This window comes from Medicago truncatula, chromosome 1 (genome assembly GCF_003473485.1).
Source record: "Medicago truncatula cultivar Jemalong A17 chromosome 1, MtrunA17r5.0-ANR, whole genome shotgun sequence".
Classification (NCBI taxonomy): Eukaryota; Viridiplantae; Streptophyta; class Magnoliopsida; order Fabales; family Fabaceae; genus Medicago; species Medicago truncatula.
The window spans coordinates 48,492,987-48,563,675 of record NC_053042.1 but is presented as its reverse complement, the minus strand read 5'-3'; the positions used below and the strand labels follow the sequence as shown (position 1 = coordinate 48,563,675).

The following is a 70,689-nucleotide window of genomic DNA, read 5'->3' as shown; positions in this document are numbered from 1 at the left end:
GTGATTAATTTGTTTCCTTTACTTCCCAATAATTTGTTTCATGCTTATATTTCTTCTTAATTTTACCTATTTTGATATAATTTTTACCTAATATTTTATCATATGAACAACAAAATAAAATGTCCTATGTTTATTTTGTAACAAGTTGGCAATATTAGAGTTAATGTAATATTTTTTATCTCGTGATAAACCGCACAAACCGAACCAATCCAAACCGTATTGGTTTGGTTTCGTTTGGATGACTTTTTAAAAATCAACCGAACCAAACCGCATGCTTTTTTATCTTGCAGTTTGGGTGACTTTTATGCTCAAAATCGAACCAAACCGCACCACAACACCTCTAAACAGTAACTAGCTCAAGACCATTAACCAACTGCCACAATTTCTGCGGGGGCAAGAGCCGCATTTTACAATACATAGATTTTTCATTGTATATTTTTCGTTTTGATTTTTTTTTCATAAACTAACAATTATTTAAATTTTTTGCATGTTATGGTGTTGATATTCTAAATTATGAAAGTTGGGTAAAAATTTGAGATTTGGTCTTATCCCAATTTTTTTATGGAAATAAGTTTTTGATCTAAAATACAATCGAGAGATAAGTAAAAACATAGCAAATATTTTTTAAAGGGTTTTTCTATCATGTGCAAATTTACACATGTTAAGAAATTTAAAGTAGTAACTTTAATTTGGAACTTATGTTTTTTATATTAAATATGTAGCTTTTAATCAATAATTGTTGATTTTCAATAAAAATTTACTACTTTTAGTTACCTTAACATGTGCAATATTGCACATGTTAGACAAACCTTTTTTCAAATCATAGATAAAACTTAGATACTACTGATCGAGAAGTTTATTTTAAACTCATTCTAATATTAAAAAATTTAATTAAAGAAATGATGAAAATTCAAATAAAATATCATTAAAGTTTAAATCAATCATAAATCACATTGTTTATGACTTTTAAGAGATTAATTTATTTTTTTGGGTTACCATGATATTAGTAAGAAGTTTCCATTACTGTATAGCACCGACTAATCTCTGTTGGTGGTTTTTGTTAAAAAATACGTTTTCATTGAATTTTTGTTAAAAATAATTTTTTTCTATATAAAATTGATAAGTACTAGAAATTTGTATTTTAAATGAATATTCAAAGCACCTTTGTTACTTGCTTTGCAAGTTATTGAGGGAAAAGTCGAGAGATAAGTGATAATTGCCCTATTACGCTTTATATATCTTACTCTACCCTTTTGTGCAGGAATTAGCCTCAAGACACTAAACAAAGAAGAAAAATAGAAAAAAAGTACAAAGAGGCAGAAGCATCAATTCACTCGTCTCTAACTCGCAGTGGCGAGTGCTTAAAAGCTAGCAGAGGCAGAAGCTACAATTCACTCGCCTCCAACTCGCAGTGGCGAATAGCAAAGGCGAGCAAGAGGCAGGAAGACCTCTTTACTCGCCATCAACTCGCAACGGCGAACCAGCAACTCGCAATGGCGAGTGATATTACCCGCGAGGTGAGTTAGGGCGGCTAAACTCCTTAGAGGTGATGTGGCACAATCCCACTGGTGAAGTAACCTCAACTCGCCATGGAGAATGAAGTTACTCGCGAGGCGAGTTGAGGCAGAACAATACTTCTATAAATAGCCATTATGGAGAATGAAGTTACTCGCGAGGCGAGTTGAGGCAGAACAAGACTTCTATAAATAGCCATTTGATCATTTCATAAAAAAATCTTAGTTTTTCTCATATTTTTATCTTGTAATACTTTTAGAGAGAGAGATAGGGCTTGTTCTTGATAGAGTGAGAGTGATAGAAAGTAGATTCTTCCTTATTTGTTGAGAGATCACAAAGTTGTAATGAATCATTCTCTTTCAATTCATTCTTGCAAGGCTTCAATGACAATGAGTAGCTAAATCTCCTTTGTTGGGATTAGAGATACTTGATCTTAGCTAAACATGTAATATTTTGATCTATAAATATATGGTTCTAACATTTGATTTGATATTGATGTTATTCTTGCACTTTAATGCTTATGTTTGATTTAATTGTGATTGAGAAATACTTTTGAATCTAGGTTTAGAATAATCATCTATCAAAACATAAGTTCTAGATATGGAATTGATGTTTTGATAATCACCTTTTGTATCCAAACTTAAAGTTTTCTTATCGTTCAATAGATTGAGAAATCATCGATTAAATGATAAGACCGACTCTTGGATCATTCAATAGTTTGAGACATCGACGATTGAATGATACAATTGATCTCACAATATTGTTTGGACACGAATGGTGTTGTCGAGGGATACATGATAATATCAAAGAAAAGCTAGAATCCATGTATGGTCATTAGGTTACGTGTGACGTTTGGTTAAGGAATTCTAATCCTAACAAGTTTCACGCCTTATTAATCTCAACTTTATCATTTCAACATAGTTAACTTAGTTTTTAAAACAAACAACAAACTATCTTTTAATTTAGAATGATATTTGGTGTCGAATGGTCCGTGATATCGCACTAGTCCGTAATGAGACGATATAAATACTTACTTTTGTTTGATGCAAAAATACCACATCAAAAATCTCAACTAATTTAAAAATTATTAATAAAAAATAAATAAATATGTAAACTTAATAAAAGGGGCTAAATTTAGCTTAAAATTTAAGTTTATAAATTACTAGTTTGATTCAATTGAAAGTATAAATCTAGAGTTTAATCAACGATGAATGTTAATTTAAAAATTATTTACACTTTTATATTCATTCAATTATATTTTTGTAAATAGATAATTGTGAGAAATTCATATATACAAAAGATATAATAAAAGAGTAAATAATCAAAAAAGAAAAATAAAATGAATCAGGTCGGACCGGCTCATGGCCAACAAATTTTTGACAAAAATAAAATGATATTCATTCATTCAAATTGATAGAGTACATCAGATACAAACATCACTAAAAACGTAAAGGATGAATATGCGAACAAACTCACATCACCCAAGTCGATAGCATACAACGGCAAAATGCCTACAAATAATATGATAAAATCTAAGAAACCGAAATACTCATGCTTCCGGATCTGCAACATTGACGCCCAAATCATTGATTGAATTTGTAATTGACTGATGTTGATCTTTCAATATGAACTAAACGAACACCGCGACAAAACGCAAAATCAAATGCCGCACAATATGACTAACATCACAACGCCACAATTAGACGATGAAATCACAAAAGGAAAAGCCTTATATATATGCGAAAACCACTTATTTAGATGGAAAGATAAGAGGAAAAAAGATGTAGAGTGATGATTTTAAGCCAAAAAATGACCTAAAACCAACCCCTCCTCGATGAATGAATGAGAAAGAAAGTTTAGAGAGAAGTTGAAATTTTTCTCACTAGAAAATTAGAAATTCAACTCTTACGAAAGCTATTTTGATAAGCTTTTTCATTTATTTAATTTTCTTCCTTTTAATTTCTAAGGAGTATAGATCTTAAAGTATGACACTATTGAAAAGGTATCTCCAACCCTTAAATCGGTAGCTTATTTAATTTAAGGGAAATAATAAACTTTTTCTGTAATTTTTTGTTATTAGCAAAAGAGTGAGAAAATTATATAACAGCAAAGCAACCAACAACAACGAAGGAAGATCGTTGTCATGCTTGCATGTTTCATTTATTTATGTTCATGTCAATATGCTGGCAATCTTTAGTGAAGAAAGGATATTGAAGTACTAATAAATCATAGGGACATTTCACTATGTTTAGTGGTTGAAAATACTGTTTGTTGATCCAAATATAGCACTAGCTTCCAAGTTTCCGTATTCTCTCTTATCTAATTTCAAACCTATAAGTTACATAATTCCAGTGAAATAGGAACAACACAAATACCAAATGCAAAGAACTTGGTTTAAATTGATGCATTGACAATTAGTTAGTTCAATCACGCACATATTGGTAAGCATATGAAGCTAATTAATGCTATATTTGCTATGTAAAAGTTTATTCCTCACTCACATATATAAGCAATTGCTATGGACAACATATGCATGCATTTTTGTCCCCCCATGATATAGTTTTATTCATGATTTGTACACAGTCGATATGACTTTTGGAACATGCATATACAGTCCAATAATTCTATATTTATTCACCACTTGTAGTGTTGATTCTATTCCATTTTTAAATAAAGAGAAATGATATTTTAACAAACATTTTTTACAATTTTAGTGACAACTTTCTGCCTCAGACTCACATTATCTTTTTATTTTCTCTCTCTATTGCTTTAGTTTTTGTGTCACTACCTCATTTCCTTTGTAAAATTTTGATTGTCGCAAAAAATTGTCACATATATGGATGTTCAAATAACACAACTCCTAAATAAAGAAGTTACTTTTATCTCTTGAATATAAAATAGGGTTAATAGTGCTTTTCACCCCTGTAATATAAGTCATTTTCAGCTTTCGCCCCTATAAAATTTTCGGTTTGATTTGCATCTTTTTAAAACTTTTTTTTTTCTGCCGGATCGAAAACACCCCTCCTCCATCCAACTCATCAAATGCGCATATGTGGCGCTGACTTGGTTTTTTTTTTATATTTTTATTTATTTTTAATTGTCTACATCAGATTTTATTTTTTAAAATATTTAAAAATTAATTTTCAATGATATATAAAATCAAAAAAATATTCAGATTTTTTTCCAAAAAATTTAAAAATCGAATTTTTTTTTTTCAAATATTAAAAAAATCAGAAAAAACGTTAAGATTTTTTTGAAATTTTCGATTTTTTTTTAAATTCAAATATTAAAAAAATCAGAAAAAATATTCGGTTTTTTTTCGAAATTAATTTTTTTTAAAGATTCTGGAGTTTAATTTTCAAAATAATAAAAAAAAAGTTAAATTCGAAATTTTTTAAAAAAAGTCATATTTTTTTTCCGAAAAAATTCTGGAAAATATTTTATTTTTAAAAAAAATTCAGATTTTTTTTCGAAGATTTTTATAAAATCATTTTTGAAATTAAAATTTTAGAAAAAAAATCATTTTCTAATTTTAATAAAAATTTTGGAAAATATTTTTCGTAATAAAAAAAATTCCTGAATTTTTTTATTTTCAAATTTATTAAATTATTTTTATTTCTAAATTAATATAAATGGATTTATATTATAATTTTTTTTAAAATTAGTCACAAATGCCACGTGTAGCCTTAGAAAAATTAATTATACAGTCAGCACGCCACATAAGCATATATGCACAGTCAGCATGCCACATAGTGTACCACGTCAGCAAATATACACAGTCATATGGGGGAGGAGTGTTTTCCAAAAAAAATATGTTTTACAAGGATGCAAATCAAACCGAAAATTTTATAGGGGCAAAAACTAAAAATGACCTATATTATAGGGGTGAAAAACATTATTAACCAAGTACACTGAAATGCTATGCAATTGCGACATAACATTGACCCATTGACCTATATATATGACTAATATATATTGTGGCTTTTATTTGATATTTTTGTTCACACTCCAAGTGATAGATTATCAATTCCAGGTTTTTTTTTTTTGTGTAAATTAGGTATCCTCTGCGCGTAACTGCAGAGACTAATCTCTCGAGCATTGTGGGACCCAGATGGGCGGCAAGCTCTCCCTAAGAGTTTCAACTCCAGGTAGGGTTGGGAATAGGCCAGGCCGACCTACAGGGGCCTACGGTCTGGCCTGGCCTGGACTGTTTAGTAGATAGGTCTAGGCTTAGGCTTTTTAGAAAGCTTGTTTAGTTAAATAGGTCAAGCTTAGGCTTCAAAAAAAGACTATTAAGCCTGATAGGCCGGCCTATTAATACTTATTTATTAAAAAATATTTTTTTATATTAAAATAATTGCATATATTAAAAATATAAACATCTTTTTCTCTATCTATTAGTCCCTTAATAGGCTTTGTTGTTATAGGCTTTTATGTAGGCTTTAATCTAGTTGAAATTTACTTGTAGTGAAATAGGCTTTTAAGTAGGCTTGAAGACATGTTTAACCTATTTAGTAGGCCAAATGAACTATTTGATGACCTTAATGTGAAGTAGGCATGTAAGTAGGCTTTTAGGCTAGTCCAGGCTTTTAAATAGGTCATACCAGACCTAGAAAAACGGCCTATGATAGGTCATAGGCCAGGCTCAGGCTTGTGATTTATTTCGTAGGTCAGACTCAGGCCTATCAAAGTCTGGCCTGACCTGACCTATTCCCATCCCTAACTCCAGGTATATGGTTACTGCTTTACACCGTATACACTAAAGATTACAAGAGGAGTGTTAAAAACATTATCTTTTTAACACTTAATGTAATACCCATTCATTTATATGATAAAATTAATGTGAGTTATACTTTAGAAATAGGTCTCACATAAAGTGGCAGAATTCATACAAATTTTATCCAATAAATGAGTGGGTTTTAGAGAGAGTGATGAAAAAAAAAAGTATTTCTTGCACTCTTCTAGATTATAACTATGTAAAAAAAATCTCAAGTATAATATTTTTCTCTCTAAACTATATTCAATGTGAGATTTTTGAGTTTTTCACAACATTTAAATTAAAATTTTATATTTAGTCTAACTCATTCTTACAAAACAAACTTGTAAAGTCTCTTTATAAACTCATTTCATATTTATTTTTATATTATGTGGGACTTCGGTTGTTTTCAATGCACCCCCTTAAATACATCTAACACTATTGAATTTGGTGAATGAATATAATAAACATGAGTGGTCAAGATTGTTTAGAATAATTTTAAACTGAGTTAATTTAAACCACTATATCTATAATTAATAGTTGAGATGCAAAACAATGCCAAAACAACGTGCATTTTGACCGCAGGTAATCTCGGTCCCCCCTTACATCCAATATTATTGAATTTGGTGAATGAATACAAACATGAGTGGTTTGAATCAATGCTCTCATACTCGTCTTTATATAGAGTCTGACTCTTCCTTATTAAATGAGAAATGAGTTTATAAAAGGGTATCATTTCTAGTAAAATAGTCATTTCAAGAGTTTTTTATTTTATTTTAAGGTGAGACTTCGAATTTTTTCCAATATTATATATTGATTTAAATGCTTATTGTATATATTACTTACCCAAAAAATTCTTCTCAAAATGTTGGTTGTGCAATGGTTGTTACACTAAAAAAAATAGGGTTAATAAGTCTTTATTCCCCTGTAAAAAAAAAACAAGAAATACCAACTAAAGTATCTCTTTACATAGTTGATGTGTGAATTGTGTATTCTTTTTCTATAGTGTGTAAGTTTTCTCTAGTCAACATATTCAACCAACAATAAAAATTGATTTCTAATTAAATTGTAGGTTTAATTGCATTTTTTCCCCCTATAGTTTGCCAATTGTGCGATTTTGCACCCTATTGTTTAAAACGAGCGATTTTGCCCCCTATAGTTTTCCTCCTTTCTGATTTTATGGTTCTCATGACATTTAATGCTGATGTGTCTGTTATTTATCAATTAATGTGTGCCACGTGTGTAATTTTATTTTTTAAAAAATAAAAAAAATGGTATTTTTCAGATTAATTAATAAAAATACCATCATTTTCACGTGCCTCCTTATCTCAAAATCTCTTTTTTTATTTTTTAAAAAATGGAATTACACTCGTGGCACGCATTAATTGATAAATAACAGACACATCAACACTAAATATCATGGGAACCATAAAATCAGAAAGGGGGAAAACTATAGGGGGCAAAATCGCTCGTTTTAAACAATGGGGTGCAAAATCGCACAATTGGCAAAATATAGGGGGGGAAAGTGCAATTAAGCCTAAATTGTATTTTGGTACTGTCATATTCCAATTTTTTACCTAAGAACCCACATTCATACACCGTTTGACACTGATTATGTCTTTGACTTTTTCGAAAAAAATTCGGCAGAGAGGTATTTTAAAATACCTCATTTTTTGGTTCCGAGTCGGACACTCTTCTCTCTATAATTTTATTTTTAGTTAAAATTTCTATCTTTTATTCTTTTAAAAAAAACATCATTTAATTAATCTTTATTTATTTATTTAACTATTTCATTTTTTCTTTAGATAAGTCCAAAAGGTCTGCATAATCTTTTTCTTATTATTATTTGTCATTTTTTTATTATTTTATTTTAATTATTATTTGATGAAAATCCAAAAAAGTCTGTCACGCCTCATCCAAAGGCTCTGTTTGGTAAAAATAGCGGATAGCTGATAAGCTAGCTGATAGCTTTGAGCTGATAGCTTTTAGCTGATAAGCTAACTGAAGTGTTTGGTAAAAATAGCGGTTCAACTAGCTGATAAATGTAAAATGACATAAAGGGTATTCTTAATTCATAATAAAAATTATATCATTAATTTAAGTATTTGTAATTTTGTAAACTAATTTTTCTTTAAAAAAATACTTTAAATTTATTAATTTAATATATCCTATGTATTATAAATTAAATTAAATTTTATTCACTAAAATTTTATCTTATATTTATTATCATTTAAGTGTTTCCACTTTATAAAAAAATAACATTTACCTCAAAAAAAAAAAAAAAAAAGGTAGCACTAATAGAGTAATACTAATAACAGAGAATAAAGAAAATAACACTTACCTCAAAAAAAAAAAGTAACACTAATAGAATAATAGTATTTTGTTTCATAAAAAAAAAACGAAGGTATATATTTTTTCAAAAAAAAAAAAAAAGGCCAGCTGATATATATACAAAAATTGAAATAAAGGGATAGTAGTCTTTATTACATAGCTTATTATAAAAATTATAATAGATAAAAATACAATTTAAATGAAATAATAAGGGTAAGATTGGAAGAAAAAGTGAGAAGCTATAAGCTATAAGCTCAAACGCTACTTGGAATAGCTTCTGAAAAATAGCTTATAAGCTCGTGAAATAAGCTATAAGCTCATGGTGAAAAAGTGTTACCAAACAGAGCTTTTTTTGTCAAACGAGCTTATAAGCTATAAGTTAAAAGCTAAAAGCTCTTTTTGGGGTTAACCAAACAGACCCAAAGTTACAATTGTCACGCGCCTCATCATTCTAAAATCCAGTTCACAATCGTGCCTCAGTCCCCAAACTCAGTAACAACACTGCTTTTCCTCCTCTCCAAGCCACAATTTTTCTGCTCTTTTCAACAAACCCTAATCGAATCATGAACACAATAAATAAAGCCTGCAATCACAACACAACGGAAGGGGAGGCCAAAATTCACAAACAAAAAAAAAAACCCAACAATTTTCACAAACCAATTTTCAAAACCTGCAATCTCAATCATTACAATTCGACATCAAACCTGCACAAATCCAATCCACAATATTCATAACACTAGTAACCACCATCTCATTTTTTATCATTTTCACGCATTTTTAAATATCCCTTGCATTTTATTTTATTTTTTTTAGCATTTTATTTTCTCTTTATGTTATTTATTTACCAGCATTCACATATTTATTTTTATGTTCGCATTTTTTATTTTATTTTTTTAACTCGCATTGATTTAGAATGTAATTAGGCATTATGTAATTTATTTACTTCTCTTCGTCTTGTACAGAATTTAGAATATAAACATAGGCTTAATGTAATTTATTTATTTTATTGCAGACCTTAGAATGTAAATAGGCTTAACCTAATAGTTTTAGGTGCGTGTGTGCGTGTGTGTGTGTATTCTTTATTTTTATGTTCTTTAGTTTAGGTTAATGGTCTTTGTGGTGATCCAACGTCCTCACAAAGTGCCTACACTTTTATTTTCTTGCTCCGTTAGTTATAATTTTACTCTATGCAAACAAACCACGAAAATCACAAAAACGAGATTTTGATCCCTAACGGATACGGGTGCGTAGGCAAAGGACTTTAGGTCCTTATTTTCAAATTACTTTAATCCCATTTCTTTTTAAACAAAGCAAGTTTATAGCACAAGAGATAAATAAAATCAAGAGGTACTTACTACAGACATAAAGGGTGCTGGTACCTTCCCTTTATGTAACTAACCCCCGAACCCTAAATCTTTTTAAAAGGGGTATTTTGAACTTTTTTCCTCTTTTTAAAATTAAATGTTCAGTCGTGAAATGAGTAAATTAAAAGCTAATCAAATAGTTTTGATCTCCGAAAAATGACGCGACAATCCTAATAACACATTCATATATTTAGTTTTTCTTTGCTTCAAACTCAGGTGAAGATAAAATAAATAACCATGGTATGTCATGGATTGTATTTGTATATTGAAAAAATAACGTAATGAAGGGTCTACTCTGAAAATCTAAAAAAAGTAGTAGTCGGCATTATTTATATTTATTTTATATCATATATACATACAGACATAGTGATTCTTCTAGCTTAAACTTCTAGTTCCAAAATTATTGAAGGAACTATACATATACTAAAATAGAAAGAAAGAAAAAAAGAGAGCAAATTCTCATCTGCAGCAAAAGAGGTCCTCCCCTCCCCCTATCAACAAGATTAAAAAAATAAAATTGAACATTATCTCTTTTTCTTTTTTTGGAAATTTGAATGCATTGTTTGAATAATGACCGACCAACCACATATCCTTTAACCAAAGGAGAATGGAGACAACATGAGTGGCTGGTGATGATTTGGTCTCATACTTCTTCTTCTTCACCTCACATGGGATTGTTATTTGTTCATATTTCCTTTTTTCTTTTCTTTTTTTAATTTGATTTTATTCCATTGATTTGTACTATCATGAACCATAATTGAAAAGATAAATAAAAAAGCTTAGATACAATAATAAAGTGGCATCTCTTTTTCATCATAGTATATAAATAAAAAACTTTTGCTCATTTGGATTGACGGTAAAATTTACAGAATCACCCTTTGAAGTTTCAACAACATCGGTAAATCACTGGTGTCACTGCCATTTGTTCAAACTTCAAACTCACTGTCCATCCATCCAAAAAAACACTGAATCAAATTTAATTGCATCTCATTCATCTTCACATCCTTAGTCTATTCTTTCTGTCATAAAAGAAATGTCAAATGTTAGTACACAAGAAAAAATCTACAGACTTCTATAGTGAGAAAAGCTTATGCATACCAATGGATCTTTTGCAATGGAGAACTGCCTCATGTATTGAGCTTTCAGAATCACAAGACTTTCTCCAACCATCTGCAGAAAAAGCTCCACTAATTCTTGGAGATGATTCTGAATTATGGTATCTTCTATTCATTGAAGCCTCACCTCTTTTAAAAACAGTTGGAATATTAGAACCTGATTTATGACCTCTTAATTTTCTATACAAAGGCCTTAAGAAATTTAAATACTTCAAAAATATTCTTCTTGATAATGTTCTGCATCTTTTTAAGGAATGGCATCTAGGAACAACACCTTTTGGTGCATGTGAAGATGAATTAGGACTTGTATTATTGGAGTCTAATGCTTCATATTCTTCCATTTTCAAAGATTCAACAACAAAAGGCATAAGGTAACCATCAGAAAAGAGTTCATCTGCATGAACAAGAGTAAGAGGGGATTGTGAGGTTGGAAAATCAAATTTGTTGGAATCATGTGAATTCATGAAGAATCTTTTAGAAGGTGGCATTCTTGGATCCATCTCAATGAAGGAAGTTTCATCATATGCATCTAGGGTAGATCTAAAGGAGCTATCTAGGCTTTCTAATGATGGTTTTAGGTTCACTAACCAACTGTATGAGAAGCTTTCAATAGAAAGAGGCTGTGAAATTTCCATGGTTGCAGCTCTTTTAGGGAAAATTTTCAAATTTGAAAGAACAAAGGAAGGGGAAAGAAGGTAGGTATAGCTAGAGAAGACACTTCTCTTATGCACATATATTTTGACTTGTACACACATCCACCCTTAATATATAGTCTCCAAGAATTGGTCAAGTGGCTGTCTGGCAAGAGACAATGAGCTTTTTTAACCATTTTATTGTTGATTATTAATTTTTGATGTCGAGTTTAACTCATCCTTACAAATATAACTTGTAAGATAACGGGTGTCACACCGTCACATTATAAACTCTTAGACCTAGTGGGTGGATATGAATGACGGTGATCCTAAATAGATAGTGTTTGATACCATTATGGATTAGGTTTTAGTATTGAGTCTAATTTATTTTTACAAATCCAGCTTGTATGGTAATGGGTATTACTATTTATAAATTCATTTATGACCCATCTCTATTCTGTGGGACATACAATTTTTCCAAAATCAGCCACTTTTAGTGGATCCTCTATCACATTTTTTGTAGAAATGATTTGTACAACCATTTTGTGGCAAATTTTGTGACATCTTTCTCTCTCATACTTAGATTATATTTTTACTTTCTCTATATTATTTTGGTTTTCATGTCAATGTTTACTTTTATTTGTAAATTTATGGTTACCACATTATCACTCAAGTTGTTCAAATAAGACTCCTCTTTTTTTTTTTTATCAACAAAACTCAAACCCAAAACTTTATTTAAAAGATCAAGTTGAGAGTTGAACCGATAGTGACAATGCGTTTTAATAATTGGAAATGAGAAAAGTAAAAGAAAAGAAAAAAGGAATGTGAGCCCCCCACCATACTCATAATGTCATGTTTCATGGTTAGTTAACCTCACCTTTCCTTTTTAATCATTTGTTGCTTTAAATTTTTTATAAAGGGGGTTGGTTTGTTTCTGGACTTGGTCTAATGATCAAATCAGTAAATCACAGTCAAGAAAGAGGTACATCCATATTATTCGTATATATAGTAAAATAGGAATTCAGAAAAACCATGTAGAGACTGCTTTTATATTGAATTACAATGTTCCATTTAAGTTTTTGTTAACTAAATTAATCAGAGGGAATCTTTGTAAATTACACATGTCCAATTGGAAAAAGTATATTTTGTTCAAATCCTCAATTATATGTAATAAATTACTATTCACAAAAGCAATGTGTAATGTGGTTGATTATAATTTATATTTAAGCATTATGCGCTCTATTATTTTATTGTCTTTTTGTTCTGTGCAATATTAGTATTTGGATGGATATAACCACTTTGAACGGGTGATTTCATCATTCTGATGATAACATTTCAACTGCTGCAAGCCTGCAACATATATAAAGTGAACCTAAATTATATAAAATAATTGTACTTATGTATTATGTGCATGTAACCTAAGCAATCATTTACAAAAATATTTTATCAGAACATTATTTATAGAGAATTTCAATTCATTTCATTAGCAAGGAACAAAATACATGACGGTACATCGATATAGTAGAAAAGACGGTAGAAAATATGCTTAGGTGGTTTGGACATGTAAAGAGAAAATCTATAGATGTTGAAAGAGAGACGGATCAAAAGAGGTAGATGAAAACTAAAAAAATTATAAAAGAAACTATAAGAAATGATTTATAGGTTAATGAGTTTGATCCAAATATGGTTTATCATAGAACACTATGGCATAATTTGACCTATTTGGCTGACCCTATTTAATAGGATAAGGTTTGGTTGTTGTTGTTGTTGTACATCGGTATAGAGGTGATAAACCATATTTGACTCCGGCTAAACTCGACATGAGAGTTTTGAAAACTGTTTTGAAACAACTGCTTACATGCATACATATACAACCAAACTCAATATTATCATCTAAACCTGTTCTAAAATAATCGATAACTAAAGGTCTGTCACCCAGTCAAATGCCTTATGCAAACCCATCGCTTCACCCACTTCGATGGCACAAAATGGGGAGAACCAGACGCTTTTAGCAAGAACAAAGCTACATTCTTTGTCTCTTAGGCACATAGCAAGTCCTATCTTATTAAGCGATGAGGAAAACGATGCGTCTATATTACACTTATACCTTCCAGGGGCCAGTTTAGCCCATTGGTGCGAAGTTGAACGACTCGACCCCTACTATTTGGTAGTAGAAAGGGCTGCCCTACCTAAGGGAATATTTTGTACAAGTCTCCACTTCTCAATCAAATGTGTTGCATGTCTCCACTCTTTAATCAAATGTGTTGCGTGCTCTAGAATCTGCGTATTATTTATAGAGAAATGTTACTTAGATTTGAATAACTATTTTGTTGTCTAACACCGCGTGTGTGTGTCTATACACACATATTTTAGATAAATTTAATTTTTTTATTAGTTTTTTCCTTTCTTTTTTTGAATCAATAGTTATAAATAATGTATTTTATTTTTTGTACAAGTAATGTATTTTATACTGGGGTCAAATATATCATCAATTTTTAGATGTTGAAATAATATTCCTCTAATTTATATGTAGATAGACACCACTATTGTTTAAGGAAGAGTAAAAGCAGAGCAATTAGTTAACATTCATAGAGAAGATAATGAGTACCTATATATATTATCTTTTTTAGAGAATGAGTAACTATTTTTTTGAATGAAATATACTCAATGAAATTACTTGAATGATTGATTATTATAAATTTAAAATGCAAAATAAAACTTGAGATTTGATCTCAATTCTCAAGTAAAATGCAAAATTATGAATGAAAGAAGGAAAAAAATCAGTGGACATCCAGACCTTAATGACACCTTAAGACGAAAGAGAGAGAGAGAGAGTGACATGATATATTGTTAGAGCCTTAGAGGGGTATAGAGAAAAAAAAAATGAAGTTATTAAAACTTGTTGGGAAATTAGACGTGTAAAGAAACGGATTTGAATAGCACTACGTGGCAATAAAAAATAAGATCACATAAACAAATGTACTTAAAAAGCGATGGACATGTTCTTTTTCCTTTTAAATAAAAGTCAAGACATTGTTGATAAGCTAAATCATAAGTTCACCACCATTGACATACGTGGCATTATTGTTATCCATAACAAGTTAAACATACTTTTGGAATCTAAAAGAATAACTGTCATGAGGATATGAGATTCTTGTAAAAATATAGAAAGCTATCATGAGGTTTCTTACGTTAAGGAAATTTCAAGCTTTTTCCTCCACTAACAGCTGATAGGTACTGCATGTAATCTTTGTTGAGGTTTTAACTTTTAAGGGTCTTTGAAATAACTTGTTTGAAAGAGTAAATAAAAGAGGCCTATGATTTGTTCATAATTTCTTCAATTCATCTTAATAAGTTTTCCAAGATAATTTATTAAAACAGCTAATCTGGTCTAACAATATGTTTGGTCTTAATAAGCTTTTGTATCATAAACACTTATTACAAGTTTAATTAAGTTGTAGGACAAAGTACCTCCTAAAGAAATGTATATGAAGGCTAAGTCATTGTCATCTCAAAATGAATGAAATGATTTTGTTAAGGAACTTTCTGAAATTGTAAAACAACAGACAAGGGACCCTACTGTTGTCGGATAAAGTGAACAGAAACAAAGTTTCATGAGACAAAAGTTAGTAAGCCAGCATAGCAAATGACTTGAAACCAATCGGTCCCCTCTTTTATGTCCCCATTTAAGACAAGTGTGTGTTTGCTAGTAGATACAATTCTCATTAATGCAGTCTAATTCTGAAAGGAATGTTACACCGTTCTTGCAAGCATTAAGGACCCTAAATGTAGACTGAAGTATTTTTGTTTTCATACAAATTGACAGAATACAGTTAGCAGATTAATTTTACAATGGAGAATTGTGGCAAACCAGCTCATTAGCTGGTAAAATGTGATTGTATGCATATAGCAAAACCACATGCATTCATTCTATAACTATCCACAGTGGGTCCTGGTTGAAAGGATGTAACATTTGAGGCTATCAACAATTATTCGATTCTGTACTGCCAAATAATGTAATCTATGTATTTTCTTGTTTAGTAATCCTTCATAAATCAGATGTCAGAGAATGCCACTTCTTAAATATTTTGTCCTGAAGTTATGTCAACAATAGTAGTTGAAAGTTTAAATTTTCAAGCCTTTTCACTTTGAGTGAAATTGTCAAGGGATCTTGATTCTCTCATTTTCTCCTAGGAGGTTCATAAAAATTATTTGTGTGTTTATCTCTCCTAACATGAGGCATATGAAGCACAGACAAATAACAAAAACGGGTGAGCACAGACAAATGACGAATATGAGTAACTATAGAGTATAGACAATGTAAATGATCCAATAAGTCAGTAACAAAAGATAAACTATGATACCATTTTGAGCTAAGTCTAGGTCTACCTCAAAAGGCATCTTAAGGAGTAAGAATAGCACAAGCCTTATCTCCAATTTATGTAGGATCACAACGCATTCGCCTGCGTCCATCACAATGAAAGAACTGATTGATGCATTGACGAATGACAGGTGACAAGTGTGGGTCCAACATATCTATGAATAAGCTCCAACATCATTTGAGTTAAGCCTAACTCAACCTTAAAAACTAGTTCAAGGGATAATTTTATAACTTATAATGACTAGGTCATAATTTTCATCTACATAGGATCTGGATTTCAACAGTCAACACACCTCTTTACATCAAATGAAGGTACCAAAAGATGCACTGAAGTTCAATGCAAGGTAGCCATAATGAAGACTACTAGAATTTCTAACAATTACATTCAAATAATAATATTAGAACTCTCAAATAAAACTGCAATGCTATAAAAAAAAATATAGAAGGCCCAAATCATTTGATTTATAAAACTAATTATAGAAACAAATGTGTAACACTAAGTTTGAATTTGACTTCTTCGAACCTCTCACTTTAATATCTACTAAAGAAGAGTCACCACATTTAATTTCTTCATGCAAGATACCTATACAAATTATTGTCAATATTGTCCCTCTCCAAGTAATCTCTTTCAATAAGAGATTCAATTATTTTCTTTATCTTTGTTGGATTAAGAAGGAATAATGACTTTAACTCCTCTGTCAACTTTGCTATAATATTGTTATGAACTGCTTCTTGAATTTCATTATCCTCACAATTGCTACATCAATTTGAGGCCTTCTATCCTCTTCTACATTCTTTCGAGTTTGTAATTTCTCATGTTCAGATTCCCTTTGTGTAGCCAGTCTCTAGCTTAATTTTATAGAACTTGCTTTTGAACATGTCATTGACAAAGAACACATCACCCTCACTAATGTATTCCCTTTCTTAATTTTATAGAACTAGGAGTGAAAATTGTCTTGCACCTCTATTGTAGGCCAAGGCAATTTGGTCCAGGTGCTATTCGACATTGGTTCTTAGTTGTGGGGTGTCTGGTGGTGTTCTTTAATATATCAGACTCTATTCAAATTGTTTGTACATACCTAGGTAGTCAATCCCGGTGCAATCCCAGAGGAGCGGAGCAGTCCAGGGGAAAACCACGACAGAGAGATTCCCGACCAATCCATGACTTTTATAAGTATCTGGAATTGGATATATGGTTGTTTATATTTTATATTTATCATGTTTGAGTGTTTTGATTAAGACTTGTGTTTTGATTTATGAATGTTTCATGAGCTTTGAGTTATTTGTTTACTTTTATATTAAATATATGGTTGTTTATATTTTATATTTATCATGTAATTTGTCCAAAAAATGATCAATCCTGACGATCCCGCTACTCGCTATCCCACTTTTGGGGTCGGCCACTCCACGCCGCTGTCTGGGAGACCTAGGTACATACTCTTTGGGGTGAGCTTTATTTTAATGAAAAACTTTATTGGCTTCTTATAAAAAATATTACGACCACTGTTGTAAAGTCCCCTTGTCTCTTTAAACTCGGTTGTCTTGGAAAATGAAATTCCAGAAGTAAAGAAGAGCAAAAAATATATATATATATCATTTCATGAGATCGAGAAATACAAAAGCATTCCACAAACTATGCAACAACATTGATGGTAAGAGGTTCCTAGACCGTACAAATACAGCACCCATCACCATGCCAAGAAATACAAGTGGCAGCATCCTCTGAATGTTAAAATGTGCGAAGGCAAATGCTACTGAGCTAACTAATACCGCACTCCACACAGGCATGTACCTGGTTAAAGATGGGAGAAGGAAACCACGAAACACAATCTCCTCCCATATCGGGGCACAAACTGAAACTACCACAGCATAGAGGGCCATTGCCACAGGGTCTCGTGCTACAATGGATTGCTCTACACTCGAGACCGTAACTGGAGCATATTGAAGAACAGGCCACAAATTTAGGTTCATTTGGGACAGATGATTGATGAGGGGGAACATGAGGCAGCCCAAACCGACATCAAACTGCCACTTCCCTTTGAGTTCAAATTTGAACCAGTCAGACGAGAGTGGTTTAAACTTTTCAAGACAGCGATGAAGTATTGCTATCCCAACCATACCTTCGGCAACATCTGTCAAGAGACTGTACAATGCTTGGCCTCTGTATGAAAGTGTTTCTTTTCTAATCCCTGCTGTGTAAGCTAAAAACGGAACTATCCAAGAACCTACCAACCAAAAAGAGCAAATCCAAAGGAGCATAACCTGCAGAACCCGACTTAGTTTGCTTCCTAACATCGTGATTTCATTAAAACAAAATTATGTTTGTGCATGGAATAGGAACATAATTGTAATTATGACATCAACAACCCTCGTCAAATCAACTACTATAATAATTAAAAAAGTTGAACTATTTTTACATTTTTACCACTTGAATTTAAAAACAAAAACAAGTTGTTTTTCATTATTTTATGTTTGTTTAGATATTTTTCTTAACATTCTGTCAAAAGAATTCTTCAACATTAATTTGTGAAAGATTAACTGATTGATTTTCAGCAATTTTTATTATTGAAACTGGTAAAATAACAGTGATTTTTAACCACAAATCATTATTTGTCTCTAAGAAGAAGCAATAACTGATAATTCTTATCAATTTATCAGAAAGAAACAGGAAGAGGCAAGAATGGACATTTATATGAAACATAGGAATGGACATTTCTACGGTGAAGTGGCAGGAAGGAATCCACCATCGGAAGTACCGAACATACTTGAAGCATAGATAACAGTAACAATGATATACAAAGTGATAAGAAAGGATACACTTTACCTGAACAATGGTCTTTGCTGTCCAAGGAACTTTCCAGGGTTCAACACTAAGAACGGTATGTATAATCTGGAATGTTAAAAACAATACTTATATTAATCCCGACACTCTAAATATGTTTCCATTGTTAAACTGCAAACTTCGAGACAAACAATGAAGAGTTAAAAGCAGATGGCTGTTTGATAATTGAATAATACATATTAGCAAGAAATGCATATGTGTGTGTGTGTGTGTAGACACGCACACACACCAATATTTAGGTCCTTGAGATTTGGTTTTAATATAACAATTGCAATACTACAACCATATAAATTCTAGAGCTTATCTAATTCTAGAATCTAACACTATTTAGCAAAATGAAAACCCCATTTTTATTCAACTCTTCTAGAAACATCAATTCTCTTTCATATTTACTTTTTCAGTTTTTCTCTGTCCGCTCTAAATTCTCTTTTTCTTCTTTGTTCATTCTCACAGGACTGTGTAAAGTCTTGCTTTTTCCCCTCTAACATCATAGACTGCCTGTTGAAACTAGAATACTGAAAATGAATTTGGTTCATGACTGTGAGTCTGACAATACCTATTATCTGTTCAGTTGAAAACTCTTAAGATACCCAGCCAAAGAATTGGAAATTGAAAGACAAATGAAGAGAGAGATAACATAATTTCATAGAAAGAGGGAGAATAGGAGAGAAGACCGCCCTCTAAGAGTTCCCCCTTCTACATTAGAGCCACTGACGGCTCTAATCACGCAACGATTGCAAATCTAAATGCCTCTCTACTCAAATTTCTCCTATTTATACAAAGTATTCCCTTTAACTCCTTCACTGTCCCTATTATCCTGAAGGTTTCAATCTGAAAATTGAAAATACAGGACACAAATTTTCCATGTCTGAAAGTGGTAAAGGTATGCTGAAATTTCATTGTTGCGATCAGTCTGTGAACTTCAGCCTCTGGACTGGCAAATTTGATTGCCTTGATTTGCAATAATATGCCCTTCTACAACAGAACCCCTGCTCAATTTACTCAATGTCTTCAAATCTAAATGCCTTTCTATACTCTTATTTCTACTTTGTATAAAAAACATTCCCTCTGAGTTTAACTACTTACCTGTCCCTATATCCTAACAAAATCTTAGTATAACTTTAACCACGCCTTTAAAACTAGGAAAGGAACCAATCCATTGCTAATATGGAAAGGGGAATGAACCCAAACGCAACTACAGGTTCTTCAGATGCTTCCCTGGAATAAAATCAGAATGGCATGTCAATTTTGTCTGGAACATTACAAGATGTATAAAATAGTGATCCGGTAGACACGGCAGATGGGTAAGGCTTAAGAATATGAAAATTTTGAGCTAATTGAAACAAATTTCTTTACACAACTACATCCTTGCTACACATATCGCAATAAAAACCTAAGCATTTTTTCCATCAGAATGGACTAAGATAACTGAATAGCTAACCACAATATGTCAAAGAAAATATTCAAAATGTTAAATAGCTTATGGAATATTCCAAATATTTTCATCGGACAAAGATTTTATGAAAAGTTATGAATAGATTAATAAATCCTTAAGATTGTATTAAGGAGCTCATAATTGCTTCATTCTTACATCTCCCCCACTCAGTCACTGCTTATACAAATTTTGGCATAACAGGGTAATGTTTGGCTTCATCAAGCACATGATAGAAATGAAAGAGCAACCTACTGATTTAGAACACCTGCAATGGAAGAGTCTAGGAAAGGAACAGACTCAGAGGGAATCTATTATAGACAGTCTTACTTTAAATTTGCAAGATGCCGATTCGACAACTCAAACTCAGGATCTCTAAGAGCATCCACAATGGAGCTCCCTTATAATTTTTTAACGTCGATATTGAATAAGCACCCAATTCCTCCAACCGATGATCTCGAAAGTATTTACTAAATGAGTCCCACTAAGTCATGTGATAGTAACTCTAACCACTATGACAAAGCTCCCCTTTAAAGCAAAAGCCATATACTAAGAGACATAGGAAACAAATCACTTCCTAGTTTATTATACCAACTATTATATGCATAACAAAAATAATACCGTGTGAAGAGCAGTAAGCCAATCTTTTTTCTTCAAGTCTTTCGGCTCGTCACCTTTAAACTTGACTGAATCTTGTGATAATTTATCTTCTTTAAACTCAGAGTCAGTACTCTCTGATGGATTATTTCGATGTTTAAAACACAAAACTCTCCATTTCTGGAATGAAAAAAATGATTCAACCAAGATTAATTCAAATGAAAAAGTAATTATAATTGAAACTAAAAATAAACATAGCAAATTAGCAATTCAACTTCATACACCAACTAACTAGTGATCTCACGTATCAATCCCACCATTCAATTAAATCTCTAAACAGTAATTAAAAACTCCAATACCAAATAATAAATAAAAACAATATTTTTGTTGGGAAATATAGTGAAAAAGCAAAGTTGAAGAAATGGGCAGAGAAATATGTGTAAGAAAAAGAGAAAGGGAGAGAGTGGTTGCGTACGTTAGTAGATAAGGTGAATGATTGGAGTGGAAAGGGAGAAGAGATAGTTGGATTGAAAAGTGAAACCCTAGAAGAAGAAGAATTGTGACGGATAGGGAGAGAGAAGGGGGGTGAAGAAGAAATAGTGGTGGTGGACATGGTTATAGCTATTGGCTAAAACAACACCAAAACCAAAACCTTCACCGACGGAGATTGATTGATGAATAACACTTCCAGTAGTACGCATCAGAACGGAACCAAAATCCACAGACCCAATGCTAAGGATGATGTCTTATCAATTTCACAAACCTTTCAATCATTTCTCTTACCCCTTCCTCACCAACGAATTCAATATTCATTCATAGTTTAATATATGTTATTTCTGGGTTTCCCCACGTAATTTTTTATTTTATTTTTTATAAAAATATTTTGAAGGCCATTTAAAAACAAAATTTTTGAATTTTTTTTTTGAAAATGACCTATTAGAAGTGTTTTTTGAAATTTTCTTTTACGAGCGTGCAAATCAAACTGAAAATTTTATAAAGACAAAAACCAAAAATGACATATATTATAGGATGAAAACACTATTAACTATTTAACCCTTCATTCATTGTCACTATCATTCTTTCTTTCTATCATCAAAATTTTAAAAAAAAAAAACATAAAATCAATGACTGAAAATTTTAGAAAAAAACATCAATTCATGAAACAATTTTTAAGTTAATTGTATATAAAAATGAATAATATTTATAACTCATGATATGAAAAAGAATTCATTTTCGATGAAAAATGAAAGAGTAATTATTTATTGAATTTTTATGAAATTTGGTAAATCTTTTTTTTACATGTAGCTGGACTATAAATTAAGTGACCAATTCTTGAAGATAAAACATAACAAGAAAAGAATGAAGGATCGTGAGGCTACATTTAATAGATGGAAAAACAGTAAAAATAAATAAAGTGGTCAACTGGATTCGAAGAGTGTACCACCGAGAAAAGCTCCTAGAACTCAAAAGAAAGTTGGTTTTAACACCTTATCCTTCTGTTTAGTTTTATGCATAAAATAGAAGCTACTTGATTTGTTAAGAGTTTTTCCAAATTTCTATTTGGCCCTCCTTTTACTTTTAAGAAGAAGTGAAGGAGAAAACAAGTGTGGCCAAACGGACTCTAAGTATGTACACTTAAAATCATTTTACATTATCTACTTAAATTGAGTTTACATGACTTACTTAAACTAGGTTTAAGCATGTACACTTGAACTCATTAATTTCTTGAATTCAATCATTTGATTCATGTTAAAAGTTTTAAAGCTCATGAATGTGAATTAATCTCATTAATTAATTGACATGCACAAAATTTTGTACTAACATATTAAAAGTAAATTACTCTCTCTCTCGTTCCTTTAAAAGATATTCCAACCCTCATGTGCGGAAAAAAAAAAAAAAAAAGACCTCTCATCCCATGTTTTAAAACATGCATAATCCTCCATTCAAATATACTGAATTATATATTTTGATCCCAATTTATATATATTTTTGTTAACTTCCTTTTAACCATGTTAAACAATTATCAGGGTTGTCTCTAAAAATTCGGAGGTTCGGTTCTGGGAATGAAAAGAGGTCGGTGAAAAAATCAAAACATATTTTTTTTTTAAAAAAACAATGATCTATTTATATTTTTTAAAAGATAAATATAAGGTGGCGGGTGGTACACCCAAAGGTGAAAATGATTACCGTATACATGAGGAACCCCCACCTAACACCAAAAGCAAGAGGACCTAATTCTAATAGGCCTAAAAGGCTAAAACAAAGGGACAGAAAATGGCTGGGGTATTAAAAAAAATTGGAGGACAGTAGTACTAGTGGATATTAAAAAAAAAAATGTGGCCCATGACTGAGGGAGGCCCAGCTCTGTTGAGCTGTTTGCACCCCCTCAGGGCCGAGCCTGACAATTATTAGTTTACCAAAATAACTTCTTTTTTTCAACAATTCATCCATCGATTTTTTTGGCCATCAATGGAGTTGTAATCCCTTGCTCTTATTTTTGAAGCTTCGAAGTAGGTCTCTCTATAGTCCTCCTATCATGTAGAGGTTAGAATACAGACACAACAACAATAACAAAGTGCATTATCTTTTTAAAAATTAAGAGGAATATATTAACGTCAAACGCGACACGACTGACAAGATGAACAATCCATATTTGAATGAGAAAGATGGAAGATATGATAGTGTACAGAGATTAGACAAAGAATGTCAATTTGATAAAATAAAAAATTGTTTAACAAGGCTAAACAAAAGTTAATAGAATAATATCTCTCTTCTCTCAAAAGTTAATAGAATAATGTAAATTCAGAACAAAACATATAACTTCGCATATTTGAATGGAGAATTGTAACAAAAATAAAATAAAAAATGGAGCATTGTGTATATTGTAATGCAGCTACTGTTAATGTGTCGACTGAATCTCCCAATACTTTAATTGATGATGGTGTAGGGGAAGCAGACGAGATCAGCTTACGGACCACGTCATGTCCACCAGGTAGGGATCGTTTTGCAACAACGGGTCCGTGGAGTTTGGAATGGGTAAAGAGCCAAAATCTTGATATTGTTGAAGGTAATTTGTCTTCCGCGAAACATGTCTCAATTAATTCTTCTTCTACAAGTGGATCGCATGTTAATAAAAAAAAGATAGTGGCTATCTGCATCATACGACGCAAAGTATGAGGCGTATTGCTCGGCTACCGACGAAAGATCGTGAAGATGTTTTACGTGCTCTAACAAGAAATGTTAAAAAGAGGATGAGGCCGTGTGGTGACACTCAGGTTCAAGCTATCTCAAAAGACAAAGTGGCACAACAAAGTGTTTCTCAGTCATCTGTTAATAATGACTGGGAGAATTGGTTGGTGCTTCATGGTACTGATCGAGTGGCACAGGAGGATGTTACGGGGATAGGAAAGGAGATTGGACTAAAATTTGGCGGAGATAATAATAATATGTTTGATGTTTTGTCTAGTCTGAGACGAAAAAATAAAGAGGGTGTTGGGAAGGGGAAGTGAGTTAAGGGGGTGTGGGAGTGGAGGTAGGTCGGTTTTTGGTGGTGGAGTGGGTGTAGATTTTTTTAAATGAAGCTCATTTCATGGAACGTTCGGGGTTTGGGAGGTTTTGAGAAGAGGAGGGAGGTGAGACAGTTGGTGACGGAGAAAAGTCCTTTTATTCTATGTATTCAGGAAACAAAGTGTGTTATGTTTGATGATATGTTATGTAAATCTATTTGGAGCGATGCAAATGTTGGTTATTCTTTTCAGCCTTCTCTAGGAGCCTCCGGCGGTTTAGTAACTCTATGAGATAGTTCACAGGTTGAAATATGGTCGACTACTTCTTTTGATCATGTGTTGCTGATAACGGGTCGTTTTTACAAGTCAAATGAGCAATTTGTTGTGCTCAATATTTATGCACCTTGTGATGTATCTCGTCAACACTCTCTTTGGGTTAATATTTCCAGCAAATTGGGTACTTATGCTGATAAAAATGTTTGTATCTGTGGTGATTTCAATGCGGTTCGTAGTGTGTCAGAAAGGCGAAGTGTGGGGTCTATTCAACGTCATTTAGGGATGGCAGGTCTTAATCAGTTCATTGATGGTAATTTGTTGATTGATTTACCTCTTCGGGGTCGCAGTTTTACTTGATTCAAGGGTGATGGCAAGTCTATGAGGTTTTTATTATCTGAAAAGTGGTGCTTAACTTGGCCTAATTGTTTTCAGCTCACTACGTCAAGAGGGCTGTCAGATCACTGTCTGTTATTGCTATCGATTGATGAGGAAAATTGGGGGCCTAGATCATTACGGTTGTTGAAATGTTGGGAAAATTTTCCAGGTTATAAAATGTTTGTTCGAGATCAGTGGCACTCCTTTCAGCTGGAGGGATGGGGCGGCTATGTTTTGAAAGAAAAACTCAAGTTGTTGAAATTGGCTTTGAAAGATTGACACCTTAGTTCTTGGGTAATCGACTTCGTTCTATTATTGGGTCGGTTATCCCGGATTCTCAATCTGCTTTTGTTAAAGGTCGCCAAATTCTAGATGGTATCCTGGTGGCTAATGAGGTAGTCGACGACGCTCGCAGATGTAAAAAGAAATTGCTTCTCTTCAAAGTAGATTTCGAGAAAGCGTATGATTCTATAGACTGGATTTATTTAGATGAGGTGATGTGCAAGATGGGTTTCCCAGTTTTGTGGTGGAAATGGATAAAAAAATGCATAGGCGCGGCTACGGCATCAATGTTAGTTAATGGGTCCCCAACGGACAAGTTTCCTATGAAGAGGGGGTTAAGGCAAGGCGATCCGCTTTCCCCTTTCCTTTTTCTCTTGGCCGCAGAGGGTTTCAATATTTTGATGAAGACGTTGTCCGATACTCATCTCTTTCACGGTTACAAGGTGGGTTCGCCTATTGTAACACCCTATTTTATTATTTATTTATTTTATTGAGTTTAGATGTCTTTTTATAATTTAGTCGATTTATTTTTATGACTGATATTTTGTTATGTTATATATTGGTATTTATTAGTATAATATATATGTTATTTGGTGTAGAAATATATATGTTATGTGGTGTAGAAATATATTTGTTATTTGGTGTAGAAATATATATATGTTATCTGGTGTAGAAATATATTTGTTATCTGGGGTAGAGATATATTTGTTATAGAAATATTATATATATATATATATTAAAATTGAATATTGAGATGTGAGAGACAGATTTGGAATAAGGGAGAATATGTTAGGTTTATAAAAGGAGAGGTTAGGAATAGAGAAACATGATACGTGAAAACATTTTTTTGGGAGAAAAGAGAGAGAAAACCAAGAGAAGAGAAGAGTCGGAGAAGAGAAAGCGGTAGAACCTTGCGATCATCTAACCTAAGTTAAGGGTGGGACTAACCTTCTTTAATCATAAGTATGTAATCTTGAAAAAGGATTTAACCTTGTAGTTGTTAATAGGTTTTGATATTGTAGAATTAGGGTTTGAAACTAAAATTGATTGTAGAAAGAGTAGATAATCCGATGAATTAGGTTGATAATTGGTGATTTTCTAAAATAATGTTTTGGGGTCAAGTTTTATATGGTTTTGAGTGCCTTATCATGTATAGAAATGGTTAGACAAGTTTTGGAATCAAATTTGGGCATTGGGAAGTCAAAATTGGGATTTTGGGGTGAAAAATGGTTTTTTCCCGAGAGCTGCAGAGTGACAGCATTTCCTGTTTCATGTTCTTGCGTCTTTTTCACACGTTTCTGTTTTGAATTGGTCTTTGGTGTAAACATGAAAGTTGTAGATAATTTTGTTAGATTTCCCGTGGCTTTGGTTTGCCTTGAAAATGATTTTTAGTTTTTGAGTTATGATGAAAATACTCTAAGGAGATCTTAGTGAAATTTTATGAAAATTCCGCATAACTATTTCTAGGTCAACCCAAAATTTATGGATTGTCTCCAAACTTCAAATCTTGTATACTATGAGTACAATTAAGGTGTTTAAGAGTATTAACCTATGTTATGATGTTATATGATGATGTTCATGATTGATGAATTATTATATGAATGTATACGTTAATGAATATGATGTCCTATGATGTTGTCCATGATTGATGAATTATTATATGAATGTATATGTTGTCGCTGTTGTCGTCAATGTCGTTAAAGTTGTAAGTTCTTGTTCTAAGTTGTTGAAGTTGTTAAAGTTTTTGGTTGTTGAGTCCATGCATACTCATTAAAGTTGAGGGTTTGATGCCCTGTGAGCCTATTTGCTCTATTAAGTTGAGGGTTTGATGCCCTGTGAGCCTATTTGCTCTATACGTTGGGGGCTTGATGCCCTGATTGGTACCACATGCATATTGCATTGTCAAGTTGATGTTGATGTTGGTGTCGTTGCATTGTCGAGTTGATGTCGATGTTGTCGCATTGTCATTGTTGTCAATTGCTAATGAGTTGTTAATGAGAAACTATGTGAAGCATCAATATTATTTATTGTTGTTGTTTATGTTGTTTATGTGAAGCATTGTTAATGATGATTTGAAGTTGATTGATGATTTATAGTTGGAACTATGTGAAGTATCAATATTATTTATTGTTGTTGTTTATGTGGACCATTGTTAATGATGATTTGAAGTTAATTGATGATGTATAGTTGGAATTATGTGAAGCATTAACATTGTTTAATTGATTGTTGTTTATGTTGATAAATTCTCTTACTTAAATTACTGTTTATTAGTATTGCTAATGATGAATAAATGTTGTCAAGTATTGTTAAATTCTTTTAAAGAATTATACGTTTATTGTTATTGAATGTGAAATCTCACCTCTTATGTTTGAATGTTGCCTCTACGTGGGTAACGTGCAGATAACCAGGATTAGCTGTTGATGTGAGTTGACTCTCTCACGCGTCGTCTTAGGGTCGCTCTGATACGTAACGGGATGGACATATTTGTGTTGTTTTCCATTTGTTACGTATTATTATTATTTATATTGATGAACCATTTGAAATGGAATTTTTAAGAAGTTGTTTATGTTGAGGCCGTAGTGCCATTTTGTTGAATAATGAAATGTTTTCCGCTGTAATGTAATTTGAATTATTGATAAAAGATGTTTTGAATAAATAGTAATTTTACTCTATTTATCTTTTAAAGAAGTGTGACATCTTGTTTAAGTCGAATACTCTGATTATTATGTAAAAAATTTCAAGTTGGAAAAACGGGGTGTTACACCTATTCCTACGGTTGTCTCTCACTTACAACTTGCGAATGATACCTTAATTATTGCTGAAAATATTGGGCTAATGTTCGAGCGATGCGTGCTGTCCTCATTCTGTTTAAAGCTATATCTGGGCTGAAGGTGAATTTCACAAAGAGTCAGCTAATTGGTATCAATGTTCATGGGTCTTGGTTAAACGAGGCAGCGTTAGTTTTGAAGTGTAAGGTTGGAAATCTCCATTTTGTGTATTTGGGGCTGCCTATAGGTGGTGATGCGCATCGGTTGTCTTTTTGGGACCCTATCATTCACCGAATTAAAACTAGACTGTCAGGGTGGAAAGCTAAACATTTATCTTTTGGTGGTCGTTTGGTTCTGTTGAAATCTGTCTTGTCATCTATGCCTGTTTATGCTCTTTCTTTCTTCAAGGCTCCTTCAGGTATCGTCTCCTCTATTGAATCTATTTTAATTTTTTTTTTTTGTGGGTGGGGGGGGTGACGAGACTGGAATTCTGTTTGTTTGAGAAAGGAGGTTAGTGATTTGAGGGTAAGGAGAATTAGGGAGTTTAATAGTGCTTTATTAGGGAAGTGGTGTTGGCGGTTGTTGACTGAGAAGGAAAGTTTGTGGGGTGTTGGCGGCGAAATATGGCGAGGAAAGAGGAAGGTTGGTGGATGGTAGGAGGTTAGACTCGGCTTGGTGGCGTGCAATTGCTGCCTTGCGGAGGGAGGAGTGGTTTAATTCTCATGTTGGTAGGTCGATGGGGAATGAGAAACAAATATATTTTTGGTGGGATGTGTGGGTTGGTGGGGTGTCCTTTAGGGAAAAGTTTAGCAAATTGTTTGAGTTGGCGATGGACAAATGGGTGTCTGTGTTCGATATGTGTCAGTTAGGGTGGGGTGAGAATGGAGAGGCGTGGAAGTGGAGGCAGAGGTTATTTGTGTGGGAAGAGGAGAAGGTAGGGGAACTTTGTTTATTACTTCAAAATGTAACTTTGCAGGTTGACAGGGAGGATAGATGGCTTTGGAATTTGGAAAAATCTTATGCATACTCTGTTCGTAGTGCTTACAATTTTCAATCTGCTCAGCCTGTTGTTGTCACCCCGGTAGATGTGAATATGTTGTGGCAAAAGCATATTCCCCTAAAGGTTGTGGTTTTTGCTTGGCGTCTATTTCATAATAGATTACCAACCAAAGGTAACTTGCTTTGGCGCAACGTTTTAGATAATAATTCTTGTCTGTGTGCGTCTGGATGCGGCTCGCAGGAAACTGCTAATCATTTATTTTTACATTGCTCCCTTTTTGGATTGGTGTGGAATGATATTCTTCATTGGGTTGGCACTTCCATGGTCGCCCCGTTCGATGTCAAGGATCATTTTACCCGGTTCATAGCTGGTGGCGGTGGCTCTTAGGTGCGGTCCACTCTGTTAAACGCCATTTGGTTTGCTACTGTTTGGGAAATATGGAAAGAAAGAAATAACAGAATTTTCAAGGTCAAAGAATGCTCGATTATGCGAATAATGGACAAAATAAAGTCTCTTTCCTTTTCGTGGTTGAAGGAGAATTTTTTTCAATTCTCATTCAATTACCATGGTTGGTGGCTTAGTCCCCTCGCTATGTTGGGCTACACTTAGTTGTTATTTTCTTTCGTTGCTTTTTGTTGTTTTTTCTTTTCCGGTTGTAAATATTGTACATATTTTAGTGTTTTTCCTTTGCACACCTTATGCTAGGAAAGACATTTTATGTTTATAATATATTCATTTTAACTTCTTTAAAAAAAAAAATTGTTTATCTTTGAAGACGTATGTAATAATTTACTCATTTGTTTAACCCTTTTGTTTTTACAAGAGAGGGCAAAGCCCAAAATCTTTTTAGTCAATTAATTAAAAACAAATAAAATTTAATTTCTCTTTAAAAAATAGAATAATTAACTAATTTTCATACATAGGTGTAAAATCATCCAATTAAAATTATTTACTATCTATTATGTAAAAGAATATCAATCTTTTATCCATAAATTTGAGTTCAATTCATAAAAATACCAAAAATTTTAGATCAGATGTCATGATTGAGATTTGAACTCCGACTACTCTACTTATATGTGTAAGCTTTCAAATATTCTTTTTGTCATACCACTTTAAGTGCATTAAAATCAAGTCTAAAAACTTAATTTAATCGATAGCAATTTCTTTTCCCGTTGAAAGTTAAACCCTAGACGCGCCTTCAGCTAAAAGCACATATATACCGCTAGGCCATGCATCAAATTGTGATATCCTAGTGACAAATATAGTATATAATTACTTCTTTCGATCTAGTATATATAAAAAATAAATATTGGGTAATATTTCGGTGTAGCTATAGCCACACTCAACCATATGGTGGGTCCTCCCCTACTCACAACCCATATTTATAAGAGCGTTGCACGTGAATTCACCTTATATAAGAAAGACAAATCTTCACTTCTCGCTCCAAAGCAAACAATAGACAAATTTCTTGGATGAGACGGAAACCAACAACGCTTCCATCTCCCTCAATTGCAGCGTACGCGCCACCACACTCAATTGTTGACAAAAAACTAATATCTCCCTCTCAAAAAAAAAATCTAAATTAGTAGTAATTGATATTTATCATAAGAGATAAATTAGTCTTCCTATTGTGAAAAAACAAGTTGAATTTTAGTCTTTTTTATTTTTTAATTTTCACCATGAATTTTGGTAAAGTTTAGGTGAAAGTGAAACACGAAAATATAATAACCGAGTTATAAAGACAGTGAACGCAGATTTTGTGAAATTGAAATTGCAGATTACCATCACTGTGTCAAGTTCAAACTGATGGTTGTTTCGTTTTCTAGGGTTCTTCTATGAAATTGCAATCCACCGAACCTACGAGAAAATGAAAGACGATTCGATGCACTCAAAACCTTGTAAGTTTCAAATTTCTCCTTTTTTCTTCATTCTACCCGTTTTTTTTCAAGTTTTTTGTTGTTTCCCTTAAAAGGTTTTGCAGTACACATATTTTAACGAAATGATTTAAGTGTTGTTGAATATGGTTCTTATCGGAGTGATGTTGTAATCTTGTAACATTGTAAACCCTAATTTATTCAAATAATAATACCCATAGAAATGTGTTCACTATTTGATTATTAGAACATGAAGTTTCTTTGAAGCAGAACAGAGCAACATAGGCACAAATGTATTTCGTAAAATATGTAATAATACACCAGTAATGCAGGCATTGTACACCAGAGAACTGCATAAACAACTCATGTACTTTCGATGAATTATTGGGATTTAATTTTGTGGGATTCAAAACTCGGTAATAGATGAAATTCTTATTTCCTTAATTTCTGTCGTGTCAAGGATGGTACACACACAACCAACGATCTTCTGTTCGTTAATAAGACTTTTTTTTTTTTTTGCACAAATAGCGACAGTTGTTGTGGGCATGATCATGATGTAAAATTGATTATCAATTATCATATTGTGCATTGTTTCGATGCTTGTTGCTATGGCAACAGCAATGTAAATGGCTGTAGCAATGTTATACTGGTAATTATGGAGATGTTGCACTAGGGATTCTCGTTGTTGAGGATCCGCTTGCTGAATAATGTGGCTCATGTTTTGTGGGGTATTGGGGTTGTCTTTAAAAAAAACTTTTTCACTTGGTATTCTGCTGATAGTTTAAAAGAGCACTTATTTTTGTCTCAAGTTTTCTGTTATTAGGGTATAGTCTTCTTAAACTTTGTCTCTTAGCAGCCTGAGAGTTTGATATGTTTAATCAATGTTTTCTTATCTCATACATTTGGTTTGTGTTTTTCTTTGGAGATAATCTGGTCAAGGTCGTCGACCGCTTCTAAGCCAAGGAGATGTATTTTTGTTTTCCCCTAAACATAATGGTTATGATTTATTGGGTATTTTGATTGAAATTGCTTTTAATTTTTATTTGTTCTCTAGGTATATACTTCTCAAAGTTTTATATTGTTAATCATTCTTTTGTTATCTCTGTAAATTTGGTGTGTTTTATTTTCTTCTGAAATTCAATTTTATTTTTTAATTATCTTTTTCGCTATCTTTCAAATTAGACCTGAAACAATTCTATCGTTATTAGTTACCTAGTCAACATGATGAACTTTTCTTTATGGTTGAAACATTATGAACTTCAGAACATATATTGTATAGGTTTCAACAAATAAACTGAACAAAGAAAATCAATCTGAATAAGTAGTGCTTTTTGATAGCATAGTGAGTTAATGTCTTTGGCTTTGCTAGTGGAATCTCCTTGTTTCTGGCTTTATCAGTGCAACCTCTTTTCTAATAGCATGTTTAAAAGTCACAATACTTTTTGTGTTATTATGGCAGGTCATGAGATGACAGATATGGATGGAGATTTTACCATGGTTGTCTCAAATGATACTCATGTCAGTGCTCTTGATGTGAAGCCTCTCAATAGTGAACCACCATCAAAGCCCCCCTTAGAGCCCATTGAAGGAATGGAGTTTAAATCATTTGAAGAGGCAAAGAGTTACTACACAAGGTACGCTCAGAACAAAGGTTTTAGTTTCCGCATGGGCCGTGTTACTAAGTCAAGAACAAACGGTATGATAATTGGTCAAGAAATTCTTTGTTCAAAGGAGGGGTTTCGAGCCAAAAAGTATGTGAAACAAGGAAATAGTAGTCTCATTACACATGATGAAACCAGGGTGGGATGCAAGGCACGGTTATATTTAAAGAAAAATAATGATATATGGATTGTTTCTAGATTTGTAAGCGACCATAATCACCAGCTGTTTTCTCCTAGAAGTGCACAGTCTCTTCGCGTACATAGAAAGAAAACTAAAGTGCAAAAGACACTTACTGATGTGCTTGATGAATCTGGTTTAGGCAAAACAACATCTATCTTATGCACTGAAAGTGGCGGTATTGATAATTTTGGATCTAGTCAACAAGATGTTATCAATTACTTAAGTGTACAGAGACAAAAACAATTTGAAAACAGAGATGCTCAATTGATGTTATCATACTTTAAGAATTGTCAGTTGAAGAATACTGGGTTTTTCTATGCGTTTCAAATGGATGCCGAAGGAAAATTAACTAATTGCTTTTGGGTTGATTCAAGGTCTAGAGTTGCTTACAAATATTTTGGTGATGTGGTTACTTTTGATCCAACGTACTTGAAAAATAAATACAAAACTCCTTTTGTTCCAATTACTGGAGTTAATCATCATCAACAATCAATTCTTTTTGGTTGTGCTCTCTTGTGGGATGAAGCTGTAGAGAGTTTTGATTGGTTGCTAAGTACTTGGTTAGAAGCAATGAGTGGGGTTTGCCCTAAAACTGTTATCACAGACCAACACACTGCTATCACCAATGCAGTTGCAAGGGTGTTTCCAAAGGTTAATCACCATTATTGCATGTGGCATATTGAGGAAAAAGTTCCAGAGCACATGGATCATATCTATCATGGACACAGTGAATTTAAAAATCATTTTTACAAGTGCATTCACCAATCTATTACAATTGAAGAATTTGACTCTGAATGGGAAGCAATGGTTGATAAATATGGGTTGCAAGATAATCAGTGGCTAGAAAAGATATACTCAATTCGATCCAAATGGATTCCTGCATATGTACATCATAATTTCTGTGCTGGAATGTCCACCACTCAAAGGAGTGAAAGTATGAATAAATTTTTTAAGGATTTTTTGAATTCAAGTACTCCATTGAGCAAGTTTCTGACACAATATGAGAAAGCTCTTGATGCACGTTACAACGAGGAAAGGGAGAAAACTGTCAAGACAATGAATTCAAAACCACTTTTGCGAACTTTATATCCCATGGAAGAAGAAGCTTCAAAAATTTATACAGGAAAATTGTTTGAGATATTTCAAGATGAGTTGGTTGGCTCTCAAATGTTTACCACCGAGAAAGTTGAATTTTCTGATGAAGTGGCAACATACAAAGTTCATGAAATTTACAAAGAGAAGCCAAACTATCATGTGGCTTTTCATGTAACTTCGAAAGAAGCAACTTGTACTTGTCACAAGTTTGAATCTTTTGGTATTCTTTGTAGGCATATCTTAACTGTGTTCCTAAAGAAAAAGGTACATTATCTCCCTTCACAGTATGTTCTACAACGATGGACCCGAAATGCCAAGAAAGAAAAATTTGAAGGATTGACAATTGAAGAATTCCAAGAAGGAGGAAACGAAGCTTCTAGCACTTCATTGTTTAATAGTGTTATGGTTCGTTCTCTTGAATTTTCTGAAAGAGCTTCACGATCAAAAAAACATCATGATATTGCAATTCAATGTTTGCAAAATGCAATTGCAAAACTTGATCTAATAGAGCTTGAAGAATCAAATGAGGAGTTTGTTAATTCGACATCTTAAGCTGTTCCTTAAGCCTCCCACAAAGTTAGAACTTTCTGTGACCCTGGCAACTAACGGGGGTCCAAGGTCTTTGCGCGTGAAAGGCAATTTGGAATAGCTTAAAACAGGTTTATTTGCTTGTAATTATTGTAAGAAAAAGGTTCATAACAAACGTAAATGTCCAAGTTTAAATCAAGGTAGGTATCTCAGAAACGCTCAAGTTTTTTATGTCTCAATAGTTTTTAATTTTCATTTTAACCATGTTTTTTAAGAGATTTTCATTTTAACCATGCGAAGTTGATTATGTCACATGTCATGGTTCTTAGGTGCAATATTATCAATGGTCAATTTTCAAACTCTAATGCTTACGCTTCTAATTTGGCTGATTAAGAGATATTACTATCATTGTTTTATTTGAAATATTTTATAATTACTATTTTGTTCCTGACAATATTGTTGTTACTGCTTGACATTGTAGGAAATTATGGAAGCATAACAATGGTTTGAATTCCGGGTTAGATCATACCAATGGGACGTCCCAATATCTCAAGTTATGAATATTTTGTTAATATGAATGTTTTCTTGCTGTCATATCTTGTTCTCTGTCATACTAATTGTTACTGTGGAAGATCCTTTTGACATTGAAATTGCTGAGGACAAGCATTTGGTAGTAAAACGAATCTTTGGTCACAGTCCTCTTTTGGTGCATTTGAATGGGACCATTGTTTGGAGATATCTTTCTAGCTGGAAATAGGTTGGGTGCAGGTGGTAACAGCATATATCTTGTTATACTATAATGAGGGCTTAGTTTATTTTCATATAATCAAATTATCAATATCATGGCAACTTTAATTTACTTTTTATATTCAATAGATGTGGTGGTTTGGACATCATTCTGGGTGTTGACATATGTTCTTTCCTGTTATCTTTGTACACTCTCCCACTCTTGTGGGACTTCTTGTGCCTTATATTTTCTTGGTGTTAACATGCTTGCAGCATGCTACCATATGTGTTTACACCATTATTTACTTTATGCCACACATTCTTACATTTGTTGACATTGTTCTGCCGTGTCCCAGAAGAAATAAATTGAAATTCTAGGTTTCCAAAGGAAAAAAAAAAATCATTTATGAAATTTATAGGCATTCTTTCATCGCAGAACTCTTTCCGGGGGGGGGGGGGGGGGGTTTGCAGACCCATCTCTTTCTGCAAAAAGTTTTTTGGAAAAGGCTAAACGAATTAATACATTAATTTAAGCACAAGACAGTATGCTCCAATTCTGCAGTGATCACTTTCAATATGCTGTCATGTAATCCAAAAATGCAGCAGAACATAAGCCTCACACACCATCTATTCACGGCTCCACTCCTTTTATAAATGACCTATGCATTCCAAGTCAAGTGATATCACCACAATAAGTACCAAGGTTTACTATAATGCCTTGTTCATAAATATGTAAAAATTTACTCTATAATTCTAAAATCAACTCTCTCCCAAAATTGAAACTAAAGTTTTACGTCAATATGTTCTTAGTCATCAAATATCAATCAATAGTCAATAATTGAATCTTACACAATAGTCATCATTAATTGTCAAAATTCAAACATAATTTTTTTGGGTGTAAATCACCATCCTTCAATTATATTTGACAATGTGTCTTTTTATCCACCTAGAACTCCAGGTTTTCTAAAGTCAATTATATTCGACAAACTGTTGCAACCATTAAATATACCATTTTTTTTTTCAATTGAAATTTGAACTTTAATTCGATTCAATGTGAAAGACTAGCTTATTCTAGCTAATATACTCAAACTCAATTGTTAAATTATTTATGAATCATGCTAATTAGCGTCGTAAGAATACTGGTTAACGAAACAAATGAACATGACCAAGCTAGTTGCATAATAATGATCACACTTAATTTGGTATAGGCCGGTGGCGGTGAATACAAAATGTTGCAAGGACACTCTTTTTCAAAGTGAGAAGTGTGAAATGCAAAAACAAACATTCAGCTTCACCTTATCATTAGCAAATTATTAGTTGCAACAACTACGTGTCAATGTTGTGTAGCATTACTCTTTTGGTGAGTCACAAACCTGAATTACCATTTGACGAAAGACCACAAAAATCAATAAGTCATGCCACCATATAGTATCAAATTATATCCCTATTGCCGACCACACATTAAGCCACATTTTTCAAACTTATAGTTCACCCACCACTAACCACGTGTTCAATTTCTATTATTTTCTTCTCTAAATAAATAAATAAAACACTATACACTTATGTTGTCCCATATATAAAACACCATGCCAAACTATTTAGTTAGCTTGGTTCTTTCAGTAATAGTAAGATCAACACACTAGCATGCAAGTGTAGCTTGTCATGGCTTCTTTATTTACGTGTTATTGTGTTGTTACTTTGTTATTGGTTTGTTTATGTAGTTGCATTTCAAGTCAGATTGGGTTGGGGTCTAGATTATTGGCTAGTAAGGACCAAGTTTGGGTTTCTGATAATGGTACATTTGCTATGGGGTTTACTCCATCAAAAACTGATAATCATTTGTTCACGTTGGGCATTTGGTTTGCTAGGCTACCAGGAGATAGAACTTTTGTTTGGTCACCCAATAGGTACTGCTTCTATTAGCATATATCATCATCACTACTTTCTGCACTATCATACTCTCTTTTTGCATTAAATATTAATTTATACTGCATCAGTCACTAAATATAGAACTCTATTGACTAATTCACGAGATTAAAAAATGTTTGTAGTAGTATTACATTGGTCCGAGTAAAATTGGACATAGATCCCTTAAGCAAAATCTCGGATTCGAGTCTTGTAGATGAAAAAAATATGGTTAGGAGAAGATACTTCACTACTCATTAAAGATGACCATCCAAATTATCCAGCGGAGATTAGTCAGTCATCGACAAAGATGATGAATAACATATATAGTTACAAAAGGAAAAGTAATTAAAATTTTATGAATATTATTTTTATTTTGAGTTTTCATCATATTCCATCTCTCTTCTAACGTATTGAAATTTCTTTCTCAATCCAAGTAGAAACTCTCCTATATCTCATGAAGCAATTTTGGAGCTTGACACAACAGGAAACCTCATTCTCATGGACAAAAAAATCACCATATGGGCCACAAACACTTCAAATGCTAATGTAGAATCAGCAACCATGTCAGAATCAGGCAACTTCATCCTTCACAACATAAATAACCACCCTATATGGCAGAGTTTTTCTCAACCTTCAAACACACTCCTCCCAAACCAGCCTCTAACAGTTTCTTCAGAATTAACATCACCAAAATCTTCATCTCATGGTGGCTATTATGCTCTCAAAATGCTTCAACAACCAACTTCTTTAAGCCTTGCACTGACTTACAATCTTCCAGAAACTTACCAAACTTTGGATGAAAATGAATCATCATATGCCAACTATTCTTATTGGCAAGGTCCTGAGATTTCCAATGCAACCGGCGAAGTTATTGCGGTTTTAGATCAAGCTGGAAGCTTTGGAATTGTATATGGAGATTCATCTGATGGTGCAGTTTATGTGTATAAGAATGATAATGATGATGCAGGTTTGGCTTCTGCAATTCATCAGTCTACGCCGTTAACAGTTCTTCGGAGACTAACACTCGAAGAGAACGGAAATTTACGGTTGTATCGTTGGGAAGACGTAAATGGATCGAAACAATGGGTGACACAATGGGCTGCAGTTTCAAATCCATGTGATATTGGTGGAATTTGTGGCAATGGAGTTTGTAAATTGGATAGAACTAAGACAAATGCATCTTGCACTTGTTTGCCAGGAACTTCTAAAGCTGGTAGAGATGGACAATGTTATGAGAATTCATCTCTTGTTGGAAAATGTACTAATGGCCAAAATGAAAACATGACATCAAAGTTTAGAATTTCAATGGTGCAGCAAACTAATTATTATTTTTCTGAATCATCAATAATAGCTAATTTTAGTGAGAGTGATGTTTCTTCTTTATCAAAATGTGGTGATGCATGTTTATCAGATTGTGATTGTGTTGCTTCTGTTTATGGACTCAATGAGGAGAGACCATTTTGTTGGGTGTTGAGGAGTTTAAATTTCGGTGGTTTTGAAGATACAAGTTCTACTTTGTTTGTGAAGGTTAGAGCCAATAGTTCATGGACACCGGAAGGACAAGATGGAAGTTCTAATAGTTCTTCTGATGGAATGGGGAGTGCTAAGGAGAAGGCTGTGATTATTCCAATTGTTTTAGGAATGATAGTTCTCATTTTTTTGCTATGTATGTTACTGTATTACAGTGTTCATAGAAAAAGAACTTTGAAAAGAGAGATGGAAAGTTCATTGGTCTTATCAGGTGCTCCAATGAATTTTACATACCGCGCTTTGCAAATCAGGACGAGTAACTTTTCGCAGCTTCTAGGAACAGGTGAGTGTATCGTATATTGAATTTTATAGTAAAGAGGAAGGAGTGAATAGGAAATTTCATCTCTGAAATTGTAACTATCGGTCAAATTTGTCTCTGATTTTACGCACCGGCAACTTCCCTATGGTGGTCCTTATGTTAAGTTTAGTTGTTACACAGAATGATGTGGCACATTAATGAAGATGTTGTAATTCCCGTGGACTCCATATCACTGCCATGTCCTCATGGACAAAATTGTTTGTTATAATTTTGTTAAGATAACGCATAGGATTTACTTTGGTTTTAAACTACGGGGAAGAGTGACATTTAGGTTATTGCCGAACAAAATTATGACAGTCAATTTTGTGCGTGGAGATGTGATTTTGACGTGAAGTCCATGTGGATCGTCACATATTCATTTAACGTGTCACACGATGTTGTCTAATGAATGAATTTAATGCAGGGACTGTTTGATTGATGCGTCACAGGGAGAGAAGTTTTGCTTTCAGTAAAATTTGTTGCCAACAGTTTATATATTTTGTAGGTGGATTTGGAAGTGTGTATAAAGGAAGCCTCGGAGATGGTACTCTAATTGCAGTGAAGAAACTTGACAAGATATTGCCTCATGGAGAGAAAGAGTTTATAACTGAAGTAAACACAATTGGCTCAATGCATCATATGAATTTGGTTCGTCTATGCGGTTTTTGTTCTGAGGGACCACACAGGTGTACTATATTTACAATTTTATCATTCTTTACCCGATCCAGCGAATATTGTTTTAATTGGATTTAAGTCATTCATAAGACTTAAAATCTCAATGGTTTAATTGGCTTGAGTAATATTTGTTTGGCAGGCTTCTAGTGTACGAGTTCATGAAGAATGGTTCATTGGATAAATGGATCTTCCCTTCATATCGAGGGCGAGATAGATTGCTAGATTGGCAAACTCGTTTCGATATAGCCATAAATACTGCACAGGGGATTGCATACTTTCATGAGCAATGCAGAAATAGGATAATACATTGTGATATCAAACCAGAAAATATATTGTTAGATGAAAACTTTTGTCCTAAAGTATCTGATTTTGGACTGGCCAAATTGATGGCAAGGGAACACTCTCAAGTAGTAACAATGGTTAGAGGTACTAGAGGTTATTTGGCGCCTGAATGGGTTAGTAATCGACCTATAACTGTAAAAGCAGATGTTTACAGCTATGGTATGCTTCTTTTAGAAATCATTGGTGGTAGGAGAAATCTTGACTTGTCCTTTGATGCAGAAGACTTCTTCTATCCTGGTTGGGCTTACAAGGTATATATTTCATATGCTTCTTTTATAGTATATCAGCATTTCGGCCTAGGACCGTAGTTTCTCTAATTCACGTCATAGCAAATTAGTCCCTTAAATTAAAGAACATCAATCAATTTCGTGCTCAATCATAACATCTCTATAGTAAACATGTATCCAAACCAATGAAAAATTTACATACTGACTTGAACAGTCTCTTGATGCATCAAGATAGACCTAACTAAAACATTTAAAATTGTGGTGTTAATTTTAGAAAAACCACTAAGTTGACCGATGTTGTTCAATTTAAGAGACTGAGTCACTTAAAATTTTAATAACTAAAGCTCTCAATATTCACTCAAATTTAAATTAACATCACCTTTCTATTCTAGAATTTTATTCTTTACTGTCCTTTGATAGGAGATGGCAAATGGATCAGCAATAAAAGTGGCAGATAGAAGCTTAAATGGAGCAGTTGATGAAGAAGAGCTAACGAGAGCTTTGAAAATTGGCTTTTGGTGCATACAAGATGATGTTTCCATGAGACCAACAATGGGAGAAGTGGTGAGATTGCTTGAAGGTCAAGGTTCAAATAACATAAATATGCCACCAATGCCACAGACAGTACTAGAGTTAATTGAGGAAGGGTTGGACCATGTCTACAAAGCTATGAAAAGAGAGTATAACCACTATAGTTCATTCACCATTACAAGCCATCTTACATCTCATGCAACATGTAGCAATTCCACAATGTCACCAAGATAGTGTATAGATAAATGGTAATTGTTTGCTTTCTTCAAAAGCTAAGAATTTTTCTTTTGTGCCACAATGTCACCAAAAATAATTGATATTTTCAATTTTCACCACAACATCAATTGTTTTTCTTTTTAATTAATATTATTTACATCATTCTCAATTCATCATCCTTTACTTTACTCTGCTGCACTGCATTTGTGATGTTATCACGTGCCATCCATCTCCCCACTCACATGTAATGTGTATCCACCACCGTAAACAAATACTTACCGTCGTGATGTCCTAAAACCTCCACATCTGTTAGATCACCGCCGCAATCCACCGTAACAAAAAACCCTAACACAATTCAATCCAAATCGAAGATGGAGAAGATCCATTACGCGGAAGAATTAGTCCGTGAATTTCTCGTCTTCAGAGGATTCACCACCACACTCCAATCTTACGAAACCGAATTACGCACCGACGTCGGAAAATCATTTCACGTTGATAAAATTCTCGACCTTATTTTCTCCATTTATATTACTAATTTTCACATCGATAAATTGATTTCACTTCTCTCTTTCTTCAAACATTATCTCTCTTCATCTTCCCAATCCACACTCCTTTCATCATTCTCCAAATTGGAAGCTTCCATTCTACGATTCTACGTTGTTCGTGCCTTGCAATCCAACAACAGGGATAAAGTTGTTGAGTTTTTCCATGTTTATGGTCCTGATTTGTTGCAGAGTTCCTCTCAGGAGGATTGGACTCAATGGTTTGGTGCGTTTTTGGGTTTGCTTTTTTTTTTTTTTTGTGATTTTGTAATGAAATTTGAGTTTATGAGTGTGATCATGAGATTTTGTGTTGTATTGCAGTGATTCCTTATGTGAAGAATCCACAATTGGATCCTCAATTTCGAGTATTTTTCGGGAAGGAGTGGAGTCAGGCATTACATCTTTCTGTTAGAAATTTCTTTAGTGAGATCTTCAATGCTACTCATATCCTTCAGAACATCTTTTTCCAAGTAAAAAACAAAGTTTGATATTTTGTGATTCAGGTGTAAATGTAATTGCAGATTCTTAGGTACATATGGTTTGCTAAATATCTGGTTTTAGAATTGTAAATAGCTTTAAAAGAAGGTTTAAGGGTGTGTGATCAAAATTAATAATAGGTTGATCCATGTGTAATGTGTTGGTAATTTATGAAAAAGGAAACAGAAGAATGTTGTGCTACTGCTATGAAGCAACCACATTGATAAATATAGGGTGTTTATAAGGTGAAGCCGTGAAGGGATACATGAATAACCAAATTCAAGTTTGAATGTCAAGAATAAATTCAATCTTACAATCCCTCTTATTCCAATGTAAATTTGGTTCGTTCATGTGTTCTTTTATGAAAAAACCTTTCAAGAGCTACTTATTGCTTGTGCCTTGTCATCATTTTGCATTGGTGATCACTCATCGCCCTCTTCAGCCAGAGTGTCACAGTCTCACATAACAACTTTTCTATAGAATATAATGTTTGGCTTAAATGCTACTTTGGCCCCCCTATTTCCAGAAAAAAGATGTTTTGGTCCCCCTTCCCCCAACCCCATTTTCAAAACCGCCCCCCAATTTCACTTTTTTCTTCTTCTGAATTTTCATCCCTTATCTCATTTTTGGGTCATTTTTGTTGATTTGGCCTGTTCAATATCAGGCCTCTTTTTGCTGACATGGATATTCTGTGTGGCCATATAAGCTCTGCAACGTCATTAGTGAATAGGCTTATGAGCAAAAATTACCTGAAAATGGGGACGGGGTGGAAAATTCAGAAAGAAAAAAAAAGTGAAATTGAAGACCAAAAAACTGTCTTTTAAAATGGGGGACCAAAACTTCATTTCTAAAAAATAGAGGGACCAAAAGTGCGTCTAAGCCTATATGTTTTTTGATTTGATTTTCTTATGACTTCTGCATTCACAATTTCATCAAGTCGCTCTGTAATTATCCTTAATAAAATCACGTCTCCCTGCTCTACTGAAGATCAGTTCGGAGATGAATTCTACCAACATGCTCAAAAGAGATATCACACAGCTAAATATCAAATTGTCAGAACTTCAGGCTTTACTCAATGAGAAAGAAACTCAATTAAGGCAGTTTAGAAGGTAAGCATATTTTTATTCAATACTCGAGTCTAATGAGACATGTTTACCTTTCTAATTAATTTGGATTGAAGTATGGAAGGAAGTATTAGCTCATCAAGCAATTTGCGTGAAGAAAGTACTCATGTATCAAAAGATTCTTCAGAGATTGACCAAGATTTAGTTGTGGGTGAACCTGGAAATGTTCAGTCCGAGTTTATCAGCTCCAAGTCTGGTGATGATTCAACTTTCATATTGAATGACTATCTGGAACATGGCAGAGCTGGCAATACCACTCTAAAAGGTCATGACAGTCCCCATATAGGCAGACAGATATACTTCGAGGCCGCTTCCTCTGTGTGAAGTGGTATTTAGTACTCTCTCCGTCCTAATTTATAAGCAAAAAACACTAATTCACACTTACTAAGAAAACTAACACTTAGTGATTTGAGGTATAAATTTTTGTGTTCTCCTTAGAATAAGTTTCATGGAAAGATGTAAAAATAATTCTCATTGGTTAAAAATTATGGAGAAAATAAAAAGGAGAACAAATTGAATGCAATTTGCATTTAATTTTACATTGGAAAAGATGATTTGTTTGAAAAAACATAATAATAGCATAAAAGTTGGTCTTTTTTGCTTATATTTTGAGACAAAGAATATGAGATTTTTTTGCTTATATTTTAGGACGGAGGGAGTAGTTGCTTTTGTATTTGATTTTTAAGCAAGTTGATGGCTACTTTCTATGGATCGATAGACTTATTAAAATTCATGTGCTGACATCTTCTATGTTGAGTTATTGTTTTAACAAGATAACTAGTTATGAAGTGTATGGAGAAGGTAGATAGTGTTAGATGTTAGTAAATTCTGAGAAGTAAATGAAATCGTCTCGCAATATGACTATGTATACAACCTTAAGACAAATGATGATATTGCTTACAGTGCAACTTGCTGTAACTTGTAAGCATGAATTTCTCTTAAAAAATATATTGATTTTGACCGAGAAAAGACAATATGTTTTGGTTTCAAATGATGGTGTTAGTTGCGGACCCTACGAAATATTGATTCAGTTGCAGAACTCATGGAAATGAAACAACAAAGCTTTGTATTTTTATTTAGCATTGAAACAAAGAAACAATCAATTTTTTACTATTATTTATTATTTCTGAAAAATTGGATGCATTGTATTTACTTAACCGGCTCCTAATCTTGATGCACTTTATCCTTACTCCAAACCACATATAATTTCATGTATGCTGAATAAATTGGTTTTTGGTTGAGATATCAATTGCAATATTAGTGACCATTGATTATATTTTTGGAATTAAAAAATTAACAATTATTTTTGTGGCAGAAAACGATGGGGAATTGTCTTCTGAAGAAGACTTTGTTGAGGTCAAAGTAGAGCACCAGGTAATGTTTGCGCGTAGAGCCTTATTTGTGTTCTTTTTCCCCCTTTGTTCTGCATTTTCGTGTTACTCTCAACTATCAAGGACATATTAGGTTTTCAATGGAATCTGTGCAAATAAGAAATCATTATGGATTGTAGGAGACTTTTTTGGGGCACACCAGTCCAATCAGCCGGTGCCGCTTCTCTGCGTCTGGAAACAATATAGCCAGTGCTTCTCTAGATGGAACTGCCAGGTACTCTCTCTGGGAGGTGATGTAAATAAACGTACCAAGATTATTGCTTAATTGGAAAAGTAGAATGGTCTTTATCTAATTATTAGTCTCGACTGCAGATTGCTAGGCTGTAGCCTTCAATCATTTGCTACTATGTATAAACCTTATGTGTTGATGAATCTAGAGCAATGTCGTCAACAACTTATAAGAAATTAAATAAAAGACTGAAATGCTTATAAAAAATGGAAGATGGAAATAAAGTTTATTGGTACTGCATTTTTGTTTGGAAACTGGAAACAGCCTTTCATAATGGTTATTTTCAATAATGTTTTTTTTTTTACCCTTCTCAAAATATATGTAACGCTCCTTTAGTTGCATGAAATCTCAAAAAAATTGGTCTTGTTTCTTTTGATAAAGGATATGGACATATGATGCATCAACTCCAGCTTCTAGAAATGCAACCATATATTGTGGCACTGAAATTTTGTCACTTGATTGGGAATGCAAATCGGATCGATTGGTATGTGAGTTGATTTTTCTTGGTGATTGAAATTATTCAATTCTATATTTTTGAACAATAATTATTCAATTCTATTGATTATATGAGATTGTAAATTATAATAATTTAGTTGTTCCTCTTGCTAAAAGCTTCTAATAGGTACATCCGATGCATGCATTAAGGCATGGAATGTGGACGCTAAAAGAGTTGTTTGTGACCTTAACACAACGGAAGCATTTCCTAGGTATTTCTTGATTATAACCTTTTCAGGTTTGTGTATGATTTTCATCTGTCTGACTCATGTATGTGATCTTACAGTGTACTGGACATAAAGTGCAGTCCTGTTGAACCTATTTTTGTATCTGCAGCAGCATCTGGAGGGTATGCATCACAATTTTAATTATTGAATTCTTTACTGTAATGGTAAATTTGCTGAATTTGGTGAATTGAATATTGATCCTCTGTTTAACACCATATTAGTCCAATTATGTACCGATAGGCTCTAATATGTACACATAGGCCCAAATGTTCAAGGCCCTCTTAGAGGGAGAGTTAGTTACACAAGAGAAACAAAATGGAGTTTTGGTTAAATAAAGGAATAAGGGGTGTCTTAGATCATTATTCAGTTAGAACCTTAGGGTTTGGGCAGAGAGAAAAATGTCTCTTCTCAGAAGCTTTTGCTCTGGGATTACAGGGGTTAATCTTCTGTAATATTTTCCTTTTCAATCAATAATCCTAATTTTCTGTTCTCTGTTAAACTCATTTTAGCAAGGAATTATGAGGTCCATATTGTCTGTAGGTCTGGTTCTAACTATTTTGACAACCTGGGTTTCGCTTCACTGACTGTATGGAACATGAAGACATGGAAAGCCATGGTATGTGCTTCTTTGTATATAGTGTTTATGTTTTTGTCATTCAATGTTTATGTTTAATTTTGGATTCCATAAAGACAGTCCTTCCTCTTGGAGAAGATCCACCGGCAATTACTTCTCTATGCTTCAACCACAATGGGAAAATTTTAGCAGCTTCGGCTGTGGATGGAATGATTCACATGTTTGGTATCCTTAATTTAATTCATTTGGTTGCTTCTGTGCATTTTATTTATTTTGTGATTCATCCATTAAGTAAATATTGTTTATAGTTTGTATTTAGATTTTAGAAGTTATTTACGAAATAAAAATGTTGCGATTTTATTTTTCTTTTTAAAGAGAAGAATATGTAGTTTGAATGCACTAGTAGCAGGGGTCACATGGTTTGAAAATCATGCCATCCTTAACAATCCAAAAGACATGTCTGCTGGTCTACAAATCACTGGCTGGCCTGCACATGATTCTTCCATCAGTTCTATTCTTTTTGGACCAGATGAGACTAGCATTTTTAGCCTCGGCTCTGATGGGAAGGCAAGTACTATTAATTTGATGTTATTCATGTTTGTTAAATAGATTGTAAACTTCACAGTAATGAATTCTTCATTAACAGATTTTTGAGTGGAGCTTGCAAAATCAAGGCCAAATCTTGTGGTCAAGAGACTGTAGTAGGTATATTTCTAGTTTAACACATTATGATGAAACTCATAATGTTTCCTTTTTCTTTTTGTGCCAATACCATCCAAAGATTGCAAAGTTAGATAAATGAAATAAAGGGATTTTATCATGGCTGGTCCTTAAGGACCACCTTTTTTACCAAGGAAAATGTGTACACATTTTCAAATAGTAGACATGTGTATATTTTATTTAGAACATTACTAATAGTATAAAATCATGCAACAATTCAAATTATGGAGATGGATCTAATCACATGATTCGCATTAGTTACAATCGGATCCAATGCATTTGTTGAGTTGTAGGACCTGTTTTTTTTTTTTTTGCCAATGAGAATATTTGAGCTCATTCATGCTATACAAGGTTTTTTTTTATTTTTTTATAATGAGAATATTGGAGCTCATTCATGCTTTACGTGGGATAATGTTGTATCTTTAATCCATTATCCTTGCTTTTAGATATGGTTGAATAACAAATTCTGTTCTTGATGTTTTTCACATTTTGAAGGTACTGTTACCCCAGTTCAAATTATTACAGACATGATATGGCATTAGATGCAAATGGGAGGAGACTCTTGGTAACATCCAGTTCAGATAGAGCACCCATATATCAGGTTGATGTTTCTTGAGTTCTTCTGCATCCATCTTGATTAGACCTTCCCTTAGAAGGGATTGTAATTTACTTATTTTCACTTTAATTTGACTTGTAAAAGGAAGTAAATTTTGGCATAAACGTTTCTAATTATCTTGTTAGTTATCTGAAAGTGGCAATGTCTGGCTGTCTTTTCAGGTTCAGGGTCATTTGAATGGTTGGAGAACACTTTCTCACGGTGCTCCTATCACTGCTGTAGATTGGCATCCGACCTTGCCCATTTTCTTGACTGGATCAGCCGATAACTCTGTCCGAGTAACATCTTTACTATCATAGTGCTCCGTTGTTCTTGGAGTTTTCATTCATTCTTTGGCGAGCATTTAAATAGGTTCAATTGGATTTTCATGTTGTAATTTATTGATTTCTCTCATTATATAATGTATATGGCTACTAACTCTGTAAATTTCTGTGCCTACAGCTAGGATGTGTATATTCATGCATTTTGCTTGTATGTGTTTTTATATAACCTATTAAGTAATTTGAGTGAAATGAATGCGCTATAATTTATGCGACTAAATATATTTATCATTTTTTTCACTTGAAATGGATAGGTCGCAATAAGGATTTGGTTGTAACATTGTCAATGGTCTCTCTCTTTATCTATAAATAAATTTACACTGGCTGTCATGATCAAGATTTTCATCTTCTGTTCTGATACTAAATGAAAATTTTCTCATTTGTTAAGTTTGGTCTGCCTCTGGCCCGGCATTTAGACAGCCACGAGTTCTCAGAACAGAAGATCAAAATTGTTACTCTGACATTTCTGAAGAAAAAAAAAACGATCGGGAGTTATGATTCGATCGGGATTTACGCAAAAGCCGATCGGGAGTCTGGTTGGTTGAGCAATTTGATCCGAGTCTGGTTTAAAATGTATTTTCCTTATAGTACACAAGGACTAAAATATTATGGCTTAAATATACAAACCGTCCCTGTAATTTGGACGCCTTTTGATTTTCGTCCTTGTAATTTAAAAAGTGAATTTTTAGAATTTTGAAAAAAAATAAACAAAAATTAATTATGTGGCATGCCACGCGGCAAAAGTTGCACAGTCAACAACTGCCATGTGGCCAAAACCATGTCACTTCAACTGAATAGTAGGGCCAGGGACCTTTTTAAAACAAAATTTTTTTACATGGATGTTTTTTTAAAAAAAAAATTACGACGAAAATCAAAATGCGTCCAAATTACAGGGATGGTTTGCATATTTAAGCCAAATATTATATATCTAAATTAAAATTAAAATAATGTATCAAGTCAACTAACTATTCATTTTAAACCATTATTTTCTATTTTTTTTTATAAAATTATTTTCTTTACTTCTTACAGCTTAACATTCACACTGGAATGAAAATAGTTTCAGATGAAATATGCTGTTTACTTTATAAAACTGATTATGTTAGATAAAACCATGTCATGTTTTTGGAGCTGGAAGGCATTTTAAGCAGAACCTCACCTTTGTATTATTTTTTCTCATAAATAAAATCTTTAATTTCTTGAGAAACATAGATTATCTCAATTGCTTGAACATAAAATAGAGATTGTCTCGATTCAATGAAACAAATAAAGATCAACTGGAATTGGCAAAAAATAGTTGAATTTTTCGATAACATTTTCAAATTTGAGTTGATAGGCTATTCACAAATTTAATAGTAATCATCACTGATATCGTGAATAGTGGGCAAATTAAAATAAATAAGGAAAATCATTACCAATTTACCATACCTTTTTTCTTTGGACAAGCAAAATAAGTTTTTATTAAACAAAAGTATCTCCACACGCAACTGCAAAAATTATGTATATCTCTCTTCACAATATCTTTTTTACAATTCCAACTCTCTTCTGTGATTCTCTGTTCATACTCAAACCACATAGAAGATTTGCAGAAAATCTAGTATAAACACGCAAATGAGTTCACAATTCACATGCTTCTGGACTTGAAAATAAATAGGGGAATTGCTTTTATAGTCAACTATACACAAAAGGATAGAATCTTAAATAATCGGTTAAATATACATACTATTTGTACAAATTGGAAGCAAACAATCAAGTATAAAAGAATACACAGGTATCTTAATCATGCTTCCACATTAAGTCAAAATAATAACGCTTCCACATTAAGTCAAAATAATAACGCTTCCACATCAGTCATCATCCTCAAGATCAACCACCATTCTCAGCTTCCTTCTGGATACAGCATTGTCAGGGAGTGTATCAACAGCCACTTCATCCTCTGAATCTTCCAAGTCAGGATCCACTTGCATATTTTCTACTTGGTGGGAATTCACGAAACCTCCTTGATTTTCACTGCAAATGTTTAATTCAACCATTAAGGTTATCAGCTAAAAGCATTAAAAAACCAAATACAAAAAACAAAAAGCTAGGATAAAGTGTGTCCATTTGTTTAAAAACATGGTGAATGCTCAACAGATGATAGTTTATGATGGCTCGGTTTTACAAAGGTTATAAGGATAAACAGCAGAACATGATTACATTAATTTCCAATAGAACAAACATGTATAAATGGAAGAATCGACAATCATTTTTTCCAAGTAGAAGCACATATATGAAGCTGGAAAAATAAACGGCTCAAAATAAATTCCTGATATACATCATCAGAATCGTCTCTAGATAGAAAACTAGAAAAACGGAATACTTACTTTGGTGCAGATTGAAGCATTTCATCCTCAGAATCATCTCTGGACAATTCATCCTCATTGGTGCTTTCATGTAAATAATCACTGGATACTGATCCATTCCTTTTTTTCCTAATTAAATAAAAAGAATTGTTAAATTCCAAATGAATGAATATAATTGTAGATCAGAAGCATGCAGAATCACCAGTTCAAACTAAATTCCTAATACAAACATTTATGGTCTTATTATAGAACTACTAGTCCCAGAAAAGGAAGCAAAGGGACATTACTTGAGGATAGAGCCAAGTATTTCTTCATCCAAATCATCTTTTGATAATTTATCCTCACCGGTCTGTTCTTGTAACTGTTTCCTTGATTCTTTTCTATTCTTCACTTTTTTCCTAAAATTACATAAAACAATAAATAAATGGAGAAACGAGGAGAGACTCATCCAGCAGAATACACATAAAGTTGCATTTGAAAATAATTGAAATTCAAATAAAGCGTGTATCTATGTATAAAATTGTAAATGCACAGGAGACAGGTCTAGAGTAGATAGAAGCAGAAGCATGAAGAATCACCAGTTCAACCTAAATTCCTAATACAAACATTCATGGTCTTGTCATTATCGTTAAACTAATAGTCCTATAAAAGGGAAGTAAAGGGGACATTACTTGAGGATAGAACCAAGTATTTCATCATCGGAATCATCTTTTGATAATTTATCCTCACCGGTCTGTTCTTGTAACTGTTCGCTTGATATGTTTCTATTCTTCCCTTTTTTCCTAAAATTAAATAGAACAATAATTAAATGGAGGAAAGAGGAGACTCATCCTGCAGGGTACACATAAAGTTGCATTTAAAAATAATTGGAATTCAGATAAAGCGTGTATCTATGTATAAAATTGTAGATACAAGCAAGACAAGTCTAGAGTAGATAGTCATAGAAGCAGAAGCATGAAGAACCACCAGTTCAAACTAAATTCCTTGTACACATAAAGTTGCATTTGAAAATAATTCGAATTCATATAAAGAGTGTATCTATGTATAAAATTGTAGATACACGAGAGACAGGTCTAGAGTAGAAGTCATAGATGCAGAAGCATGAAGAACCATGAGTTCAAACTAAATTCCTTATACAAACATTTATGGTCTTCTCATTGTCGTTAAACTACTAGCTGAAAAGGTAATAAAGGGGACATTACTTTAGGATAGAGGCGAGCATTTCATCATCAGAATCATCTTTTGATAATTTATCCTCATTGGTCTGTTCTCGTAACTGTTCGCTTGATTCTTTTCTATTCTTCCCTTTTTTCCTAAAATTATATAAAACAATAATTAAATGGAGGAAAGAGAAGAAGAAACTCGTTCTATTCTTCCCTTCAAATTACATAAAACAATAATTAAATGGAGGAAAGAGAAGAAGAGACTCATCCAGCAGGATACTTATAAAGTTGCATTTCAAAATAATTGAAATTCAGATAAAGCGTGTATCTATATATAAATTTTTTTAAAAAACATCATATATATTACGCTTTGGAATGAATTCTACATGCTGGTTAAATAATATAATTTTGTATATAGACAGAAGTATTTATATCTCGATTTTGTATATAGAACAAAGATTAACGCAACATTACCTTTTTACCAATGATATCAATGTGTCCTCATCAGATTCATGCATTCTATCATTTGAACCATCCATAAGATCCTCACCCTTTTGGTGGTTTTTTCCTCTAAAACTCTTTTGAGGAACACATAAGCCAAGTTGCTTAAGTTTTCGAGAGACTTGGGCAGGAGTGAATTTACCATCCTTGTCCAGTGCATTAGCTATCATATAGCTACATCTTCTATGGTCCTTGAAACTGCCAAATCAACAACCCAGATATTACTTGTCTTGTGTGTAAAAAATATAAGAAAATTCAGAAAACGTGTTATTTTTTAACTATTCACTCGGCATTCATTAAGAGAGCAGAGAGACAAAATTAAATCTTCCACCAAGCAGCCAAGTGACACTCACTCCTCAAATAGAACTTTGATACGAGCTTCCTGATCTTCATTGAAAGCACTGACTCTTTTTCTTTTCTGCCTGTGAATATGGAATTGAACACAAAACTCAGAGAATACCTTGACATTTAATACAATGAAAGTATAAACAATTTGTTGAACTAGGATGAACAATGATGCCAAAACATTTTGTACTAAGTAGAAAATATAAATTTTATGGAAAAATACCAGTAAGTTTTTTTTTTTACAGAACCAGTAATACTTAATAAGCATAACAGTTCATTGTATACTCACCGGTGCTGAATCAACAGGCTTCCTTCCACTGATGTATGATTCACACCTCCAGCCAATCCACCCCCTTCTAATTGATTAGGGCTTGTTGAAAATGTTTCATCAGCATCACCCTTCTTTTTCCTTGATGCAATCGTTAGCCCTAATTTTTTCAATTTACTGGATATTTGAGCTGTAGATATTTTACCATCTGGATCAAGCACTTCAGCAATACGTCGACTGCAATTTCGGTCATCTTTGAATCTGATATGTTCAAGGCATGGAAGAACCGATTATCAAAATGAATTTATCATTTTATAAACAAGAAAAAAAAAACTGACAAGCTATTAATTAATTTATCAGGCTGACTCTTTCATCTATGCACCAATGGTAGAGAACAGTAAAAAATAAAACTAAATTGTTTAATGTTGGCACTCGAATATAAACCATGGGCCAAACTTCAGACAATAAGGTTTGAGCATGTAAAACCTACTTCTCATAGAGATCCTTAATTTGTATCTCCAACTCAGCATCTAGAATCAGTTTTTTCTTTCTCCTTGGAGCTGTTTGATATTCATCTTCTAACCATGGCTCCCCACTGTTATCCAAGTAAACAAAATATCAGAAACTATAAAATCTAAATAAACTTTGATCTCAAGCTGTAAACATACTTATTATCATCTCTGTCATTCTTACTGCCTGAGGTAGAAGCAATGCCTTCAATATCATCAAGCTTTTCTCCATTGCTGAAATGAAAAATAAAAATAAAAAAATGGTCAAGCTTTTCTGCCATTCTTACTCCGGTTGCATTATCTTTACTACATAAACTATGGATCAATTAAAGCATAGATTTCCCCATAATCCTAAAAATGGTCGTCTCACTCTCAGCAAAAAAAGATTGCCAGAGCCGGAGAAAAGTTTAAATGAGAAGCTATTAAGTTAAGTTTGAACTTTATCTTACTTTTGATATCTCGAGTCATGAGAGATCACAACATCTGCTTCATCGTCACCAAGTGCATCAGCTAGGCTTCTACGAGTCCATGGTTTCCCTGGGGATGAACCGATTTCCCCATCCCCTTGAGTATCATTCCAATTTTTAGTTTCGTTTTTCAAATGGCCAAGCTCATCCAACAAATATTCTGCATTGATGTAATGGCATTCCCTTCGGGTCTTCCAGAAAAGGACTTCAACAAATAGGAGGGGCTGCTTTTTCATTTTCTTTAGCATCTTTCTGACCAAACTGTTGAGGAAATCAACAATACTTGCATATTCCTCGCAGGGGCGTGACTTTTGTTCAGCAAGGATGTCATAAAAAATTGTGAGCAGCGAAAGCTACAAGAATATTTTAACAAATTTAGAAATGTTATTCACATTCATAAACAACTACACAATTTCATTGAAGGTGAAATGCTTTCCAGACCAAACCTGGTAGAGCATGGGATGGAGTTCAAGATCATCACTAATTCTCCGCAACATGCTTATTATGTAATGATTTATAGCAAGGGAATTGCTTTTATAAAACTTGAGCAACCAACACAATTTCTGAATGATACTGTGATTCGCAAAGGCAGAGACAAGCGTCGAAACATTGAAATCAACTTCACTAACTGCATTTATTTGCTCATCTTCAGAAAAATCACCAGTGTCATCCAACATATCCTCATTAGGATGTTCAGGATTTGTGTTTTCCATTGGTTTCATACCAACTTGGGAGTTCACATCTTCCTCGACATCTTCATTTTTATTATCATCAAGATTTGTGTTTCTCACTGATTCCACACCAATTTCAAAGTTCACATCTCTCTTGACATTATTATCTCCATTATCATCAAGATTTCTGTTTTCCATTGGTTTCAAACGAACTTGGGAGTTCACATCTTTCTCGAGATTTTGATGTTCATTATCATGAGGGGTGTCTTCTTGCTCGGTGGAATTTGCATTTGGTATGGATTCCTTCTGCAGCAACTGATTTTCAGCTAATTGATTGTCAATAGAAATGCTAGCTTCTTTTTGAATGCAAGACTGATCTCCAGTTGGTTTATTCTCTGATTCTCTTGCACTGGAAATCTTCTTTTTCAATTTCCTTGCTTTTTTTGACACCTTGAATTAGATAATATAAAACAAAGAAACATTAAACTATTGAATCGAAAACATATATGTTGTTTTATCTTTTACTTCAAAATATAAATGTATCACTTTATTTTCCCTTTTCCTCTATTCTCAATTATGGAAACCATGAAAACAATAACATTCTCATGCAACAAGCTCTGTGGCAAAGATTGCAACATATTTGCAAAGTTTGAAAGGATATAATAACCAGTGAACACTGATATTTTTAAAATCTAGCAAAGGATCTCCCAGAGACCTCTTCTACTTTCCTCAATCAGATAAATCTAGATTCTGAGGCCTAAGAATATGACTAGTGAATGGTGGAAAAATACTTTAATCTCTATCTTTAACAACAAAAAGATATGCACATCATTGTGCGAAATATGGAGGAATTAAACTTACGAGCAATACAATAAATCACAAATTAATTTGGTTTAATGATGGAGAGATCAATCATGAAAGACATATTTATTACAAAGACTAATGCATAGATATCATCGCAATCAAAACGATGGTTTTTATTGATTTATAAAATGCATATGATAGAATACCTAAAGTACTCTGTAGAAGAGACTAGAAATGATTTTCACCTAAAAGACGTAAAGCGGAGTATATGGGATGTAAGTTTAGGAAGGGACAAACAATGTCCAATGTAGAGGTGAAAAATGGAGAGCATACAAAATAGTTAAAGCCCCTTCTCTTGAAGTACTTTGAATATCTATCATACAAAGTAACAAAAAGATAGCCGATGTCGATAATAAGTAGAGTTGATGAAATGTGACAAAAAGTGCCTTGGAAACACATACTTAATGTAATAAAGAAGAGGAGAGGAAGAAAGGGGAGATAGAGAGAGAAGACACAAATTTGAAAAGCATGAGTTGGTATATGATACAAAAAAGGGAATAGTAAAATCATACAATTGCCATCAAAATGGGCATGGAAAAATAGAATGAAAATCTGAAACGAGTGACGGAGAAAGTTTATTAAGTCCATACTAATAATATATCTATGATATATTAAAATGGGTTCGAGCCTTGAACAGAAAAGAAACAACAAATACATGGCAGTTGAAATGAATCAAGCAGGGCCAAGTTTCTAAGGCCTAAATCTGGCATGTATATACTTGAAATCTGGTTTCAGTATCTAATGTAGACCATAAACCTATCATTAAATAAGCTTACAAACTTGTGTCTTTATATAGAACAATTTTCTTAAATCATTAAACATGCCAATAAGAATGATTAATAAATTATTTTAAAATCTCATAATAGTAATAACAACAATCATATTTCCAAAAAATAAAAAGTAATACAGAAATCAAAATATTATCTTGTTATTTATAGGTTTAAATAAACCGACTCATTAGGTCTAAAAGGCTTTTGAATATCTAGATTTGGCCCTTTTTTGCTAAATAGGTTTTTTGAAATAGTATGGACCTAATCAATTTTGTAAATAAGTCTAGTGTGAACTAAACTTAGTGTAAACAACTCCATAAACCCCCAATAGACGATTTGACCTATTTTCATCTATAAAAACACTTGATTTAAAAATGTGTGTTATATAGAAATAATTAAAATGTTCTTTTGATCGGAAAATAGTTGATGAAAACTTTGCATGTGGCAGCCATTTGGACAGATTTCATGTAAGTAAAGGTTATTGTTGTTATTCTTGTTGTTAGTATCGTCGTTGTTGGCGTTATTATTAATTTATTATATACAGAGAACTTAGATAGCAAGATTAGACACACACCAATACATAATCACAACTTACCCTCAATGTTCCTCGAGACTGAAGATGATCCATTAGTTTTACAACCTTGCAAATGATTTCAACCAAATCTGCAAGAGCACTGCAAGAAAGAACAATCTGAGTATGGCAGCAAGGAAAGAACAGTTGATTAAACAGACAGACACACAACGAAAATACAAATAAAAATCAGTATTATACCTTCTATGACAAACAATTGTGCACATAAGTTAAGTTGAATGGTGCCAATTAGTTAAGTTGAATAAAAAGCATAAAACTAGCCGGACAGGAAAGGATTCTCTTTGTAAATATATTATTACAAAGCATGTTGGAATATAATTTTCATCTATTTTATTACACTCAAACCAGTATGTAGTGCTCCAATTCATTCTTGTATAAGGACATAAAAATACTACTCAATCCATATACATCTCGTGGCTTTTCAATTATTCAAAGTATGAAGGTTGCTAGGGTATGAATTTACTATACTAGAAAAACATTTCAGGCATGTTCATGGTTAAGTAATGTGATGTTTTTCTTAATTAAAATGAAGAGTTGAAACCTTTTGCATTGTTTGTGGGTGTCAAACGTTTTGATCAAATTCAAGAGAAATTGAGTCATCCCTTCTTCAGTCTGATCATAAAACAACTTGTACAGAAGAATGCGAGCTGTTTGCGGCTCCTTAGAGTCTTCTGGCAGCAACTTAAGTACTAGATCCAGCATGCGAATCTGCAAACAAAGAAAGAGCAATTAGGAAGCATTTGATGAGAATATGAAGAAAGGTAGAGTTCTTGTCTGTGTTCCTATGTTCAACTTGATATATTAGAGGCAGCAATGTCCTGATCTGCACAATTGACCAAAATAATAATAATAATAGCGAAAAAATGAAAGACTTGGAATACAAACCAAAAATGGAATGAGATAGAGTTTACAAAGCTAAAAGCATAGTGTTGTTTATAAAAGTGAACTAGCTGTAAAATGTATTTATGATAGCTTAGACACCTCTGTTAAGAGCACAAGTACAGATTTAAGAGAAGGCAAAACAGAAAGCTGTAGAGAAGCAGCTGATAGTACATATTACCATGTTTTTCAAAAGAGAACCAGCTGCAGATAGAAACATGTAGTCATTGGTCTCCTTTAGACCATCATAGGCCTGCCGCCACTTTGAAATGACTAATTGAAACATTGACTCATTCAAGGATGCTTCAATTGGGCCACATATTTTACCACTGTAATCTGAAGCATCAGCATCATTATCATCAAATGCGTGTCTTTCTTCCTTGATCTGGTAAAGAGGAGAAAATATGTATAAAAAACATCTTCTCGCAAATGTAGATTGACAAATGACAGTTATGCTATTTACAAATAAAGGAACAAGTGATATCTCAACCAAAATCTAGATGAACATGTGTGATGCTGTAGTTTATCTTCTAAATTTATTTGATTGATTTCCAAATTTTCAGCCAAAATTCTTTTATGAAATTATCATTTAGCACGTGACCAATGACTCATTTCATTTCATATTAATTTTCATGATTCCAAAAGGCATGTAAAAAAAAGGGGAGAAAGTATATGTGTGTGGGTGTGAATGGCAGGAGAAAGGATATATTAATGCAAGTAACTGTAAGTACAAATAATCATTATATGAAAAGTTTGTCTATGAGAATTGTAACTACTTGAATAGACAAATCAGAAATCCAATGTGGTTGTGATAGAACCCAGAAATTCGTCCTCGTGAACTTAGCTCAGTTGGTTTGGACAATGCATAAAATATCCAAGGTCTGGGGTTCAAACCCCGGCCACTACCAAAAAAAAAAAGAACCCAGAAATTCAAAGAGGAAAATGTGTGTTTATTATTTACTGAAAATGGAGCTCAAAGGTTCTATAATGGAAAATAAACAGAATGGAAGAGATAGACCAGAGTTCAAGAACTCCTAACCAGGGCACAATGCTCCTAACCAGAGAGAAAACTCTCCTAACCAACTCTAACAATATTTTTCAATGAATGTTCACTATCTTACTTCCCGCCTTTATAATCACATTGCATATGCCCACTAATTGTCATCGACAATTCTTCATCTTTTCTATTCAACCCATATATTGAGCTTAGGCCCAAACCGGTATCCTAACAGGTTGCCTACTGCTAAGAGCTAAGTAATATGAAAACAAATAGAAATGTGAGGAGAATCTATATTAAAGTCCAATGTGTAGATGTATCAGTAATCCACGAGAAGTTAAGCGAAGAATTTTAGTTTGAAAAAGGAACAGAGAAAGGCATGCCAAGAGATGTACTGTGTTCACATTATTATTCTCACCTTTGAAGTTGAATGCTTGTAAAACTGGAATGAAGTGACAAATTCAGCCACTTGAAAGAAAAAAACGACGTCAGTTTTTTGAACTGCAGGATGTTCCTTTTCAATATCTTCACGGACGGATCGCATCAAAACTGATACAGATTTAAGTATCAATGAGATTACTTGTACCTTTATTATAATAGGAAACCCACACACACACATATATCATTTGTAAATCGCAAATGATACACCATTTTCTGAAAAAGCATACCGTTGTATCCCACAGAAAGAAACTGATCGACAAATCCACGAAGCAACTCCAAGATTGTATCCGTTGTTGAAGGCAACTTTGGGTGATCCCACGCAATTGTTTTGGCTCGACCCCGAGTAACATTTTGTGATTTAAGATGCATATTATGAGAAGAATTAGGATTTCCCTTAACTACGGCTTTAGAACCGTCCTGCCAAAAAGAATAAACTGGTGTCATTCAAGTTCACAGCATTAAAAGCTAGTAGAATGGGTAAAAAACAAGTACCATGGTAACCCGTGCAAATGTTGCATTGAATTGTGAATGCCGACCGATATTGCCAAGCCTACTAATGATTCTTTTCTTCTTTTCTTCCTCCATGATGGACTGGAGACTATCAAGAGAAGCTTGGGAGTCTTCGTCCGCCTGAAATAAGATATGCAAAATGTAAGTGACCAAACAATATACAACCAAAGGGTAAGAATTAAGATATTACAGCACAAGAGAGGTAATATACATTGAAGTCTTGTAAAAATATGTTAGCAAAGCGTAGTTTAGAAATAAAAATATAAACTAACAGGGCACTCCTGGAGAGGTTGGCTAAGATATGATGTTGCTGAAGTTCAGTGAGGTTACCTTCGATCCATTCGAATAGCCCCGGATAATCAACTCTGGATCCTGGCCCATAAAAATGTAATGAAAAATTTCGAGCAGAAGCAAGTTATCCTGACGGAGATAGACATTAGAACTCCCAACATTTTGAGATACAACCAAGATTATATCCATCACATTCTCGCGGAACAAAAGGTCCAGAAATTTATCTCTGAGCGATAAAAAATGACTAGCAGATCCTGCTGATTTCAGATGCAACGGGATTTCTTGAACAGCTAGGATATTTCTAAATAATGTAAACACCAATTGTACCAATTTCCAATCATCCTCCGTGAACTTATTACTGTAAACAAACAAACACAAAACAAATAAATAAAATTAGCAAAAGAAATGAGTGATTTTTTCTTCCAATTTCTATTGTTCAAATCATTAGTAACAAGATGAAATTCTGATAAACTCACAGTTCCAAATTCTCAAGTGGTTTTTCTAGAATCGACACTATCACCGTGACAACATCACCGTTAGTCACTGCAGATTTCAAGTCCCACAGATACTCCAACTGCTGAGATACCTCAGTCGAACCAGGTTCAATCGGCATTGTAAGAAACACCAAAACCTTAACTGAAAATTTCAACAACAAAAATAAAACTCAACACCAACCAATCCAATGAATCAAATCTCAAACAGAAAATTTACTCAATTTTTATAAACTTAAACCTGCATTGAGAAGCATGCTACGATCTTGGTGGTAATGCTCTATAATCGGTACCAAATCCTTTGAAACGATGTTCCATTTACACACTAGCTTGAACACATCGCGGGATTGCGGATCATCACGTCTCAAAAACCTCAACAAATCTTTCAAATTATCTAATAAAATCCCAAAAACAAAAATAACCAATTAATCATTACAAATCTGCATCGAATCAAATCTAATCCAATAAAAAAATGAAAAAATGAAACAAATTCATTCATACCGAGACAGTATTCACCCTTGGAATAACCGATTCGTTTGCCTTCATCATCTTCTTCAATGGCGCCGAGACCGCTGCAGATTAGGGATAATCCATCGGTGTCCATGGTGTTTGGGTTTTGAGAGAACGAAGAGATTTGGGGATTTTTTTGGAGTTGAAGTGTTGCAAAAATGGGGTTTTTGTTTTTGGGGTCTTAGTGGAAATGGCGGAAAATTTTCCCGCGTTTTTTCAGTGCTTGAGAAGGAAACGCTGTCGTTTCGTTTCATGGGTAAAGAAGGGTTTATTAACGAGCCTATCTTTTAATTTGGAAAATGTTATTGGCAGCTACACGTTTTAATTTTTTCACCTCCTCTCTCTTTGAGGTAATATTTTTTTGAAGACGGAGCTACTATTCAAAAGAATTTTAACAGCTAAAATTAAATACACAAAATTCATCAAAAAATAAAGACACTCACAAAAAAGAAATACTATAAGGAAAATGTCTCCTATACAAAACTTGCATATGAATATTCAAGATGAAGGAAAAAAATAATATCCAAAACAATTTTTACAAAATGAAAATTTGTTTCCATTTTCAAGGTATCGTAAATGTTGCATACTAGTTCTTTTGTGTTGGTAATATTTAGTGAATCACAAATTTTGAACATAAAATAATGGAGTACGTTTTATTTAACATAAAAGAGTAAATGTTAAAGAAAAACGAGTGTTACTTGCACTTTTAGTAAATTAAATACATATATATTTTAGTCTACAAATGCTATTTTTGCATTATAAATTTGCAAAAGTAATCGTTTATAATAAATATGGTTATTTTAAATGAGACATGTGATACTTTTTTTTACCAAAACACATAATTTTAGATAGAAAGATAATTTTGTAAAAAATAAAAATAACAATGCACACTTTAAAATTGTTAGAGAGTTGCAACTTTGTCTGCTACCACTCTAGTAATAATGTTTTTTTGGAGTTGAAAGATGAAATGAACAACGATCATTGAAACTCGAATACATACATAGAGGGATCAAAGTTTGAATCTAGGTCATCGAGTTTGGCCATATAATTTTTGTACTGATTATAGTCTCTTTAAAAATTTATATACTCTTTTTTCTGTCAAAAAATACAATTATAAAATCTTTTTTTACAACGGGATTATAAACTTTCATTTATTTTTCTCTATAATTGCGCTGCCTTTAAATTGTGCTCCGTTACCTTTTCTCGCAATTTTCGACCAAAAGTTTGTTGGTCGTTATTGTAGCTTCTGCAAAATCATAAATATTTTAGTTTGATAATTGGCAGCAAAGGGAGATTATAGATGTAATATGTATTTTAACGATGTAATTTTGGTACTTTATTGTAAAATATGTTAGTTGCGTGGTCAATGGATATCCATGTTTTGAAATTCTAATTTTCATGTATAATGATTTTCCCATAATATATAGCGTGTGTTTTGAAAATGATTTGATTTTCTTTGGGGTGGTTTGTTATTTTATCTTGGTTTTATTTCCTCTTGTTTCTCTTACGGCTAATGCATAAGTATTGCACTTCCTTCACCAATTCAAGTATGACTTATGCTTGGATTCGTTTTAATGAATTTTTAGTCGTTAAAAAACAAAACATAACTTGCTGAACATTATGATATAAAATGGTTGAAGTGGAAGCAAAATTTCTTTGATGTCCCTTTTGTGGTTGAAGTTGATTGGTAAAGAGTGAAATTTTAGGATATTGTGGTATCAGGTCTACTTGGTTGTTTCTATTGTGTCATTTTGGATTGTTTTGCTCTGTTGCACATGTGATTTTTGCAACGGTTAGAATGGTTGATGTGTCTTGGAATTAGATCAAGCTGCTTAATTGTTGTCAGGTATAGTAGGTGAAATATTTCTCTACAATCGCGGTGCGGTATTATCAACATACTGTTAGCCCGTGTTTTTATATGTGCATTTCGACAGACGAGTTGGCCATCAAGACTGCGAAATTCTCCAACTGCAAGTTGAGAAACAAAGATTTCAACAAGTTCTTTATTTCGACTAGGAGATTCTAATCCTCTATGAAGAGGCAAAATTGAAGGTTCAAACACGTGGGAAAGCAAGTCTAAGCTGTAAAAATGATTTAGTTTCTAGGCGTTGGTCTGTTAGTTATTTTTCCTGTGTATATAGTAGTTTTTTTGTAAGAAAAAGAGGTCACAAATCACTTATCAAAAGTTCTTCAAACTCAAAGTACCCAGTTAGAGAGAAACGAGTGTCATAATGTATGTAATGATTTGTTGAACCTTTTACTTATTAATGCAATGCAATTTACTTTTCTTTAAAGTTCATTTGTCTTCTAAATTCTAAGTCTTTTTATCTTTTAATCCTTAAGCACATTGTTGATTCCTGTCGAAAGACGATTATCTTCATCGTAAAAATAATTTTCTTCATCTTGTTTATAAACAAATTTATGAATGTGATGAACATTCATGCATTTTCTTGAAAATCCTTGCACAACATCTTAGGATTTCTAATTTGATCCTACAGGTAACATTTTAAAACTAGTATTCTTGTTTACCAAAAACACTAGCAAACACGTACATTGGGACTTTTCCCGATATCTTTAGATATTTAGGGTTTCATTATTGAAGCATATGTTATGATGTTAATTGCATTCAAGAATTCCCAACTATTGTGGAATTGAAAGCGTAAAGTGACAATCCTTATTAAGTGATTGAGGTTGGTGGTCTACTGTGGAATGCTTCAACAAACTACATGAATTTGGTTTTCAAATTACTCATCCAGTGGGTTAACATCTTGGGATTGACTTAGTATACTTGGATTGTATTCTAGTACACTTGATTTCACCTATCTTATATAGTGGCATAATATGTTCTAATATGTTTTTGGTTTCCCTTTTGAATTTGCGGATAGTCATATGCTGCACTCAAGTTGAGACATCATAAATATATTGTATTGAATTTAAGGGAAGAAAATTTCGAAATATGTGAGGGTCCATACTCTTAAGTTATTGTCTTTTTTATATTAATTTTTTTATTATCATTCATCTACAGGTTCCATGAGATCAAGGACACTACTATATCATTGAGTTATGAATTAACACGTGAAATAGATCTACCTCATCTTTTATCACAACTATTTTAACAACTGTATTATTATTTATTTTGTTAGCAGTTGGAAGTCGTTCTTCAACATAATCAAGTTTTACCCTTCTCACAAATAACCAGTTTATTTCCTTCTTGACATATTTTAAGGCAACACACAAGAAAACTATTTTTTCTAAAATAGAGAAATGATTATATGCACGAGGACAACAAGCACGAATATTTAATGACCCTTGAATATGTGAAACATACTACTAGATTAATTTTCTCTCTCCTCCCATGGATCGTATGGGAGGTGCTCTATTGCCGTTGATACGGTTGCTCAAGTCAAAAATCTAGTTTAATTTGAAAAATAAATATTTGAAAAATAAATTGGGGCAAAAGGAACGGAGAAAGAGTAGTAAACCACAAATCGAAAACGACGTCGCAATTAGTATCTTCGAAGTAAGTCGTGTTGTACAGCACTTTCGGAACAAGAAAAAGGTTTTAATGTTGTTGGTCTGTTCGATAGAAACGAAGAAAATCTTCTTGTCTTGTCGTCCTTTTCCTATTTCTCTCCGCCGTTTCTAACGCTCTTTTCTTCATACCTTCAATTTCTCCTTCTTCTTATCAACCTCTCTCTCTCACACACTCTTCTCATTCTCTTCAACCCCCCCCCCCCCCCCCCCCCCCCCCCCCTCTCTACAACAATGTCTCAGGTTCGATCCATTCAAACCTCCTTCTCACGCCCCACTTCAGGATCTACACATGACAGGTCTCAAACCTTGTTAAAGCCTCCATCTTTTTCCTCCAAAATCTTCCCACCTAAGTCTAACAATCCCCCCAAGCTTTGCTTCACAACCTCCCCCATCAATGCAAGAAAGTCCTCATCTGCTGAAGTTGTCCCTGTCTCACCCGAAGACGATTCAAAGGTTCGTTCTTTATCTATCTCTTATTCTTATTTTGCTTCTGTTTCTTGTTTCATAAGGAAAAAAAAAGATGGGTCAGTGAGAAAATTTGATTTTTAGGAAGTGTTGAGAAAATTGTTGTGACCCTTTTGGTTTTTGTGGTGAATAGATTGAAGAGGAGTTGCAGAAGTTACACGTTTTGCAACAAGTTGGTAATGTTTCTGGTGGAATCTGGTCTAAGCCAATGATTAAAAGAAAGACTAAGATTGTTTGTACTATTGGTCCTTCTACTAATACAAAGGAAATGATTTGGAAACTTGCTGAGGCTGGAATGAATGTTGCTCGTATGAATATGTCTCATGGTGATCATGCTTCTCATAAGAAAGTTATTGATTTGGTGAAAGAGTATAATGCACAATCTAAAGATAATGTTATTGCAATCATGCTTGACACCAAGGTAAGCTATTTTTCCTTCTCATTGAAGTTTATTTGCTGGTATGATGATATTTTCAGGATCATGGTATCGTTTTTGTGTCGCTGATAATTTATTTTTCTATGTATTTCAGGGTCCTGAGGTTAGGAGTGGGGATTTACCACAACCAATCATGTTAAAAACTGGCCAGGAATTCACTTTTACTATCCAGAGCGGTGTTGGAACTGCTGATTGTGTCAGCGTGAACTATGATGATTTTGTCAACGATGTTGAAGAAGGGGACATGCTTCTTGTTGATGGTATGATTGCTTACTGATACAACTAAAATATTCAATTTACTAATGATTTTGTGTCGTGCTAAATGATTGATGAATCGGCAAACACGAGAGTAGTATATTCTTATATTACTTTCTTTAATCTTATTAAATATTGTCTGCTGCAAAGGGGGCAAGTCTCATTGTCTCGGATAGAAAAATAGCGTTGTAATTTGTTTATTACAGATTGCGGAAAATAGCCTTTGTTCAAATTCTGCTATGATGCAATGCTATAGCACTGCTACTAGTTGATAACACTCTGTACTAAATAGGGTATTGTGGAACAATATCAATTTGTTCAAATTTCGCTACGCTGTTGCACCACTATAACAACTATTTGACAACATTGATCCCAAGGCAGTGTGGCTTAGTGGCCTTATAGTGCTTTGCATAGTTAGAGCTTTGACATTCTTATTGTTGGAAACTATCGTCAATTTCCTATTTATCTCTGGAAGTGTGAGCACCAAATCTTTGATTGTAGGCCATCTTATGTGAATTTCTGCCTCTTGATGTATGATGTAGGTGGTATGATGTCGTTCTTGGTTAAGTCCAAGACAGCGGATTCCGTGAAATGCGAAGTTATTGATGGAGGAGAGCTCGCGTCACGGAGGCATTTGAATGTTAGAGGAAAAAGTGCAACACTGCCTTCAATCACTGGTTAGACTTTGGATTATTATTCCTATTCTTGATAATTTCTTATTATTGCCTATCACTTTTTCGTCTTCTCTGTAGGTGGCTGTTGGTTTGGTTGGGGGTTAAGGTTATGTTGGTTTCCAAGGCGCATAACATTCCTTTTAATTTGTTGCAGAAAAGGATTGGGATGACATCAAATTTGGAGTCGATAATGAAGTTGATTTCTATGCCGTTTCTTTCGTTAAGGATGCACAAGTAGTTCATGAGCTGAAGAATTATTTGAAAAGTAATTATTCAATAATCAATATACTTTTTTTTCCAATTAATACCACTGATTAGTTTGCTCGATTATTTAGAAATATGATCAATTCCACTTATCAAATGCAGGCTGTGGTGCTGATATACATGTAATTGTAAAAATTGAAAGTGCAGACTCTATACCGAACTTGCATTCAATTATTACTGCATCTGATGGGGTAATAACCTAATCCTGCATTATTTCATTAATTTGTTGCCTAACTGGCCTGATTTGGAGAATCGGGATTATTAAGCATATACTGTAGAAACATAAATCTTTAGCATTGAATTGATTTTGTTCACTGATTTACTCTGGATGCTCACCTGTCTTCTTTTACCATCCTGTCTAGGCTATGGTTGCAAGAGGAGATCTTGGTGCAGAACTCCCTATTGAGGAGGTTCCGCTTTTGCAGGTAAAATTGTTTTTAAACAAATTTGCGTTTAATTAATTGTAAATATAATAATTTGGTGTTTTTTCGATAACTGGACATTAGTATGTGCTTATCTTAACTTCCATAATGCTTGCTAATGCAGGAAGAGATAATAAGGATATGCCGTAGCATGGGAAAGGCCGTTATTGTAGCCACAAATATGCTGGAAAGTATGATTGTTCACCCCACGCCAACCAGAGCAGAGGTATCTGATATTGCAATTGCTGTTCGAGAAGGTTCCGATGGAATAATGCTTTCTGGAGAAACTGCACATGGAAAGTAAGTAAATCCACATCTCAATGTGCATAGTTACCTTGACATGCGGATATTTCTTCAATTTCAGTTCTTAGAAAGGAATATAAATATGGTAATCGATTTCAGTTCGCTTAAATATCACAATCGAATTATTGTTGCAATAGCATCTCACTGATTTAGAAGACGAATCTAAAGCAAGAGGGTTTACAGAAAGCGACATAATATGGTATTTATTATATTGCAGGTTTCCAATTAAAGCTGCGAAAGTAATGCACACCGTAGCATTACGGACAGAAGCCGCTTTACCAAATGGGCAGATGCCACCTAATATTGGCCAAGTATTCAAGGTCTAAACTTCAAGTTCAATGTGTTTTATTGCTATTTGCTATGCTGACTTTTTTAAAACTACCCTCATTTTAATGTCGGAAATGAATAAATTATTCCGGTCGACACTGAAATGTGATTTATTCTTTTTGGTTGTGCAGAACCACATGAGCGAGATGTTTGCATACCATGCAACCATGATGTCCAATACCCTTGGAACATCAACTGTTGTCTTCACTAGATCGGGTTTCATGGCTATTCTATTGAGCCATTATCGACCTGCAGGCACCATATTTGCTTTTACTGATCAGTGAGTTATTTCCCCACCCTTTCTGTTGTTGCTTAAACCTCTTAAAATAGAAGATGACTAGATAAACATGAAACTAATTGAATCAATAGCATTGTATGTATTCCTAAGTATGTTTGAGAGATTATTCTGAAATGTATTGTGTTAAATTGTTTGGATATTTGCCTCAATAATTAGTCTTACTTTTTTTTTTGGGTTGGATATCTATGCTTGGTTTACAAATAAAACTGACTGATTAAATGACCTTATTAACTGATCAGTTCGATTTATTTTGTTGAAGTGTGTATTTCAACTGAAAACTATTGTGTTTATCTGCACTTATTATAATTTATAACTATGACGACTTTGATGTTTACCTAATTTTGGTGGCTATGCAGGAAAAGGGTACAACAGAGGTTGGCTTTGTATCAAGGTGTCTGTCCTATTTACATGGAATTCTCTGATGATGCTGAAGAGACATTCACAAAAGCCTTGGATTTGTTGCAGGTAATTTTTGGAAGATATCTTTAATATGGGTTGAGATTTACCTACATAGTACTTCTAAGAACTTCTAATTTAACAAATAACAGTTATGGCATTGAATTTTAACTCATTTTTCCTCTCATATTTTATTTTTTTGGTACACCTCTCATATTATTATTTGGCTTTACATTCGAACATTTAACCATGTAGGTTCATTCATGCATGCAGTAATTAACCACGGTCCATTGACCTTTACACATTTATGAACTTCTTAGTGGTTTACAGTATAAACTAATACTTCGTGTTGCAATTACCAATGAAAATGTCAACTGAGTTGTATTTAGAAATTAGAACTGAACTCTAATAGGACTTACTTAAACAAGGAGCTCCGTTTTAATTTTAGTTTGTTCACGAGCTTACACATTGTTTCCATATGCAGAAGAATGGAATGGTTAAAGAAGGAGAAGAAGTAGCCCTTGTACAAAGTGGAAGGCAACCTATATGGAGGTTCCATTCCACTCACAATATTCAGGTCCGAACAGTAGCTGCCACAAATTAAGTTTCAGCCCGAGGCCTACACATACTTTTAGAAGTTACACATCCTCTTCTTGGTGTGTTGATACCAATCTTGCATTTTGGTTATTTAATTTGTTTGCTTCATAGGTTTCATCTTTTCTTCATTTTATTGCTTTCCTGTTTTCATTATTTGTTCTTCTGTAAACTCTTACTGTGGTTCAATATTTAGTTAGAATGGTCATATGTTAGTTTATGTCATTGGAAATTTTGATAAGAAATCATAATCTGAATCACATTCAGCCATATCCCGGGACTGTTATATTTTAGCTTGTTGTTTGTAGTGTTACAACTGCACCTCGAGTTACTATTGTCATGTGACTTTCTAAAGAATTGTGTATTCAGTTTTATATTTTATGTCTTTATGAATAAGCTTACGCTAGAGCTTTGAGTATCTAGTATGTCACATTCTCAGTCATTCTTAGAGCATCCACAATGGAGACCATCAATTTGAAGTTCTTAAATGGATCCCACGTGTACACATCACATTTTTATAATTTTTTAATAACAATACCTAATAAGCACTCGGTCGCTCCAAAGAATCCAGCACCAGGAATCTTAGTAGCCAATACTAAAATTTTCTTACTCATGAGGAAATTCATTTTCCTTATGATTTGTTGAGAGCTTCTAAACAAGAAAATAATTAACAATACATTCGTTTTCCTTTTTTTCTTTCTTTCAAACTTCTTGATTAAATGAAGAGACAAAAACAAAAACAAATAAATCTTTTAAAGTCACACAAGCGTGTAAATTCCAAGCAGGCACACAAATAAATAACAATTAATAGTATTAAAGTACAATAACCAAATTACAATAACATAGTTTTTCTTTATTTTCTATTAATTTAAAAATAGAACGAACAAGACACAAATTTATTGACAAATAGCAACTACGTACCTTCACACGCTAGCGATAATGGAACTGCTATAACCAGTCCACTCATCAAAGTATCTTGACCAAAGCATTACACCTCCATACTTTGATGTATCCTGAATCAGAGGTAGGATTTGAGACGTCAACACATTGGCCGGAATAAAACCGCTTCCAGCTGCGTCCTTAGCCGCCGGCAACCCCAAAAATATCTTCCAAGCTGGAATAGTAGTTGTCCAATGTTTCCATGAACTCACAAGGTTATTCATTCTATGTTTATTATAATCACATGCTTGATTATTATAGAACTGAACCCAAACAAAGTCAAAAAGTCCTGTTTCAAGGGCTCTTCCTAAGAATCTATCAGGAAATGGACATTGAGGAGCAGCACTTAGATAAACCCCGTTATAATCCTTGAGAAATCGTGCAAGGTGTTGCCAATTTTTTGTGGAACCAATTTCAATGTCAAAATCTATGCCATCTAACACAGCATCACCAAATGGTCTTGAATATGACGTGCCACCCAAGAAAGTGTTCCATAAATATCTTGAGAAGCTTCTAGCATCCTCAATTGAAGACAAAGAGTATCTTCCGAGTCCACCGCCGATAGAAAGAAACATTGTGATACCTCTGCTCTGGCAATACTTGATGCTGTGACTTAATTTGGTGCATGAATTAGTTGAAGGGTTGCAGTGACCTGCTAAGTTCAACGTAGGGGTTCGACCTTTGCCGAATCTGGAGAGGAAGGCAATGTTTATGTGGGTGTATCTCCCAGTGGCACATGTTTCATACAGTGAGCCTTCTTCACCATTTTGGCCCCAGTAGATGGCTATGCCACCAGCATAGGAGGTTCTAACAAGAGTGAGGAAAAGAAAAAGTGACAAGGTATGAGAATTCTTTGCCATCTTTGTGAATGTCTGGGGTTGTTGTGACTTGTGAATGATTACTCTTTGCACTTGTGATATTTATACTGTGAATGGGTTGTATTCACACCTTGACGTAATCTAATAATATTTTACACTAGCTTCCAATTATATCTAAATAAATATACATGTTCATATGTTTTGCCAAGTAATAATATAATAGTGATACTATAATGACCTATGGTTATACTTAGGTGTAAAATATTTAGTTTTTATGTATGATGATGATTATAATCTATCAAAAAAAAAAAAAGTATGATGATTATTAAAATCTTATTTCTGTTAGTTTTTCATTTTCATAAATAGGCGGAGAAAGATTCATGTTAGATTTTAAATTAGATAAAATAATATTCCGTGAACATAATTTGGTATGTAGGACAATGCAGTATATATGCGGAAAATAATATCTAATAAAATAGCCAATTCAAATTGATTGGTTTGGATATCATATTCGAGAATTCAACTCGATAAGCCAAAACAAACTGATATCCACACCTAAACTTGCATACGTCTAAGACAATAAGATAAAGAAATCTTTACCTTCATACATTCAAACATTTTCTATTGGTGGCTTGACGTGGAGGGCAAAATTTAAGTTAGAAAGGGATGAGAGATAA

General features: G+C 33.3%; 8 protein-coding genes across 10 annotated transcripts; 4 read left to right on the top strand and 4 right to left on the bottom strand.

The window, feature by feature from the left end:
- Positions 1–10,745: 10,745 nt before the first annotated feature.
- LOC11434292 (probable membrane-associated kinase regulator 6) lies at positions 10,746–11,838 on the bottom strand. Its single transcript, XM_024786453.2, has 2 exons — positions 11,065–11,838; positions 10,746–10,985 (listed from the first exon to the last, which is right to left on the bottom strand). The coding sequence occupies exons 1-2, from the start codon at positions 11,834–11,836 to the stop codon at positions 10,972–10,974; spliced, it is 786 nt and encodes a 261-aa protein (XP_024642221.2). The 5' UTR covers positions 11,837–11,838; the 3' UTR covers positions 10,746–10,971.
- A 5,820-nt stretch (positions 11,839–17,658) lies between these two features.
- On the bottom strand, positions 17,659–21,779 carry LOC11414841 (uncharacterized). Its single transcript, XM_003592116.4, has 4 exons — positions 21,441–21,779; positions 20,990–21,145; positions 18,919–18,984; positions 17,659–18,356 (listed from the first exon to the last, which is right to left on the bottom strand). The coding sequence occupies exons 1-4, from the start codon at positions 21,576–21,578 to the stop codon at positions 17,688–17,690; spliced, it is 1,029 nt and encodes a 342-aa protein (XP_003592164.1). The 5' UTR covers positions 21,579–21,779; the 3' UTR covers positions 17,659–17,687.
- A 9,073-nt stretch (positions 21,780–30,852) lies between these two features.
- On the top strand, positions 30,853–35,572 carry LOC112422774 (protein FAR1-RELATED SEQUENCE 5). Its single transcript, XM_024786430.2, has 3 exons — positions 30,853–31,070; positions 32,506–34,711; positions 34,993–35,572. The coding sequence occupies exons 1-2, from the start codon at positions 31,040–31,042 to the stop codon at positions 34,533–34,535; spliced, it is 2,061 nt and encodes a 686-aa protein (XP_024642198.2). The 5' UTR covers positions 30,853–31,039; the 3' UTR covers positions 34,536–34,711; positions 34,993–35,572.
- A 1,245-nt stretch (positions 35,573–36,817) lies between these two features.
- On the top strand, positions 36,818–41,106 carry LOC120575726 (G-type lectin S-receptor-like serine/threonine-protein kinase At5g24080). Its single transcript, XM_039829914.1, has 5 exons — positions 36,818–37,144; positions 37,583–38,958; positions 39,479–39,659; positions 39,788–40,241; positions 40,638–41,106. Exons 1-5 carry the CDS (start codon positions 36,900–36,902, stop codon positions 40,980–40,982), a joined length of 2,601 nt encoding a protein of 866 aa, XP_039685848.1. The 5' UTR covers positions 36,818–36,899; the 3' UTR covers positions 40,983–41,106.
- Positions 41,107–41,173: 67 nt separating this feature from the next.
- LOC11419731 (WD repeat-containing protein 91) lies at positions 41,174–47,899 on the top strand. The gene is made up of 15 exons (XM_003592112.4): positions 41,174–41,732; positions 41,828–41,950; positions 42,951–43,092; positions 43,164–43,372; positions 44,423–44,481; positions 44,618–44,712; positions 45,109–45,211; positions 45,340–45,434; positions 45,509–45,571; positions 45,990–46,065; positions 46,140–46,248; positions 46,478–46,590; positions 46,670–46,728; positions 47,239–47,344; positions 47,521–47,899. Exons 1-15 carry the CDS (start codon positions 41,336–41,338, stop codon positions 47,656–47,658), a joined length of 1,887 nt encoding a protein of 628 aa, XP_003592160.3. The 5' UTR covers positions 41,174–41,335; the 3' UTR covers positions 47,659–47,899.
- A 1,393-nt stretch (positions 47,900–49,292) lies between these two features.
- On the bottom strand, positions 49,293–60,484 carry LOC11424152 (protein timeless homolog). Of its 3 annotated transcripts, XM_003592111.4 has the most exons (22): positions 60,279–60,482; positions 60,019–60,171; positions 59,763–59,922; positions 59,326–59,644; positions 58,978–59,115; positions 58,713–58,902; positions 58,463–58,593; positions 57,229–57,432; positions 56,710–56,876; positions 56,172–56,250; positions 53,718–54,392; positions 53,254–53,624; positions 52,964–53,038; positions 52,786–52,890; positions 52,317–52,556; positions 52,036–52,104; positions 51,656–51,880; positions 51,221–51,331; positions 50,690–50,800; positions 50,306–50,416; positions 50,040–50,147; positions 49,293–49,686 (listed from the first exon to the last, which is right to left on the bottom strand). In XM_003592111.4, the coding sequence occupies exons 1-22, from the start codon at positions 60,379–60,381 to the stop codon at positions 49,524–49,526; spliced, it is 4,008 nt and encodes a 1,335-aa protein (XP_003592159.1). In that variant the 5' UTR covers positions 60,382–60,482; the 3' UTR covers positions 49,293–49,523. The 3 variants fall into 3 exon arrangements, with proteins under 3 accessions (XP_003592159.1, XP_039685847.1, XP_024642189.1); XM_039829913.1 differs by lacking the exon at positions 50,306–50,416 and having other exon boundaries at positions 60,279–60,484; XM_024786421.2 differs by lacking the exon at positions 50,690–50,800 and having other exon boundaries at positions 60,279–60,484.
- Positions 60,485–64,052: 3,568 nt separating this feature from the next.
- Positions 64,053–68,629, top strand: LOC11419730 (plastidial pyruvate kinase 2). The gene is made up of 12 exons (XM_003592110.4): positions 64,053–64,274; positions 64,420–64,707; positions 64,817–64,982; positions 65,520–65,654; positions 65,806–65,916; positions 66,018–66,106; positions 66,278–66,340; positions 66,462–66,637; positions 66,858–66,960; positions 67,099–67,247; positions 67,622–67,730; positions 68,146–68,629. The coding sequence occupies exons 1-12, from the start codon at positions 64,053–64,055 to the stop codon at positions 68,263–68,265; spliced, it is 1,731 nt and encodes a 576-aa protein (XP_003592158.2). The 3' UTR covers positions 68,266–68,629.
- A 412-nt stretch (positions 68,630–69,041) lies between these two features.
- On the bottom strand, positions 69,042–70,159 carry LOC11424867 (acidic endochitinase). Its single transcript, XM_003592109.4, has one exon. It carries the CDS (start codon positions 70,052–70,054, stop codon positions 69,179–69,181), a length of 876 nt encoding a protein of 291 aa, XP_003592157.1. The 5' UTR covers positions 70,055–70,159; the 3' UTR covers positions 69,042–69,178.
- Positions 70,160–70,689: the final 530 nt, after the last annotated feature.

Coding starts and splice junctions, on each gene's coding strand:
- LOC11434292 (XM_024786453.2), bottom strand. CDS start 11,836: ATGTGTGTACAAGTCAAAATATATGTGCATAAGAGAAGTGTCTTCTCT.
- LOC11414841 (XM_003592116.4), bottom strand. CDS start 21,578: ATGTCCACCACCACTATTTCTTCTTCACCCCCCTTCTCTCTCCCTATC. Junction 18,985..20,989: donor GGCTTACTGCTCTTCACACG/GTATTATTTTTG, acceptor TTAACATTCCAG/ATTATACATACCGTTCTTAG. Junction 18,357..18,918: donor CAGCAAAGACCATTGTTCAG/GTAAAGTGTATC, acceptor CGGGTTCTGCAG/GTTATGCTCCTTTGGATTTG.
- LOC112422774 (XM_024786430.2), top strand. CDS start 31,040: ATGAAAGACGATTCGATGCACTCAAAACCTT. Junction 31,071..32,505: donor TTCGATGCACTCAAAACCTT/GTAAGTTTCAAA, acceptor TTATTATGGCAG/GTCATGAGATGACAGATATG.
- LOC120575726 (XM_039829914.1), top strand. CDS start 36,900: ATGGCTTCTTTATTTACGTGTTATTGTGTTGTTACTTTGTTATTGGTT. Junction 38,959..39,478: donor TTCGCAGCTTCTAGGAACAG/GTGAGTGTATCG, acceptor TATATTTTGTAG/GTGGATTTGGAAGTGTGTAT. Junction 40,242..40,637: donor ATCCTGGTTGGGCTTACAAG/GTATATATTTCA, acceptor GTCCTTTGATAG/GAGATGGCAAATGGATCAGC.
- LOC11419731 (XM_003592112.4), top strand. CDS start 41,336: ATGGAGAAGATCCATTACGCGGAAGAATTAGTCCGTGAATTTCTCGTC. Junction 41,951..42,950: donor TGAGATCTTCAATGCTACTC/ATATCCTTCAGA, acceptor TAATAAAATCAC/GTCTCCCTGCTCTACTGAAG. Junction 46,249..46,477: donor TGGAATGATTCACATGTTTG/GTATCCTTAATT, acceptor ACAATCCAAAAG/ACATGTCTGCTGGTCTACAA.
- LOC11424152 (XM_003592111.4), bottom strand. CDS start 60,381: ATGGACACCGATGGATTATCCCTAATCTGCAGCGGTCTCGGCGCCATT. Junction 56,877..57,228: donor GTTCTCTTTTGAAAAACATG/GTAATATGTACT, acceptor CTTTGTTTGCAG/ATTCGCATGCTGGATCTAGT. Junction 50,417..50,689: donor ATACTTGGTTCTATCCTCAA/GTAATGTCCCCT, acceptor ATGTAATTTTAG/GAAAAAAGTGAAGAATAGAA.
- LOC11419730 (XM_003592110.4), top strand. CDS start 64,053: ATGTCTCAGGTTCGATCCATTCAAACCTCCTTCTCACGCCCCACTTCA. Junction 64,275..64,419: donor CACCCGAAGACGATTCAAAG/GTTCGTTCTTTA, acceptor TGTGGTGAATAG/ATTGAAGAGGAGTTGCAGAA. Junction 64,708..64,816: donor CAATCATGCTTGACACCAAG/GTAAGCTATTTT, acceptor TATGTATTTCAG/GGTCCTGAGGTTAGGAGTGG.
- LOC11424867 (XM_003592109.4), bottom strand. CDS start 70,054: ATGGCAAAGAATTCTCATACCTTGTCACTTTTTCTTTTCCTCACTCTT.